Raw genomic sequence first — 72,089 nt, 5'->3', positions numbered from 1 at the left:
AACAAATTTACCATTCTCTTTATATGAAAAGAGAGTAATAACCTTATATATTTTAGTGTAATATAGTATTATAATATAAGGGTATATTGATTTTTCACATTCGAAGTCACTTTTAACAATTAACTTATAGGTTTAAGGGAGTTCAAAATATGACACGCATGTAAGGCCCAAAATACATGAATACCCAATGTTTTATAACATAATTAGATAGACATGATTTTTTTTAGGTAATTTTATTAAAATTTTAAAGACCATTATAACTCACTGTACGTATTAAAAATTATAAGTAATTATATATTTTTATTGAATCAATTAATACTAGTATATTTAATTGGTTGATCGGCAGTATCTCGACTTTTAACTACCAAAGCGTTATAAATATTAGGCATCTTGCCCGGAGGAAAAGCTACATCTAGTACCGGACCAATGATTTGAGCGATACACCCCAGGTTTTTTTTTTCAAGCGTGGAAATTTCAGGAACAGAAATAGTAGGATTTATTCTAATAATAATAAATAAAAATATGTCGAAATTTTTTGCAAAAATTATCGAATTCAAAATCAATGTCCAATAGCGAGTTGATAGGTTAATTCAATAAGAAAAGGGAGCTAAAAGTGAAATAATAAATATTTATACCATATAAAACATGTTAGAAGAAAAAAATATATACAATACAAGTCAAAGAAATAGTACCCATGCTTTAACATTCTAAAGCAAATATAATATTACACTTTTTATATTTTTATATTTATATATATTACATCGGAGAATTGAATTACTTTTTCATTGGATTTGTAATCTCTAAAATTTAGGATATATTTTCTTTTGTCAATTATAACCAGAAATATTTTTATAGTGTAATGTTGTAATTATAAAGAGATTCTGGGAGTAAAGTTAAAATTGTTAATTCTTGACAAAGAAAGAAAAAAAGACAGAACTCTTGCGCCCTTTCGAGAGAGTTCTAAAGAGTCTACATCCCGCCTTCGGATAACGGAAATTGTTAACAAAGAAAAAACAAATCTCCACCCGCGAAGTGAAAAATTCCGGCGGCGGAGACAACGGCATCAATAAAGGTGATCTTTGCCTCTGTAAGCAATCATATATTTTCTTTTTCCCCTCTATCCTCTTCTTCTTCTTCTTCTCCGCGAGTCTAGGAACCTAGATGAAAGAGATTAAAAGTAGTATTTGAGGTTTGGATGCCAGATCCGACCTATAAGTATTTGAGGTTGCCGGCCAGCAGTTTTTTATTTTTTATTTAAGGGTTGCAGGCCGGATGAACCGACCGGTTTTTCGGGAAATCGCCGGTTCACTTACGAACCGGCCGATTCCAAGGTGAATTCCCAGTATACGGACTTACGGAGTGGTAGTGGTAACGCTGGCTCTGAAATCTAATGCGAACCGTCCGGTTCGGCTAACCACTGTTGAAAATAGTAAATGTAAAACGTGTAATGTGTGGGTAAATCAGTCTCAGGCGGTTATACGTACACGCGCGTGCACAAAAATATACTAGTATTTTTCTTTTTTCTTTAAACAAATGCGGAGTATAAATTTTATATTCGTATATTACTTGTCTAGCAAGACTCGTACAACAAAAGCAGTGTTTGTTAACCAATTGAAATCATGTTCGCGGACAGGAACCGCCTATAGTGCAACTATTTGAAAATCATACTCTCTCTCTCTAATCCCCGAAACTTCCGTCTTCGACTATTACCTTCTTCTCCGTTTCCCTGCAATATATATATAATATATATATTCTCCGACGAAGTTCCGGTTCGATTCGTTCCTTTTACATACTCTTACAGGTACTATTTGTTTTCAATTGTCGATAAACTAAACCATCAAACATAACCGATCTTGGATTCGGTTCAGTTTTAACAGAAAATATTTTGAATTTCAATGTAGCACTAAATTAGGGATTAGTTATTGCTTCTATTTTATTTATTTACTTTGAGCAATTGATCTTATTGGACTTCATTGATCTCTCCATAAATTATATGTTGTTTTGGTTATCAGATCATTCACGTATAAGAATTTATATACAAAACTATTCTTGTACACAAAATCAGGATCTTATTATGTGTCAAATATGTCCTATCCTGTATGTGTGTGCCAGAGTGAGAATGCAACAATCATGTAAATGTGTTAAATTGGTAGGCCCCTAAATGGAATAAGGGCAGTTAAGGTAACTAAAATCAAAACCCTCCTCGGGTTCGGGGCAGGGATGAATTTAGTGTTTAACCTATCCCGAACCGCCCTTGTTTCGAACTAGATTATGTATATGTATATATATATATATATATATATATCAAAATTTTTAAATTTTTTTTTTTTTTGGTTTTCATGTCATAGGTTTTTTATTTTTTGGCATGCAAATGGATAGATGACAAATTAGGAATCTTGTCCCAACACTTTATAAATTTATTTATTTATTCATTTTCATGTCATTGATGGACTCTTTGAAGTTCAAAACCCTTTGTTCTTTCACTCTTGGTATGACATGCCCCCCATCCCTATGTAGCTTGTAGGTGCACTGCGCCAGGACATAGGATAGTGCACAGGATCCCCTAACACGGAGGGGATCCGAGTTCGTATATATATGCTTGTCTCTGAGTCTGGTTACGCGGGTTAACGCTTGTACATCAGTACCATTGGCAACGGTTAGAGTCGCACTTTGTAAAATAACAAGGTTATGTCTGTCTTGACTGTTTGTGTTTTGATTTTATGGCTTCTAACCTAACAGTAAGATTTTCAGGTTATTTTCTCCATTAATTTCAAGATGTCTTCAGTGATTGCGAGTACGGCTGGAATCCAAGTTATGCTACCACTGGGTATGTGATAATCTACCATCCTCAGCTTTTTTTTAAAGCACGAGACAAATGTTCTTTTGATTTATAATGACGTTTTACTAATTGAAAATTCACTGAAATTCATTCTGGAAGCTTATTCGGCTTCCAAAGTATTAAGAGGAATGGGCGACTGGTATGGACATTCTCTTGTGAAAACAGAATGGGGTGAGTTGTTTATTATATATCCGTTGAATGCTAATGAGGCTTTACTAAGGTTCTATGTGCCGAGTTCATGCGATTCGAAATAAAGGCCTTGGTACTCATTTCGGTGTAGTTAAAATTAGGAGGATTTGAAATTGGAGAGATACACATGAGAACAACATTATAAGGTTGATGTTTTTGATTAATTAAGAAATTTTAATATTTTTGATAGAAGGATTATTTTTTTGTTGGGGCTAGTCTTATAAAAAAATCACATCTGCTTGATAGAATGGTTGTCAAATCATGCAGATGGTTACCACTTCAGTAGTTTGTGATTTGTATGTGATAAAAGACATTATTGCTGCAACCACAATGGGTAAGTTTGCTAAAGCATGTTCCATAGTCTCGTGCATCTGCCTTTACGGATATTCAGTTGAACATGGAACTTACAGGATGTGGCAATTTTTTTGTAATTAGCTAGTTAATTTTTTTTTAAGAAAAAAAAAAAAAAAAAAAAAAAAAAAAAAAATTAGAACAACACAATGCATGAAATGCTGCTTTTATGATATATATTAAATTAGTGAGCATGCTTTGTACTCACTTTTTTTTTTTTTTGTTGGAGTTATTTGGCAAGTTTCAAAACTTATTTGAACATCTGAATCAAAGGACCATGACATTAACTAGGAAAAAAAAAAAGGACCATGACATTTAACAATGATTATGAGTCAGCAACTTAGCATTCTCTTGGAACATGGACACTCAGGAAGCATGTTGTGTTCTGTTGACCCTTTAAAGTTTGTGTAAGTAACAAATTATGGTTCTGCACATTGACCCTTTAGACATATATTTGCTATTTGGAATAAGACCAGTATAACCAACGTAGACATTGTACCAAGGATCGGATATGTCCACTCTACCATTCGTAGCTTCCTATTTGCTTTAAGAGATACAAGTAGTCCGTTATCAGTTTTAAGTATCAACCTAGAATTCTTGAACTTACTAAAGTAGGAACAAATAAAAATATGTGGATTGAGGGGGAAAAAAACGAGTTGACTGTGCTGGTTCAAGTTTTTTTTTTTTTTTTCCTTTTGGTTGGGAGGTATGCGCTACACGCTGGATATGGACGAAAAGGAGGGTGAGATGGATGAAGATGATTCGGCGAATGAGAATTAACGAGTTAGACAGTACTTTTAAAATACTAAAAAGATAAAGATTGTGAATAGTGGACAAGATTTTATGGAAGATATATAATATCAGCCAATTTCAAGTTTGTAACTAAGTGAGGAAGAATTTGCAAATTACCTGTGCTACAGTTTAATATTAGGCTTAACATTTAGAAAATAATTTTTTATTCAATAGTTGATCACTAACCCAAGGGACCAAGACTGAAAGTTTACCATGGCCATAGGCCTTCCCTCTGCACCTCCATTTCAGTTCAGGTTCAAACACCCCCCTCTCTTTCTCTCTCTAACTATGTAAATGTACGAGCCGCTGTTTTCCAGGCTGGGTTTGGCTGCCCTATCAAAATAACCTTGAATTTTTAGCTTTACTGGCACATAAGCTAACTGGCTATTTCCTAATCACCTAGCACAGCCATCACAATGAGCTGAGTTGGTTTGGGTTTTTTAGTTGGCTCAAAACTAATTGCACCTTAATTTACATAGCAGTTCTCTCATTTATTCTCACTTTGTTGATAAATTCCATTCTTCTGATTCCTTTTTCTATTTCTTTCTTCATGTTTAATGATTTACCCATGCCTTCAATATGACGAAGCTGAAATGTATTTTATATGTTCATCTACATTAAAATTATAAGTGTCACAAGGAACAGAATACTCTTTATTTTGGACAATTTCAGAGATAGAGAATGAAATATCCAATTGAGAAAACTGAAAAATGCACTTTTCTAATAACCAGTGAAGTGTGTGCATGTTGCGTTGGAACTTCATCCTATTGGGTTTGGTAAGATTTTGCAGTTATTGTTGGAACTTCATCCTATTGGGCTTAGTAAGATTTTGTAGTTATTGATACTGCTTATGAATATATCTTATGAATACTAAATTGTCATATCTTCTTCACACAGTGAGATCAGAGGGGCAGCGTACAAGGCAGCCCAAACTTTTTGGATCTTGTCCAATCGGACCGAGGCCACTTAGCATGCAGTTTCGACCATTTGATAGAAGACTAACAGTTTCTCATGCAATCCGAGCAAAGTTTGATCCTGTAAGATGGCGGCCACTTAACATGCAGTTTCGACCATTTGATAGAAAACGACCTGCTTCTCATGTAGGATGTGCTGCCACTCTGGTAAGTTTATCTTTGCAAAATTTTGGGTTCCTAAATACTCTTTTTACTTTTTCAGCAGCCTGTGACTCTGAGAAATCTACTTTTTTAGTTATTGACGTTATTATAAAATTGAAAAAACTACTGAATACACTTCTGTTGAGATTCTGGAATAGCTAGCGGGGTACAACTCTCCCTCTCTCTCTATATGTGGTTATTTAATCAGAAATTGGGGACAGCAGAGTTGGGATATGGATGAAAATATCAAATCAAGAAATTTGTTATCATTTCTATTTTTCTTTGTGTAATATCATTTTTATCACGGATACTTAGAATTGAAAGCTTGTAAAGCACTTGGGATCCTTCTGTCTTGATCTGATAATTTCTCTGCAGAATGCAAGATGTGGTGCAGCAGTCGCTGAGCAAACCCAAACTGTCAAAAGGCAGCAATCAACTATTGATCCTATACAGGGTATGGTTTCTGCTTTTGTTACTGCTTGTGGAACTATGTTGTTGTAATACAAGTAATATTATAGTTTCTTGTCTTAAAATCTCAATTTCTGCGTTGATAGTTATATTACCCTTAATCATACTATTAACATTATGACTGTAATACTGTATATACAATTATCAAATGAAATAATGTTGGTCATTGTACTTTTCAATTTACATTAGATAATGGTAAGTGTAAAAATTGAACTTCCATTAATAATTCAATGAGATAACTGCGAAAAGATTGCGGGCTTGGTGGGTTGGGTTGATAGGACCACAATCTAGCTAAATGGGCCTGACCAATTGGCCATATATGTGGGCCTCAATCTTAATTGGCAGGTCAGGCCGATTGGGTTTCAATCGGACAAAACAGCCTATAGCAACGAGTTAAAACTGTTAGTTCCAGACTTAACAGGCTCATGAGATGGTCTGTTTGGACCACTACAAGACTGAATCCCGCTGGGTTGGGGATCGGTGACTCCTAAATTGCCTATTCAAAAATAAATAAGAAATGGAAACATGCTAACAAAAGATGATGAGGTTCTGGTGGACTGGCTCCGATGACCCAACCCATTCCCACTGGATAAAAGGGACACTTAGTGCCTTCAAAGGAAAGATGGAGTCCTCAGTTTTAAAGATATCCACTCTTTTAACTTGGCCCTCCAGTCAAAACTAGCATGGCGCCTCTTCAGGGAAGATAATTCCCTCTTATTCCAGACTCTAAAAGCAAAATACTTCCATAATCACTCTTTTCTTGAATCCTCATGTAAATCAACTGCCACATGGATATGGCGTCCATGCTACCATTCCCATCATCCTCAAAGGCATGAAATGGTCCGTCTCAAATGGCACCCAAATCCACTGCTGGGAAGAACCGTGGCTCCCGGACCCAACAAACTATTTTATCACCACCCAAATCCCCCCCAACTGCCCAATTCTCACTGTTGCCGACCTAACAATCCCAAACCCCATCCGTTGGAACTCTACCCTCATTCGAAATACTTTCAATTCCAGAGACACCAATCTTATCTTGCAAATCCCACTCAGTGAGGAAGGTGGAACAGACAACATAATCTGGGGAGCCTCATCTTCAGGTGATTTCTCTGTCAGCAGTGCCTACAAAATCGCCTCCCTCCCTCCCTCCCTCCCTCCCTCCCTCAGCTGGCAGTAGCAATACCCACATCCACTCCCCAAACTGGTCTCAAAATTTGGAAGCTGAGCACCAGCTGAAAAATACAAATCTTCATTTGGCAATGTGCCCACAATCACCTTCCCATTTTAAATCCGACATTTAGTGGATTGTAGCATATGCCCGGTCTGTGGTACTGAAGAAGAATCCCTCATCCACCTGCTCTTTCGCTACCCTAGCTCACTCACTGCTTGGCGCATCAGTCCCCTACGGCTTGATTTCAGTTGCATTCCCTGCATTTCATGGGCGCTATATGGGCCGTCTTATCCTCTCTCTGGCACTCTTACCCAGATTCAAATTCCTTCACCTTTCTCTGTTGGATAATTTGGAAAAGCCATTGCAATTGGCATTTTTACGTCCTGAGAGATCCCAAATCCACTGTTGATCGTGCCCTCTTCTACTTCCATGAATTTTGCGATGCGAAGTCTGAGGATTCTCTTATGGATCCTTCTCCTACCCTCTCTCACCCCACTCACTGGCTCCCTCCAGTTCTTGGTCGCCTCAAGCTCAATGTCGACACCGCAGTACTGCGAGAAATTGTTCCTCTGATTTTGGCCTCTGATGTATCTTCCCTTTCTTAGCTTCCCTTTTTGTCCGGACAAAAAAAAAAAAAAAAAATCCTAATTTGAAGAAAATAAAATTATTACCAAAAATATAAATTTAAATTAACAAACTGGTAGAAGTTAAGACATGATGTTTTTAGTCAATACAATTACATCTCAAGTTAAAAAATTCTTCTTGTTTGAGTTACTTGCACATATTCTCAAGTTCAAAAATTCTTCTTGTTTGAGTTACTTGCACATATTGATAAGGAGGATGCTGCTTCCTATGGACTTGTTCATATCAAGAACCCTTCTGGAATATGTTTTTCGAAAAAATAAATAAACATCTTTTGGTACATATTAGAACTGCCTAACCCCTTGAGAAGCGCGGCAGATACCTAGCCATGAGGAGTATACTGTTTCAATGCATTCATGGAAGTTAATGTATGTTGCACATAGATTTCAGCATCTTTTCTATTTTCTTTCTATCTTGCATTATTATTATTTATGTGCTCCTGAATATCTTACGGCTATCAACAACTTCATTGGGACTAAGAAACACTAATCAGATGTTTGGAACATATCTTTGGATTGCAGGGAAGGAAAGACCACCACAACTCGACGATGGTGGGACTGGACTTCCTCCCCATGATGGTAGTGGTGGCGGGGGTGGCGGAGGAGGTGACTTTTCTGGTGGTTTCTTCTTGTTTGCCTTTCTTGCTTTTATGGGCTTCTTGAAGGATAAAGAAAGAGAAGAAGATGAATATGGAGATAATAGGAAAAGAAGAGAGAATTATCTGTGAGATGAAATTTTTTTCAACCATTTGAGCATCATGGATCCAGCTTTTGCCTTTGGTTGAAGGGCATCTTTTTTTAGTTCTTTTGTTAGTTGGTTCAGTGAGAAAATTTGTTGAAGTCCTATTATATTCACAACTTTATCAAGTTTTTGCCACTAACATGATTCAAATTTTTAATCAGTATGGAATATTGTGGGTCCAGGAAGCATAAGATATTATTGAAAAATGTTTGGTGGATAAGGTGAATTATTAAATGGATTCCCTTTGTCACGGCAATTATTTTAACTTTTCTGTGTATTATTTTAGAAAATATAATTTTGGAGTGATAGTAAAATCTACCATTTTTTTGAAGCTCTTTTCGTTTAAATTCATAATATACTTTTCTGGAGCTCTTTTTAATAATATGACTTTAATTTTGTGTAAATTCATTATGGAGTGATTGTAAAATCTACCATTGTAGTTTTTTTCGTTTAAAAAGAAAAAAAAATTATTGTAGATTAAGATTTATTGGAGTTTAAATTGATTCTCTAAAGTGGGTTATCTTTATAAGTGAACTTCAATTTTTATTGTTTACCATTTGAAATTAAGCACATAGATCAAGGGATCAAATATTTTAATTGTTTACCATTTGAAAGTTTTGGTGATATATCAATAAAAAAGATTCTGTTAAGTGTCATTTTCTTGCTAAGCTGGACGGGGATGATGATGATGATAGAGAAAGCTATGCCATTAGTGGTTGGAGGGTGTAAGTAAGGTAGTGACATGCCATATATGGAGGAAACAACTGAAAAATAGTCTGATTTCCCGCATTTAATGAATTCAAATAAGACAATAATGTTGGTGACTTCAAAAAAAATAAAATATTTTAAGCAAATAGATATACGGTGTTTTTTGATTATTTAATTCAGTGTTTAATTTTGAACGCATTAAGTGCAATGTATTCAAAATTAAAATACATTTAATAATGTACTTTAAAATTTTAATATTATTTAAAATGAAATAAAATTTTAAATGATGGAAATATTATTTATTGCTGAATGCTGAGAATTTAAAAAGATATAAAAAAATACCTACTTTAAATAAATAAGTAATTAGACATATTGCATAAAATATCCTTTTACTTCTAAATTGTGGCAAAAAATCCTCCCGCTGAAAATAGTGAACATAAAACTTTTAACTATTCAATTTGTTACAAAGTGATAATTATTAACCTTCGGGAAAAAAAAAAAGTGATAATTATTATGACGAAAATGCTCCTTAATAAAAATAGTTTATCTAAATATGAAATTAAAATGAATAAAAATAACTCATTCGGCATAGTAGTGTTAAAAAAAATTCGCAACTTTTTTTTAATGGTGCATCTACAATAAAATGAAAATACCTTTAATTTAAAAAAATTTAAAAAGAAAAAGAAAATCTAAAAAGAAAACTATATTAGGACCATTTAAATTTTGTTAAATTTATATTAAAGGGCATTTTCGTATTATAGCTTCACTTTAATGGTGTGCATTTTTTATATTTCCTTAAAGTTCTATTTTTTTAAAATTGAAAAGGAAAAATAAAAAAAAAATTAATTTATTTTAAAGAGAATTTGGGTAATTATAATATCACTTTGCAATAAACTAGATATTTAGGGAAGTTTTATGTCAATTTTTTTTCTTTATGAGTGAAGATACAAGAAATTCTTTCTCCACTCTCTCTCTCTAGTATTCCTTTCTCTCAACCCCCAAAAAGATACCCTTTTCTTTACCTTACTCCTCCTATTTATAGAGGTTTACAAATATTGATGGACTGCTAGATCTAGGCCCGTTCCTCCATGAGTCCCGGTCCTCTTTGATGGGCCTATGCGCGTTCGGCCCATATGGTAGTGCCTTTTTATGGGCCTGACCCACCTGTACGGACTCAATGCCGCGTTTGCAAGTCACACCTAGCCCATGTCATATCGGGCCTCCTCAACTGCCCCCATAATTACCCCTTGTTTAATAAGGGGGTAATTATTGAAGGCGTCTCATCATGACGTTGACGGCTCGAGAAAACCACATGGGGGAACGGACGGTCAGATCCAGAATCAATGTTCCGGGGCTCGATGAAGTTTTCACCTTCCTGACGCTTCGGCCCTCGGGCCCCCCTCGCCTTTATAAGGCTCTAGAATGCCATTCCATGCCTTTTTACCGTCTCCATCATCAGTCAAATCTCTCTCCTTTTAGAACAGCGCTAAGCTTTTTCCGGTGAAATCCTTCAAGAATCGTTCTTCCAGCGGTTTTGCAGTGCTCTTTGTTGCTTTCTACCTCAGAGGTTAGTTTCGTTCCTTTTTACTTTCGGCAGGCTTCTTTTTACCCCTTCTAGATCCTTCAAACACCTCCACCATGGTTGTAGATCTGGATGTTCTTCGTATGAGACTTAGACTTCCTGACAACATCGAAGTTAGGGTTTGCCCTAAGGATGTTAACATTATGACCGGTGCCAGCCTCCTGCCCGGCGAAGTCTTATTCACGAACCTTCAATTGAATGTCGTTAGGTTCCCTCTGCACCCTTTCTTTAGTTATGTCTTCAATAGATTGGGGATATCCCCCCTGCAGGTAAACCCCAATTTCCTTAGAATCATATCTGTTATGCTCCTGTTGATGCGTGACAGAAATCTGGACCTTGACCTCATAGATCTTTTTCTGTGTTATAAGGTCAGTAAGATCCGTACTAACGAGCCCTTCTACCACCTCTACCCGTTCGAGAAGATGTCCATATGTACGGACACAATAAAATCTGAAAAGGGTTGGAGGGATAGCATCGTGGGCATTAGTGGGGCTTGGTCTTCGCCGGCTGTAGAAGGTTACCCAATCCCGAGCGCCTTTGGTGTCTGTTCTGTTTTCTCCTATAAGAAATTCAAGTCTCATAAACATGATTGCCCCTGCGAAACATGCGTTCCCCGTTTTTGTACTTTCTTATGCCGTTCCTTAGGAATACCTTGTGATGACTTGAGCTACAGTGTTTGCAGGGATAGGAGTAATTACTTGAAGAAATACGTTCTGAACGATATTCCTTCCTGCTCAGATCTCCTCACTTTAGACAACCTCTTAGCGCTCTCATCACTCGGCTACAACATGAGCAGGCTTCAGATTCCTTCTTTTGGCAGGAAGAAAAATACTCCCCCAGCCACTCCTGCTGCTGGGGCGACCTCCTCTCCAGCATCAGCCTCTTCCTCAGCCACCATCTCTGACACTATCCCGAGCACATTGGCTATTAACTCTGTTGTCAGCACCCCTGCTGCCAACCCGAGCGCGTCTCCCCAAACTACCACAGCTCCTGCTGCCGCGGGGGGCGTTCGGGACAAAGAACGAGGCAAAAGGCCTCATCCTGACAGTGGAATCGATCCTGAGGAGGAGCCTCTCATAAGAAGGACCCGGGTCTCCGGGCCGGGTGCTCTCTTGCATCGCCCGATCAGAGCTCCTGCTCCCTCCGGGCCTATTGCAGCTGGTGCCTCTGCTTCTGCTTCAGGCCCCCCTTCTATCCCCACCTTACCGCCATGGGCCCCTCGGTACACCCGAACGGATGGGACGTTCGTGAAACCGAACGAGACCATGCTGAAGGATGGCCAGACCGCCATGGCGTACTATAGGAGCATGTGGACTCCGAAAGACCTTGAGGCGGCAAAGGGCCTATCCCAGAAGGATGTGTTCAGCCGCTTTCCCCAATCTGCTATGGAGGTGACTTTTATTTTCCAACTCATGAATTCTCTCATATTATTTGGTCTTGCCTTCGCCCGACCTGACTATTGGCTTAACCGTTATTAATGTACATCTATGCAGACATTGTTCGGAATGATGGCTATGCAGAAGCAGGTGGAGATGGGGAACGCCAGGGCTCGTAAGTTTTCTGATAGCCTGGAGGTGGCTAATAAAGAAAACGACCTTCTCGCCATCAAAAATACCGAGGTACTGGCTCGGCTTGAAAAAACTGAACAAGAGAGAGATGTCCTGAAGAAGGAGAATGACTCTCTTCAGGATGAGAAGGATGCCCTCCAGCTTGAAAAGAGCGTCTGGCAGACTGAGCGTGATTCAATCAGAGACGAAAAGGCAGAGCTCCAGCGCCTTCTGGCTGATGAACAGTCTGCTCGGATGGCTTTTGAGAAGAGAGCTCTGGACGAGCGTACCGCTCTGATCGATGCGATCAGCAGAGTGAGCGGTGGGATGCTGGCTCTTCACGCTCGGTTCTCAAGGGTCGGTGCTCTTAGATATGCTCAAGGATTCCGAGAAGGTTTCGCCGACCGAGTTCCGGATGAGGGACAGACCAGCTCCACTCCAGATGAGGTCGACAAGGATTTAGGGATCGAACCTCTGGGGGTCTATGTTGACCCAGAACCCACCGAAGCGGAGCGCATATTCGATGAGTGCCAGGACATTGCTTCCTCAAGGATCATTACAGCTCCTCCTACCGCTCTGCCTCTGACCGCTCCTCAATCGTCAACTGTGGTACCTTCCATAGCCACTGCTAACGTTGAGCCCCAGCCGAACGATTCAGTCATTCATCTTGATTCCCCACCTCGTGAAGGTGAGACGGCTGATGGGACCGAGGAGGGGGGTCGGCACAACCAGGATGCTGTTGGTACTGAGGCAGCTAGCTAGGACTCCTCCGGTCTCTTCGATTCCATACCCTTTTTGTAACTATGTGACTTGGATATCTCATTTTTTGTAAACTCAATGCTTATTACGAATGAAATGACAAAACTCTTTTTCCCTTTTTCCTTTGTGCTATGCTCTGTTCAACCTATTTTGAATACATATATGCCTTTTGTCTCTTTTCTTTTATATTAACTTTGCCGTGTGTTTGTTTATGGCAAGTGTCTGGCGTTCGGCTTATGGTGCCGGCTGCCACCTTTAAGTGCCTGGCGCTCGGCTAGAATGCCACTTGCCACTTGGCGTTTCATTTTTTAGCAAGCGTCTGGCGTTCGGCTTATGGTGCCAGCTGCCACTTGTCTTGCTTAAGTGCCTGGCGCTCGGCTAGAATGCCACTTGCCACTTGGCTTTTCATTTTTTAGCAAGCGTCTGGCGTTCGGCTTATGGTGCCAGCTGCCACTTATCTTGCTTAAGTGCCTGGCGCTCGGCTAGAATGCCACTTGCCACTTGGCTTTTCATTTTTTAGCAAGCGTCTGGCGTTCGGCTTATGGTGCCAGCTGCCACTTATCTTGCTTGAGTGCCTGGCGCTCGGCTAGAGTGCCACTTGCCACTTGGCTTTTCATTTTTTAGCAAGCGTCTGGCGTTCGGCTTATGGTGCCAGCTGCCACTTATCTTGCTTAAGTGCCTGGCGCTCGGCTAGAGTGCCACTTGCCACTTGGCTTTTCATTTTTTAGCAAGTGTCTGGCGTTCGGCTTATGGTGCCAGCTGCCACTTATCTTGCTTGAGTGCCTGGCGCTCGGCTAGAGTGCCAGTTGCCACTTGGCTTTTCATTTTTTAGTAGGCCATTGGAAAGGAAAGTTATTTTTTATAAACTTCAGTAACTTGCATATTCATACGTACTTGATTGACAACAAACAACATCCAATTAAAGCCGAAACTTAGCTTTTATTGGTAGTACCTCTTCAGAGACGTGGCGTTCCAGGGCTTGCTGACCAACCTTCCCGCCATGGTTTCCAACGTATATGCTCCCTTGCCTATGACTTCTGCAATTCTGTATGGGCCTTCCCAGGGTGGCATCATTTTTTTGACCATCCCCACCTTTCTTTTCAGAACCAGATCGCCAGGGGCAAAATCCCTGTGTTTTACTCTTTTGTTGTGACTATTCGCCAATACTTGCTGATACGATGCTAACCTTATAGCCGCTGTGTCCCTCCTTTCGTCTATCATATCGAGGTTCAATCTTAACATCTTGTCGTTCTGATCTCGACTCCATGCTAAGCTTCTGATAGTGGGGACCAAATGCTCAACCGGTATAACTGCCTCGGTACCATATGCCATTGCAAACGGGCTCTCCCCAGTCGGCCGCCTGGGGGTGGTTCTGTAAGCCCATAGGACGTTCGGGAGCTCATCCAACCACTTCCCTTTATGGTCTTCCAGCTTCTTCTTAATACAGGCGAAAATGGTTCTGTTTGTGATTTCTGCTTGTCCGTTGGCCTGAGGATGGCTTACTGCAGCCAACTTCTGGTTGATTCCATACTCCTCCAGCAGCTCTCTTACTTGCCTGCTGTCGAGGTTCGTGCCATTATCCATGACTATTGATCTTGGAACGCCGAAACGGCAGATAATATTGTTCCAAATAAATCGTCTCACATGAGTCTGAGTCACGCTAGGATATGGTTCTGCTTCCACCCACTTAGTGAAGTAATCCGTGGCCAGTAACACATACTTGTTCTGAGCTCTTGCAGTTGGCAGGGGACCGACCACATCCATCCCCCATTGCACGAAAGGCCATGGCGAGGCCATTACGTGCAATTCCTCAGGTGGTTGGTGGATCAATGGTCCATATCGTTGGCATTTATCGCACGTTCGAGAGAACTTCTCCGCATCTCTTGACATGTTTGGCCAGAAATACCCTTGTGTCATTGCTTTATGCGCTAACGACCTTCCCCCAGAATGATTGCCACACACGCCCTCGTGAATAGCTCGCATTATCTGCTGTGACTCCGCGGGGGTGACACACTTCAAGTATGGGCCAGAGTAGGATCTTCTGTATAGCTGGTTATGCACGATGGCGTACTTTGCAGCATTCTTTTTGAGTTTCCTAGCTTCATCCCTTTGCATAGGCAAAACGCCATCTCGAATATAAGTAATGATGGGGTCAATCCAACTCGGTTCATACGGTATGACGTTGACTTGCCAAGGGTCAGAGTCCAATGGTTCTTCGAAAATAGATGGCTGGGTCAATATTCCTACTGGAATCACCCTCGCCAATGTTTCACCGGAACTCGAAGCACTATATGCTAACCGGTCCGCATCTGCATTCTGTTCTCTCGGTAGCTGTATGAATTCAATTTTTGCAAAGTCCTTGGCTTTATGCAGAACGGCAAAACGATATGCCCCCATCGTGTCATCCTTGGTTGCGTACTCACCATTTACCTGCCGAACAACCAACTGCGAGTCACTATAAACAGTCAAACTTTTGACCTGTAGCTCTTTGGCCAACTTTAACCCATTCAGCAACGCCTCGTATTCCGCTTCATTATTGGTGGCTCGGAACTCAAGTCTGAGTGCTTGACTCAAAGAAGTACCCTCTGGGGTTTGCAGTTTGACCCCAATTTCCGCCCCCATCTGGTTAGAGGAGCCATCCACAAAAAGTTTCCAAGAGCCGCATCTAAGGTCTTCTTCCGTATCCTCGGAATCACATTCTAGCAGGAAATCGGCTACCGCTTGCCCTTTGACAGCTGTTCTCGGCTCGTACGTTATGTCAAATGAACTTAACTCTATGGCCCACTTTGTCATTCTACCCGAGAGCTCTGGCTTGTGCATAAGCGTTCTGATTGGAAAAGTTGTTAGAACAGCTATGGGGTGGGATTCGAAATAATGCCTCAACTTTTTTTTTGCATTTACAAGTGCAAGTATCACCCGTTCGGCCTTTGAGTATCTTTGTTCTGCCTCTGTTACTGTTTTGCTTACATAAAATACCGGGTATTGCACCCCTTCCTTACAACGAATCAGAACGGCACTTGTCGCGACACCAGATACTCCAAGGTATAGAAATAGTTTTTCTTCTGGATCCGGGGCTGACAGGATTGGTGGATTCTGCATATATTCCTTCAAATGGGTCAATGTTTGCCGTTGCTCATCCCCCCAGACCCGTCTTCCATGGCTCCGAATCGTGTCAAAGAACGGCTTGCAGCGATCTGACAGTTTCGAAATGAATCGACTTAATGCGGCTATTCGTCCTGTGAGGGCTTGCACTTCTCTGATCGTCTTTGGCTCGGTATTCTTAATCAAAGCCTCTGCTTGAGCGGGGCTAACTTCGATGCCTCTGCGATTGACCACGTGTCCCAAAAACTGACCGGAACTCACACCGAACGAGCACTTGGTTGGGTTGAGCCTCATCCCGTATCGCTTTAATACATCAAATACATCTTGCAGATGTCTCAGATGATCATCCTTCTTCCTGCTCTTTACCACCATATCATCAATATAGGCTTCCACAATCTTTCCTATTTGATTCTTGAAAATCTTGCTAACAAGTCTTTGATAGGTTGCTCCCGCATTCTTTAGTCCGAAAGGCATAACTTTGTAGCAGTATGTTCCTCGCTCGGTTACAAAAGAAGTTTTTTCTTCATCCGCGGGGTCCATAGGGATCTGATTATAACCTGAATAAGCGTCCAGAAAGGTCAAACGCTCATACCCGGTTGTGGCGTCCACCATTTGATCAATCTTAGGCAGCGGGAAGCTGTCCTTCGGACAGGCTTTGTTCAAATTGGTGAAATCAATGCATACTCGCCATTTCCCATTCTTCTTCTGTACGACAACGACGTTGGACAACCAATCAGGGTAGCGTACTTCTCTGATAAATCCCGCATCAAGCAGCCTATCAACTTCTTCCGCTATGATTTGATTGCGTTCTGGAGCAAATCTTCGTTGCTTCTGTTTCACTGGTTTGAACTTGGGATTGACATTCAGGGAATGACAGGATACGGAGGGATTAATTCTAGGCATGTCTAGGTGACTCCATGCAAATACGTCGGCATTGTGGGACAAGAAGTCCACTAGCTCTTGCTGTTCTTCTCTGGTCAGTCTTGTTCCCACTCTGGTAGTTCGTTCTGGCCTGGACTGATCAATCTGCACATCCAGAAGGGGCTCTTCGATCAAGTCAACTGACTCCTCCACCCTGTTCCGCTCGGGCGGAGGTTCCTGTAATTGCTATCTGGGGCTTGCCGAACGGACGGACGCCTTCCCTTTCCAAGCATACTTTAGTGTGACGGAATAACACTCTTTGGCTGCAACCTGATCCCCCCGGATGTCTATCACTTTATCTCCATCGGGTCCGAGGCACCTCATGACCTGATGCAGAGTTGAGGGTACACCTTGGACTCTGTGAATCCATCCTCTTCCCATCAGGAGATTATACGAGGGGTGAATTTCTACAACCACAAAAGTTTCCATAAGAGCTCGTTCTGCAGCTTGAACTTCTACTTCCACCATCCCGACAGGCTCCACCCTCTTGCCATCGAACCCTAACAGGGGATTTCCAGTGGGCTTGAGCCTCTCTGGTTTAATCTCGAGCCGATCAAATGTGTCCCTCGGCATGACATTCGCACTGCTCCCAGGATCGATCAGAACTCTGCGCACCAAGCAGTCCGCCACTGTCAAACTGACTACCAACGGGTCTTCATGGGGCAGTTGAACACGCTGCAGGTCTGTCCAGTCGAACTTTATCTGCATCGACGGGATCTGCTAGTGTAGAGTATTCACACTGCTGACCCTTTTCTTCATCTGCGCCTGCCGTAGGCGCGCTCGGAGTAGCTCATCTGACTCTTCACTAGGCTCGGGTCGACCATGGATAGCATTGATAATACGAACTGGTTGTGAATTGTGGGTGCTTTGTTTATGACTCCTTTTTATTTGTTCCACCGGTCGATTCTGCTCTATCGCCGAGCCTTGAACATAACTCGCGAACTCCCCTCTAGCTATCAACATCTCCACTTGCCTCCTCAAGTTCCTGCATTCGTTAGTCTGATGACCGAAATCGGAATGGAAAGCACAATGTTTAGTCTGATCCCTCTGCTCGAGGGGTTGCCTAATTGGCAGTGGTGGATGAAACTTATCTTTGTTCTCCTGATATAGCCTCGCCAGAGTGACCTTCAGCGGAGTAATCAGCTCTTCCTCCCTGGACCTTTTTTCTGCCTTCCAGGAGGTCTGACGTTGCGGCTGAGCCTGCTTCTGCCTGATCTTTGCCTTGGACTTTTCCTCGGTCGACACGAGCGACGCTGTCCGAGCATTAGCTGCCTCCTCTTCTTCTAGGCGCACAAAGCCATCGGCTCTTTCATTGAGTTTATCCATAGTCGTCGGCGTGTTCACTACCAGACTGGTGTGAAACGGAGTTCCACGTGTCATGGCTAACTTGAAGGCTTGAACCGCTGTAGAAGGGTGGCATTCGATCACCATACTCTTAGTGAGATTGAACCTGGTGAGAAAAGCCTGGAGACGTTCATCTTTGTGCTGCCTCATCGTGAATAGGCTCGAGATGTCCTTCGGCGAACGCTTGTTCCCATAGTACTGGCTTATGAACCGATCGCACAGGTTTCTGAAGCTACCAATGGAGCTCCTAGGCAAGTTTTTGAACCAGCTGAGCGCCGGTCCGACTAGGCTTGTAGGGAAACATTTGCACATTAAAGAGTCGTTTTCCGTATTCAGGGCCATTTTCAACTGGATATGGTACACATGATCGATCGGATCGGTTGTTCCGTCAAATAGAATAAAGACTGGCATAGCAAACTTCCTTGGATGCGGGGCATTCAAGATCTCGTCGGTGAATGGTGAATCAACCGTCCGATCTGCAGATCGGAGGGCTTCATTCTCTCTCTGGAGTCCAGCGGTAGCTCTGTGAGTTACGGTTCTGCCCTCCGAACCGCGATAAGTGATAGTAGCCATGGAGGGCCGGTAAGACGGATCGAACGACCGTTCCTCTATGAACTCTCTTTGCCAAGGCGACGCTACTCGACGGCGATCAACCTCTATCACTTCCTCTCGGTCGAACCTTTCCCGATGTGGATCGAAGGTTATGACTTCATTCCGTCTAATCTGCTCATGTCGCGGATCAACGTGAGTCGATCCTTCGTGATCCTCAACTCGACGAACATTTGGCGGCAAATTGTCCATCATCCTTTCATCACGGTGGTTGAGCTGATTGATTGTTCTCGTCCTGCTCACCTTGACGCGCGATATTAGATTGAACACCTCCTTCACCGACCGGAAGTGGATGCGAAACCGCAGGTATTTGCTGATGTTGCATTCCAGCTTTCAATTCTGCATTCTCTTTTTTGAGAGCTTCAATCAAGTTCATCAACTCCTCAAGCTTTGTTTGCTGGACAGCCTCCATCGGATTGGAGCTTTCACCTATCATTATTCCTGAACGGAGTAAAGGCATTAATCTCAAGTTCGCGAGTAGATCCGAGCTCCGCGAGTGGGAATTTTTCAGTTCTGGTTTCGAATTCTCCGAATTATGCTCACCGTTGACGAGATCTGAATTGTCTGAACTCTAAATCCGTCAGATCCTGCCACAATCGAACAACTCGTTGTTGCGTAGATCTGAAGCCATTTTTGCCAAAGCTTCAAGAACTGAAATTCCTCCAGAGTAAGTCACAATCGTTCAGATCTAGATCCAACTCCCAAAGATCGAGTCTCGATCAACCGAATTGGTCTGAATCTACTCGATATTCCTCATTGATCAACCAAACTTCCATGCGTTTCCCACAGACGGCGCCAATTGAAGATACAAGAAATTCTTTCTCCACTCTCTCTCTCTAGTATTCCTTTCTCTCAACCCCCAAAAAGATACCCTTTTCTTTACCTTACTCCTCCTATTTATAGAGGTTTACAAATATTGATGGACTGCTGGATCTAGGCCCGTTCCTCCATGAGTCCCGGTCCTCTTTGATGGGCCTATGCGCGTTCGGCCCATATGGTAATGCCTTTTTATGGGCCTGACCCACCTGTACGGACTCAATGCCGCGTTTGCAAGTCACACCTAGCCCATGTCATATCGGGCCTCCTCAATGAGGTTTTATTGCCAAAAATTAAAAGTAAAATGGGGTTTTATGCAATTTGCCCTAAGTGATTTGACATCTTTTGCGCAAAATATTGTTAAAATTAATGACTAAGAATTATATATGTCCAATAATGAATTACGAGGTGTTCTAAGATGTTTGACAAAAATAAAAAATTAAAAAAATGACAAATACGTAACATTTTACCACCTATAATTGGACATTAATTTAGAAATAAAAAAACAATAATAACAATAAAAAAATAACTCATTTTGTTTAATATGAAAATCATTAGTTAGAGATCATTTTCGCATCAAATAAAATGAAATGGGGCAAAAAATATGCTCACTTTTTTTTTTTTTTTTTTTTTTTTTTTTTTTTTTTTCTTGAAAAGCAATAAGAGAAAAAGATAAAAGCAAAAATGTAGTCAGTCAACTTCTCAGAGTTTGGAATTTGACAAACATACCCTTTACAAACTCCACGTTGCCATCCATCAGTCCACAATTTTTAGTTTCACTTTATATACACACACAAAAAAAAATTAACACTACCATTAAAAGTTCTAGTACACACAAAAAAATTAAGGAAAATACTACCAAAAAAAAGTTCAATAAAAAATATAAGGAGTATATGATTTTGAAAATGTTAAAAATAGACTAAACCATATTTACCAAAAAAAAAATAATAATAACAATTGATTTTTACAAATTGACAATTGCTAATAACAAAATTATAATTAAAAAATCTTAATTCTACTAATAAAACAAATAATTCTTATCGGCGAGGTGTTATTAAAATTTGATTGGACTTTGAAAAGTAAAAAATATTGATGATTTCTCTTCCAAATATCAACATCCCCATGCCATCGTGTAACCACTTGTCAGTTTTTGGTTTTTTAATTACACATAAAATTTAAAAAATAGAAATGGATTCTGACATATTTCTCTCTCTCTCAAATCACCAGCTATATATAATGATTTGTTTAGGAATTACTAGGAGTTAGGGTAACCAGAAGACGAGAAGTGTAATATCACCAGAGACCTGTGCAGAATCCGAAACTCATCTCAGCTCCGAATTCTGTCAAAGTAAGTTATACACACACACACACACACACACACACACACATATAAGCACATCTCTAAAGTTTCTTCTCTAAATTTCCTTACAACTTTTCCAAATCGAAGCATTCCGAGATTCGATCTTCTTTCCGGTTAGATCTCTACGCGATAATCGTTTTGTTGAATCGAATGCTTGAAAGTTTGTTGAGTTGTTTATTTGATAACTGCGCGTACCCTTGATTGTCGTCCAATTTGTGAGAATTAAATTATATTTCAGATCGGCCTTTGTTTCTGATGGTTTTGTGTGTCGAGATCTCTCTGTTTTCTGCACGAGGGGTCTAGGTTTGTATATTTTTAACTAATTTACATTCTATGAATAACTCGGGGTGAGTCTAGAAGGAATTTGGCAGTGATTGTGATATCTGTATAGCTCCTCGGTTTTAGGTTGAATTCTGCGTTTGTTGTGGGTTCTGAGTTGGTAAATTTAGAGGCGAACAAACTAAAAATTGTATAATTTTATATATGATGATGCACTTTAGAATTGCGTAGGTCTTATTGAAGTTTAAGGTTTTAAACAAGATTAAAGGGTAATTAAATAATGATACTACATGATAGTTGGTAGCCCCGTTGAGATACCATTTATGCCATGGCATTCCTAGGGACTCAATCATGGGCACAGATCTGGAGTTATAAAGAATGTAAGAGCTTCACTATATAAGTAGACACTATCTGTGCCTGGTGATATTTAGACCCGTGAGTCTTTAAGTTGCATTTGATTCTTGGATTTTGCTGATTTTTTGAAGAATGAAAATCTTTTTTTAGCCACAGGCAGTACAGGTCTTGTTATATTCTCGACCCTCAGTCTAGGGAAACCTGTTTGATTAGAAAGTGTTTGTGACTGGTGTTTCCAAGCATTTCTGGATAACCATGTCCCATCCAGAGAGATGGATTTCAGAATTGAACATGTCTTCCTCTGCGGATATTGAAGTGATATTTGTCCTAGGAGCACTGATGCCTGAAATGGTTGCTATATAATATATACTCTATTACATGGACTCTTCAAAAGTAGGTGAAGCACCCATGTCGGACACATAATACTCGGACATGGGTATGGGATTGTGTCCAACGCTTTTTGTTGGACATGCACCTAAAAAGCACATCAAATAATTCAATTTTATTATATTATTAATTCAAAATGAATGGACTGCTTATATTAAACATTATGTTACAGAAAGACACTATTTTACTCTAGAAAATAAAATAAAAATATTAAATAATTTGAGTATTTAGCAGTGTCCATGTGTCCTTCTGTATGGGGATTTGATACATCCAACGTGTGGATACATACCCATACCCGAGTCCAAGTCATATAGGCTATATATTCTTTCATGTATAATTCTGCTTGGGTAAAATATAGGGCTCAGGGAATTCCAAATGTGCTTCCAGTTATCTGCCTTCTTGAAGAGTACTTTTACTGTTATGAAGCTTAGTTGTAATCTTCATGAATTAACTCATCTACTTCTCAACAAAAAAGCCTGCTTAACTTTGATCGCGGGTCTTGTTGGTCGCATTCCTGGATTTTTCTGTAAGCCATATTGTTAGTTGTAATCCTGCTACCTATCTGCAACAGTCCACTCCTATTGTGCCTCAAACATTCCGAATTACTAAAGAAGGCCCAACATGCTCAAAATTTTCCTTTCAGGCTGCAAAATTCTCTCATCAATTGAAGACTTTTACTGATACTTTATCAGGTGTTTTCTTCTATATTCTGTATACATTGGCTGCTTATTTTTAGACAGCATGCTATACTGATATGAAAAACAATCATAATATCTGCTTATTTACTATAATAGGGAGAAAATGGTTTATAGCTCCCTAAAGCAAACCACGCCTAGCCCTACAAAAATAAATGAATAAATATATAGAAAACCACATTAACAAGCAAAACAAATATCAGTCCTTTCAAACCAAACAGTACGTTACTCATATATTTGTGTGTAATTTTGTAGTAATAGACATTCTATTGTCATTTTCTAAACACACATTTTTTTATTTATTTATTTTTTTTTTTTTGTTCTTTTATTAATTTTTTTTTTATCAGTCATTTTCTGAACACAGATATAGTTTCAAGTGCTCCAATTTTGACAATCCTTTGCATTTGAATTCGGGTTAGCAAAAGCAGGAAATGGTCAACAGGTAATTCCGTTTTGCCCGTACTTAGGTACTTCTGTGCATGGATTTAACCAAATAATATTCTGACCCTCTTTTTGAACAGGTATGGAGTGTTTTGATGTGCAGGAAATACCATGTTGCAGTGCTTAGAGGGTGTTAAGCATTTATGTGCTCCCCTACTTCAGTGTTGTGATCTTGATTTGTATAGACAATCGAGAGGTCTTGAGGACCCTGAAGTTCTTGCTAGGGAGACAGCATGTATGTTGTTGGCCTTCATTCTCATGACTTGTTTTTTTCTCTTGAATCTCAAGTTACAAAACAATAGAACAGGATGGAATGAGCTGTGATGTACTTCTAATTGTAATTTTTCTTTATAGTATTGGTGATTATATATTTATTATCTGCTGTTGTCAACGGTGACCTGTTGCTTGTACCTTCTATTAACTCTTTTTTTTATTGAATATTGAATTTACTTATTTTGTTATCGGAAATTAAAGTTATTCTTGAAATTAGACCATTTGTTTTGGAATTTGTCCAAGTAAGACTAACCATATTCCTTTACTTCTTAACATGGTGTTGGGTAAAAGTTTTGGAATGAGAGAAACTGTTGATGTTATGTAGTTTGTTTTCTAATCCAACTAGCTCTATAATGTACTTATTCATGATATTTATTTATGTTTCTTATTCTAAGAAGAATAGACACTTCTAAAGATGAGACATGTTTGTGTCGGGTACACTTTGGATGCTGATACTTCTTGGAGACTCTAGACACGTGGCTGTTATATTTTGGACATGTCTGTAGTTTTGAAATTGATTCCTTCATTTCAGACACATGGCCGGCACTTATTGGACACTCGTTAACATGTTACTTGTGAACCTGACTTTCTTTTAGCATGGAAAAAAGATAATTGTAAGAAAAAATTAAATTAAAGGTTCATATGAAACTTATAAAAAGCCTGGTTGAAACTTATTAAAAGCCTGGTTGTATTAAGAAACAAAATATGTTGAAATATTTTATTAAAGGAGTGGAAGGGTAGGTGAGGACAGAGGACTAATCAAATTGTGTGAACATATACCTGCATATCTATGTAGATGCACCACATAAGCATCCTCATGTGATATCCTTGTTATGATTTTATCTATGTGGGCAAGGGTGATTATTATTACATTTAATTATAAGTTCTAAATTTCAACTAATCACAGAATATTAGACTTAGTTGTCATGAACTAATTTTTTGATGTATCCAATATAATATTTATACATGAAAAATTTATATTTCATTACTGTGAGTGAGTTCTGCTTGTTTTAAGTGTCAGCGCGTTGCACACGTATTATGTCATGCCCACATCTTGTACCCATGTTGATGCTTCTTAGTTCCTGTTTTCTCTTGTGAAAGAACAACATAACTTTCTCATCAAAAAAGAAAAGAAAAGAAAGAACATAATTTTCTCACTTGGATGCAGTTAGCGTAAGTGAAATTGAGGCACTTTACGAGCTTTTTAAGAAGATTAGCAGTGCGGTGATTGATGATGGGCTAATCAACAAGGTTCATCCTTATCCTTCTTAAATAATTGTTCTATTTAAGCTAGGCATTGTTGCAATTGTCATTGTAGTACTGCTACGCCTACACATGAATTTAGTGATATAATTCCATTGTGTTGTTACCTCTCCAGAATCTCACTTTAATCTTTTGGATACTTTTTCTTTTAATATCATATGGCAGGAAGAATTTCAATTGGCATTATTCAAGACAAACAAAAAAGAGAGCTTGTTTGCGGATCGGGTACTTTCTTTTTGACAGTTAAATTTGTTTCTCTGGTAATAGTTTCAATTTTTAATAGCATTGAACTAAGTAGACATTTTCTTATCAGTGTTTTATCCATGTGTTTTCATCAAACATAAACTTTCAGATCTGCGCGTGTTATGAAATTTTCCCCATATCTGTCTATAAACTCACAGTTCCATATTCATGTGTGTTTACATAAACACGTATATGTAGATGGGCATGTGCTTGTGTTCTTCTGTTTTTTATGAGTTAGGGAGTAGAAATGTAAAAACATGTGTTGCTGTGTTTGAAGAGCTGTAGAATTTAAATGTAAAATACCTGTGTACTTGTTTGTACTGAGAAATGGATTTTATTGTCACTGAATTCATATTTTTTGTTGGATATTTCAAAAAATTTACACACGATCGTCTTATGATATTGTTTACCCGTTGCTTATTAATTGCAGGTATTTGACTTGTTTGACACAAAACATAATGGAATCCTAGGTTTTGAAGAGTTTGCTCGTGCGCTCTCCGTATTTCATCCGAATGCCCCAATCGACGATAAGATTGAGTGTATGTTCAATGCCTAAGATCTTGTTCTTATATTTTCACATGAATGTTCCTCCTATTTTACTACCCCCATGCCATTGTATTGCAGTTTCTTTTCAGCTCTACGATCTCAAGCAACAAGGTTTCATTGAGAGGCAAGAGGTAACTAATATTTTCTCGAGTAAATTGGTTTGTATCCTGAATAAATTATACCCAGGACATCCTGTTGGCTCTGATGAGCTACACTTTCTATTTTTCTTACTGGTCTTAGTCTGAAATAACTTTACATATGAGATTAAAACAATGATATTTCTCTTTAATTCTTTGATTGGAAGAATACAACTACTGGGCTATATGTTGTGTTACCTTGTTTTAGATCAATTAGATGGAAAAACAGAATATTAAGCTAAAATAATATTGTGACTTTTTACCTTATGCTTCAAGAAGAACGGATTTTTCTTTGTTTTTATGATGCTTCATTTTTTGCTTTGATTTGGTTTTAGTATTATAATAGCATTGTTGATTCTTGTGTTCCAAATATAAGCTATGTCGTCTCTGGAACCCAGTGCATGGAAGCCTTTTGACAATATTTTGATGGAAATAATGCAATAGTTAATTTGTCTGGATTCCAATTAAATTCACTATCTAATTACATCTTCTTGCATTCCCTTTTAAAATTGTGTGTAACTTTAGAATCTTGTAAACATGGCGCATAAATAAAACCTTTTGCCACTTGAGTCCCATAAACTGATTCAATTGCCGAAACATGTTAGAGGTTTGTAAAATATGTGTTTATTTCCAAATGAACTAAAATTTCTGTATTTTAAGCATTATAGTATTTCTTACAGCTTTCTTGAAGCGAGTGCCAATGATTGATTCTTTAAGATCTATTTCAATATTTGGGACCAAATCTGTAAGAGTGCCTCAATTGTAACAATACACACAACGCATGCACGCACATAAAGAGAGAGATACATTATTTTGTAACTGCATCTTTCTTAATTGTAGTCCAGCAGCGCATTCATGTAATAAAATGGTGATGGAACCGTATAATACTTATTGAGACAAATATTCCTCAGCATTGTTTTCCTAGCACCAATGGACCAACTTATCAGCCAAGTTAAAAGCATGTAATTATAGAACAAGCCTCTGAAATAGTACCATGTTAAATTTTTTGAACCGAACAAAACTTTCACAACATTATGTTCACGATTCATGCTTATACTGCTTAATGTATGAACCTCGGCGTTCAAGAAGTGTGATTTTTTCTTTTGGATGCTTGAGCTGACGCTTAGTTCAGTAATTGATTGTGAACCATGTTGATCATGTGTAAATTGAATAATGTAAAAAAACTTTTCTGTACCAACTGATTGAAGCTATAAAATCTTGGTGTCGGCATCAATTTTGGTCATTATTGAAATTTTAATTAATTTGTCCGAAGTTTTTCAGTTTTATCTTTTGTAATGGAAATAATATTGAAATTTCAAAGGTTAAACTGTAAAATTTCTTCAATAAAATTTTTAGAACCTGGATGGGAATTCTTCTTCATCTGTACAACTATGTTGTGGCTGTTGAGCTACAAATGTTAGAACACTATTACTTTTTGTGATGTTGTGGCCGAATTTTGTTTCAGCCTGAGTCGCATTGCGCCCGACCCGAAAAATTGCCTTTTTTTTTTCTTTTCAGAATTCTCTTGTAGTCCAGTATATAGGGGTGTTTAGGGTTTGGGGGTGTTACAGGAGAACACTGAAAACCGCAAGAAAGAGAGAGAGAGAGCTAGGGTTTGGGGGGCTGAAACTCGTAATCTCTTGAGTCTTGATTTTCTCATAGTGAAATATTTCACCAAATCTTCACTGTGGATGTAGGCTTATGCCGAACCAAGTAAATCTTTGTGTTCTTTGTGTGTGGCGTGTTTACTTTTCTGTCGTGATTCTTGATTGTGTCCTTGGTTCGCAGTATTTGTCGCAACACTTTTAATGTTTAAGTTGATTAGTTTTGGTTGACGTTTGTGGATTATTTCCTTGTGATATTTAAGTGCTAATGTAGTAAATACCATATGACTGACTTAATCCTGCTTCCCCATTATTATTGTTGAGGCTTGCTTAAATCATTGTTTGATTTTGCCATTGCCTTGTTTTCAATTATATAGAAACAATGACAGTTTCAGATGATTGTGTATAAAGGGAAACAATTAATGAATCAACTTCTTAAACATATCATGTTGAAAATATTTTTTATGCTTTGTAAAGACCAAAAACTTACTGATATCCTTAGATGAGGATCATATTTACTTGACTTTATTGGTTGGGGATTGTATTCTCAAGATTTCGTGTAAGTTATGGTTACCTCATTGCTGGATTAGAAGTATCATCAAAGATTGCAAGGAACTATGGGTTACATATATGCAAGGAACTACCTTGAGTTTTTTCCAGTATGTTATATAGAAATTTTCCTTTGAAAGAATTGGAGGAACCATTGAGGTGAAATTTTGGAGGACTACATGGTTCTCACTTGAACAACTCTCATGTGAGCAATTGGTTATGTCTGAATGATTCACATGTGCACTAGCTAAAATAAAATCATTGGCTTTCACAGGTATAAACAATGTCACATATACATACTCTCTCTTTTTTCATAAATCATAGAGATCATATGATGGCCATCTCTTAGATGTTACTCAAACATCAGTTTCCTTATTTTCTGGTCTGTTAATTTCTTTGGCGGAGAGTCTGGTGAGTGGTAAAGACCTGGTGGTGTGCTTGGAACGTGGCAAAAAAGTGGTAAGTTCGAATTCCAATAAACAAGGGTTTTTAAATAATGCTTTTTAAGGGTTTCCTTATAGAAGCATTTTGGGGTTCCTTCCGGGGTATTTACATACATATACATATATATATATATATATAAGTAGTGGGGTTTCCACCCCTTCCGAATAAAAAAGTAAGGAAGACGATACCTTTGTTTCTGACTTTTCAAGATGTATTTCTTCATGTATCCTTGCGCAAGTGAGTAGCATTAAAGCGTAGGTATTATTTGAGTTGTTTGATCTCACATTACTTTGTTTTATTTGCATATTTGAGATATTCTTCTTTTTTTCCCTGAATATTTGCATATTTGATATCTGTACTCTTTTTTCAGATTTTTATATCTTACATTGACTTCTGAATATGCAGGTTAAGCAAATGGTAGTGGCTACCCTCGCTGAATCTGGCATGAATCTTTCAGATGATGTTATAGAGAGTATCATCGATAAGGTGCTTCTTGATCTAGCTTAATTATAATAAAAATTATTCATAATTTGTATCAATTATGTCAACCTTAGGGATCTCTATTCTACAAGTTTGATGTGTGCATCCTCATTCTTCGTCTTTCCTTTTCCGCTTCTTTTGGCAAAGACGAGGGAGAATTGTGGGTGGGGGGGGGGTGTTGTGGGGGTCAATCCACCTTGTACCTAATATGAATTTTGACCCTCAAACTAGTGGGGGGGGGGGGGGGGGGGGGGGGGTTGTGGGGGTCAATCCACCTTGTACCTAATATGAATTTTGACCCTCAAACTAGTGTAAAATTTTAATTTGAGCTTACAACATTTGTCACTCGTGACTTTTTTTGGCATGTAATTGACCTGTTGAGGTTGCACCTCTTAGATTATTTTAAGTTTTTGACTTAAATTTTTTCTCATGGGTCATGCTCAAAATCAGCATGGAAGTAGCTTTGACCATTTTGCATCATTTCTAATGAATAGTTAACATGCGCCAGTCTAAAAACAAAGGGAGAAAAAGAAGATAACTGGCATATATGACTTCCAGATATAGAAAAGATGATTATTACTCAATTTTCGTACCAAATTTTGATTTCTTATTGAAGTGTTGTACTGGAAGTTTAAAAATACATGTGACTTTTCATATTTGTTTTTTGCAAGAATCACAGGTAAAGTGTTATCAGTGTGTGTGTGTGTGTGTGTGTGTGTTTTCTTTTCTTTTTCTTTTTCTTTTTCTTTTTTTTTGAAGAGGAAAAAAGTTTCCATGGTTTTGGGTTATTTTTCAGACCTTCGAGGAAGCTGATACAAAACACGATGGGAAGATTGACAAGGAAGAGTGGAGAAATCTTGTTCTGCGACATCCATCCCTTTTGAAGAATATGACCCTTCAATACCTCAAGTAAGTTGCAAATATGATATTTAAAATAAAATGTCCATTAGTTGATAACTTATAATTTACTATTGATTGGAATGAATATAAAGCATTTAACTGTGTCAAGTGTAGTGTTGTAAAAACACTAAATCATCATATTGTGCAAGTTGATGAGAACCACATAATTGGTATTGTATATATTTGAGAGACATTCTTAACCTAAGGTAACAAATTTACAAATCAGTGGTAATCCTTCAGCAACTCTTAGCTTCAAAATTTTGGAGTCTCAATCATAAGGACAATACAAGCTTCAAAAAAATGAGCAGAGATGTACAAAATATATGATTTACCTAAATATTGATTCCTAAGATACCGAAGAATATTTGCAGCATTTTACTCTATATTAAATCATCAGGCATTTTACATGTTCTCTCTCTCTCATCCATGTCTATTTTACCTCCACATCATCCTTTACCATTGTTAGACAAATCTTCTCCAGATCCTGCTAATTAAATCATAAGAATTTCTTTTATTAGCGATCATCATAAGACTATCAGGCTATGCAAAGTGAGTGTCAAACAAGGAGTAGCACATGCAAAGTGACTGGCAATTGTTGTGGGTAACTACAGATAACAGTACGGCCGGCAAAATATACCCAAACCCAAATACCCTCCCAATAATTAATGATTATTGGGTGAGTGGTTTAGTTGAGCGGGTTACTAATGGGTCAATTATTAATGGGTAATAAATTTAGTGAGTTGGTATTGGGTTGGTATTGTAGTTATTAACTTATAGAGAGACAAATCTGTAGAGAGAGAAAAGTTGAGGTGTTAGAGAAATTTGAAAGACAAAAATTTATCTAAATTTTTTTTGATTTGTCCGGACCACATATTACCGGATCACCTAATAATTTCTCTCTCAACTCTCATAATCTGGCTCCTCTCTTTTCTCTCTCCTCCATATTCTCTCCCCTCTCTCTCTAATTCTCTCCTCCATATTCTCTCCCCTCCGTATTCTCCTCCCTTTCTCTTTCTCTCTTCTATTGTTCTCTCTCCCCTCTTTTTCCCTATCCTTTGGGCCGGTGGTTTTTTTGGGTTCTGAAGCTTCTTTTTTAAATATGTATATAATTAATATTATTGGCAGAGTAATTGTATCTGGGAAAGGAAAAAAACAAAATTTGAAAGACCAAAAAATGAGTGAATGAATGAGAGACTGCTACACGAACAATTCTTTTTTTTTGGTATTCGACAACCAAAATAATTTGATAATTTGTGTTTAAAATTATTCAGGTAATCGGGTTGGGTGTTGATTGACTCGCCCATTTAATACCTAACCCATTTATTACCCATCATAAATGGGTTAATAACGGGTTATTGACCCATTCCAGACTCGCTCATTCATGATCAGCCCAAACCCACCCAATTGTCACCCCTAGATAACAGAGAGAGATGATAGGACTAAAATCATTTTTAAATTTGATAGGTTGAGACACCTTGTCAAATCATTTTATTGATGCCATCTATATATAGTAGGACATGAATTTGTTGGCCTGCGTCATCTGATAGTTTGAAGATGACTGATTCAGATACTCTGCTTTTGTTTTTAAGAAATTGAACTATCTTCATACTATTCATACTCTTCTAAATTCTGAACATACTTTTATGTAACTATAATAGATAAACTCCCTTCAAAAGCAATGCATGTCCTCCTCGGATGCCGAATATGTATCCCTAGAAATATTTGTTTGTTGTATATGCATATAAATATATGAATTGATTTGCCTGGTGATACACCACTGCTTTCTCTGCCTCTAAACTTGTCAAAAAAAATTCTCCTTTTATTTGTCCTCTGAGAACATGCATTAGACGGGCTAGTGTCTGTCTCTTGTCCTCTTCTAATGGACTACCACCAACTGGGGGATTTTTGCTACAATCTTATTGTGCATTAGCCTCAAAGTATATGTATATATATATATATATTTTTTTTTCCTTCATTTGATGTATTGCGATTAGTGGTCTCTATCTATGGTTAGTAGAGAAAGCTCAAGCGTGTACGGCTCATTGAACATAATTGATATATTAATGTTATTTTTCTCACTTTTGATTCAGCTAAAAATTTATTGATTAGTGGCATATTCCGAACTACTATTTTTTTTTTTTTTTGGAACAGGGACATCACCACAACATTTCCAAGCTTCGTATTTCACTCACGAGTTGAAGATACCTGATTCGGGATCTGCATTTAGGTCTTATTAGTTGTAATAAACCCAAAAAAAAGTTTTTGCATAATATTTGGTATTTTTTTTGGCTAAGATTGGTGATTGTGTTTTCACTATCCTATGATTGAATTTTCATTTGTTTTTAAGTAGATGTTTTTTTCTTGTAGTTGCAGACATCAGATTATTTATTATGTTTACATTGATAATAAGAAGTGTCATGATTGCCAATTCTTTTCAATGATATCAGAACTTGGAGGGAGTCCTTAATGTCTAAACAACCTGGTATGATAATAAAGTTACATCTTTGCTCTAACTCCCCATGTCGGGAGGGTCTTTTACTGAATTCTTGGCCTACAAAACTGTGGTACATAATTCCAACTACATTTCCTCATGAATTTGTTAGGCAAATTAGTTTATTGGTGGTGGAATTTGATGAGGGAAAGTGCCAAATCCTTATGCCGAAGGAAAGGCATAGAAGAAGGGACGAATGAGACATTATTCTTTATTCTTTCTCCCGGAAGAGATTGTGTATTTCCTTATAAGAGATTGTGTATTTCCTTATATTGGATAGAAGAAAATTAATTTATAATTTCCTATGTTAAAAGAAATAAATGAGACATAATTCTTTCTTCAGGAAGAAATTGTGTATTTCTTTATATTGGATAGTAGAAAATTAATTTATAATTTCCTATGTTAAAAGAAATAATGAAGGAAAAAAATTTTACTTTTTTTTTCATTATATTTAATAATATTTATTATATGATAATTTATAGAGAATAATATTATAATTTAAAATTTATATAATTTATAATATTTATTATATTATAATTTATATTAAATAGTATTATAATTTAAAACTTGTATAATTTAGGTATAATCTTTCTTCTTAATTAAAACTTGTTTGGTAGAGTTTTCAATTCAATGGATTAATTACTCGAGCCAGGCGAAGACTTCACGATACCAAAATAACACCATCATCAGAAGAGAGAAGCAACACTTAATATTCAATTGACATCTAAGGTATAACCATGATGATCAAACTCAAAAAGCCTTTTAGTCCAGGAAGAACCAGAAATTATTGAAAATAAAAAGCGTATAAGCAAAAACAACCATTAGAAGAAAAATTACCAACAACGACTAGATTTTTAGATATTAAAGAGCCGATTGTACCAATTGCACAAGTTCCACATCAAAAAAGGCATTTAAAAATGCAGATCTAATCCACCAGTTTCAACACAAAAAAGATAAAAACCTAAACAAGTAGAGAAAGTTTGAATCATTATAAAACTAAAAGCCACCAGAGCTGTTGCTTAATCAACCTCTTCCATCTTGCTCCCCTCGGTATCAGCATCCGCTTCCTCCAATGGAGGCATGTCTACATCAGCTTCACCAGCTTCTTCATCAATGCTCAGACCAAGTTTGAGCATCCTATGGATTCGGTTTCCGAAGGTGTTGGGGTCGTCAAGGCTAAAGCCAGAAGTTAGCAGTGCAGTCTCAAACAGCAAGAGAACCAAGTCCTTCACAGACTTATCGTTCTTGTCTGCATCAGCCCTCTTCCTGAGCTCCTCCATTATGGGATTCTCAGGGTTGATCTCCATTGTCTTCTTGCTTGACATGTAGCCAGCCATGCTCGAGTCCCTTAGAGCCTGTGCCTTCATGATCCTCTCCATGTTGGCAGTCCATCCATACTCCCCAGTCACCAAACAGCAGGGAGAGTCAACTACACGATCAGACACCATGACCTTCTCAACCTTGTCGCCCAATATATCCTTGATCACCTTGCAAAGACCCTCAAACTGCTCTTTTAGAGCCTCCTTTTTCTGCTTCTCATCCTCACTTTCATCAAGTTTCAGACCTTCCTTGGTTGCTGAGACCAGCTTCTTACCCTCAAATTCCTTCAGCTGTCCCACTGCATACTCATCAATAGCATCAACCATGTAGAGCACCTCATAGCCTTTCTTCTTCAGCCTCTCAAGGAATGGAGAGTTCTCCACGGCCTTCTTGCTCTCACCAGTGATGTAATAAATGTCATTCTGGCCCTCCTTCATCCTAGTCACATAATCCTTCAAGCTAGTCATTTCATCACCACTCTTGGTGGAGTGGTATCGAAGCAATTCAGCAAGCTTAGTCTTGTTCTGGGAATCCTCATGAATGCCAAGCTTGAGGTTCTTTGAGAAGGCCTCGTAGAACTTATTGTAATCCTCCTTGTTCTCAGCAATTTCAAAGATGAGCTCAATGCACTTCTTCACCAAGTTCTTGCGAATGACTTTAAGAATTTTGTTCTGTTGCAATGTCTCCCTCGAGATGTTCAGAGGAAGGTCCTCAGAATCCACAATACCCTTAACAAAGCTCAGATACTCGGGAATAATCTCCTCACAGTTGTCCATTATGAAAACACGGCGGACATAAAGCTTGATGTTGTTGGGCTTCTTCTTTGTGTCAAAGAGATCAAAAGGCGCCCTCTTAGGCACAAAGAGAACGGCCTTGAACTCCAATTGGCCCTCAACTGAAAAGTGCTTCACAGCCAAGTGCTCCTCCCAATCGTTGGTAAGGCTCTTGTAGAAAGCTGCATACTCTTCCTTTGTGATCTCCTCTGGCTTCCTCATCCAAATAGGCTTCTGTTTGTTCACCAAAGACCATTCATGGGACACTTCCTTGATTTTCTTCTTTTTCTTCTCTTCCTTCTCTTTCTCTTCGTCAACCTCCTCTACCTTCCCTTCCTCATCCTTCTTCTCTTCCTCATCCTCATCATCAGAAATTTCCTTTTCAGTGGTCTTCTCAATCCAGAGGGAAATTGGGTAGCTAATGAACTCAGAATGCTTTTTAATCAGGTCCTTGAGGCGACGCTCCTCAAGGTACTCAAGCTGGTCTTCTTTGAGGAAGAGGGTAATTTTCGTGCCCCTTCCAAGGATCTCACCAGAGTTGTCCCTGGTAACAGTGAAAGACCCGCCAGCTTGTGATTCCCATACATACTGCTCATCATCATTGTGCTTTGTGGTGACAATGACCCTCTCGGCCACCAAGTAAGCTGAATAGAATCCGACACCGAACTGACCAATCATACTAACATCAGCACCAGCAGCAAGAGCTTCCATAAACTCCTTGGTCCCTGACCTTGCAATTGTCCCAAGATTGTTTACCAAATCTGCAAATTATATAACATTACAAAAATAGTTAACAGATGTACATAAGCCTAACAACACATCATGAGCACTACTGATATTACAACTTACCAGCCTTGGTCATGCCAATTCCACTGTCAATGATGGACAATGTGTTGTTAGTCTTGTCGGGAATAATGTGTATGAAAAGCTCTGGTTGTCCATCTAGCTTGCTCTTATCCGTTAAGCTCTCAAAACGAATCTTATCAAGCGCCTAATGGTTTGAATATTCAAGAAGAGCCATCAGATTAAATTGAAGAAAAATAATATATTCCAGTAGTAAATACAAGTTTCTGTCACTTTCAAACATGCTTCAACTATGTAATACAGGAGTGGAAGATAATCCAAACAAATTAGGGTTCCCTATTTTCTACAGATAAACAGATTAATTAATACAACAATTTTTTGGAATGGACAAAAAAATATTAAGCAGGGTTAAGGCTTCTTGTCCAGAAGCCCCAAAAAAAACTATGATCATCATAATCCACCATAATAAACTATGGATGGAAACATAATTACAAAACGTATGTAATAAGGACACAGAAAATAAAACAAGTATTCACAAGTTGCTTCAGTTTTTTCCACGTTATATAAAAGTTCGATGCAACATCGCACAAAATAATTTAAGCTTCAGTAACGCTCTGATTTCTTAAAGTGAAAAAAAAATACAGAGAAATATTCCATGAATCTTAGCAATTCGGAGATCCAGATATCTAAAGACAAAAAATACAATACGATAAATAAGCATGCTAAACTATCGCAGCATATTAATTTGTTTGTATACCATTATTTTCTCTTGTTTTCTCGGTAAACAAACTAACTATTCACCTTACAATCTTTAGGTTTAGATCGAAACATAACACATGAATCAAACACTAAATCGCGATCTAAATATCCACAACTAAGCCAAAAATCAACAGGTTACAGATCCACAGCATTAAAACAAATTTTTCAACGCATCAATCTATTCCCTAAAGGAAATCAAAAAAAGAGAGGGAGAAACGAGTAAGGATACTCACATCGGAGGCATTACTGATGAGCTCACGAAGAAAGATTTCTTTATTGCTGTAAAATGTGTTGATGATCAAACTCAACAATTGGTTGATTTCGGCCTGGAACGCAAACGTTTCGATATCTGCCATTATCGATCTCTGAAACTATTTCTCTTTCTCTCTACAAGATTTGAATGACGAAGGAGTCGTCTAGGGTTTGCGAGAGCGAAAGGCAGTGTGTGAAGAGTGAGAACAGAGGAGGTGGGATTTTATAAGGACGTTTGCTAGGGTTTCTCCCTTCTAGATTGTTCTAATCGGACTATGATTTATTTTGTGGTCGGTCATTAGCTAAAACATTGTTCTAATCGGACTATGATTTATTTTGTGGTCGGTCATTAGCTAAACAATGGATGGGTATGATTTAGTCATCCTTGTTTATAGGGGTTTAAAGTCCCGTGGGACCAGGTGAATACGTGTCTGATATCAAGACGGTACTCTTCTGTCCAATCGGATGGTGGAGCTACCATAAGCTAACTCTCTTGTTTTTTCCTATTACGTGTCTTCACGAGTCCTTTGCTTTTAGAATTTTTTCTTTTATTACTATATACGTAGTACATTAAGACATGTATTCAATTTTTTAAAATATATATATATAACATAATTAAATTTTCATCTTTTATTTTTGCGTAAATAACACGAATATTTTTTATGATTTGCCATAATGATAGGAACTTCTTTTATGATTTGAAAAGTTATTCGGACTTCCCCCATTAAATGCATTAACAAATTTGTCTAATTTATTAAAATACCCTCAAATTGTTATGGTAAATAGTTATAATATCCATCTATATAGGTGAAAGAGAAGAGATGGACCAAGAGTAATATGAAAGTTTTAATTTATTAAGTCAATGATATTAATAAAATATGTCATTGACTTGTGTTGACCATAACAAAAAGGAGGCTCGTGTATGTTAGTTTTATTTTTAAGGAGGTCTGAGCAAGTTGTTATGATATATGAGTGTAGCACTCATATGTGTGTGTGAAAGAAAGGAGATGGACGAAGGGTAATATAAGAATTTTAATTTATTCAATCCATGACATAAGTAAAATTTTGGATTGACTTTCGTTGATGGTAGCATAAGGGAGGTGATTAGTTTTATTTTTAGGGGAGGTCTGGGCAACTTTACAAATTATAGAAGAAGTGCCTATGACAAATCATAAAAAAAGGTAAGTGTAATTTGCCTTTTATTTTTTTGACTCATTTTGACTAGAATGTATAACTTGTTTTAAAGGGTTGCGCAGGGAGGCGCATATGTTGTTGGGGGGGGGGGGGGGGGGGGGGAACTCAAACGATCCGGTTCTGTAATAATAGGGATCAGTTGAACTTTTGTGAATCGGTACAACTTATGTGACTTTGTTGATGGAGATGGTATTATTGCAAATTTGGAAACCGGGGGGAACTCAAAATTATTGTAGCGGTCCGGTTCTGTAATAACAGGATCAGTTGAACTTTTGTGAATCGGTACAACTTATGTGACTTTGTTGATGGAGATGGTATTATTGCAAATTTGGAAACCTGTTATACATGCATGAATTAATTTCCTATTCTAATTTTGTCAAAAATATTAAAAAAAAAAAAAAAATCGGAATTATTGAGCAAGATTGATATGAAAAGAAAGTGTACTCAACTTGGTCCGGCCCTAACTCTAACATAAAAATATAAAAATAAAAATAAATTAAATTAATGTCATAAAGTAGATTTTATAATTGAAGTTTACAAGAGTTCACAAAATTTAATAGCCACTTGAATCACCAGAATAAAAAGTAACAAAAAATCATTCTCATCATATTTTGTTATCTACCATATTTTTTTTAGGGTAAAATACAAAAAAAAACCCTTGAAATATGGAAAAACCTGCAACTAACTCCCTGAACTACTAAAAATTCAAGAAACCCCTTGAACTATGTAAAAAAAGTTGCAGATCACCCCATCCGGTCAAGGTCCGATGAGAATTAGCTATTAAAATTTATTGAATTATTTTAAAAGACCATACTGCCCTTAGAAGCATGAAATCACAAGAGTGCCCTTAACCCTCAAACATGGCTTTAACCAAATTTCCCCAAATCACAGAACTCTGTAGTTTTTTGTTGGTCATATCCATCTCCTTAAATTCATTTCCCGTTTTGCTGCCAACGAACCTAGAAACGGCGCCGGCGAGGACAGAGGACAAAGGACAGTGGTACAAGGATTTACCGGTGAGCACGCGAGCTGGGTGTGGCTGGCGATGGTAGCGAGCTTGACGAAATGACTATCCAGTAAGCACAGTGGAGAGGACGGCATGAATGAGCCACCAAAAATGGACCTACGACCACAGTGACGGCGAGAATGTCGGCAAGCTCGTGAGGATGCCCAATAAGGCAGCAAAGAAGGCTTACGGCAAGCTCGAAACGGCAGGGAAGCAAGGATTCAACAGTGATCACACGTGACTTGGAATGAACCTTACCGGCGATGAACAAAAAGGTCAGCGGCACTGTAACTAAACTTACCGGCCAAACAAATTACACTATAAATTTTGAGACTGTAATTATTGGTGGAAAAATTGCAGAATAGGTTTTGAGCGTATAATGGCGATGATGGTGATTGCGGAAGTGGTGGCGATGATGGTGATTGCAATGGGCGTGGATGAGGCTCCAATCACCACCAGTATACATATATATATATATATATACCTTACAATAAAGAGAGAAATATACTGGGTGAGAGTTTTAGAGAGGGAAATTTGTACTATGATCAAATCCATGCCTGCAACAAGAATTCTTGGTCACCGAATATGTAGGCGTGGCTGAAGCGAAGGGCAATTACGGCCATCAGAGCAGACGGAGCAAGAGCGTCACGAACGAAGATATCGATTAGCTGAAAACTGGGTTTGATTCACAAGATATGCATGGATCAAAGGTCTCTGTCTCTAAACCTACTCCATCTCTCTAAATTGGCATCAAATAATTCCTCCATTCTACTGAATCGGTAAACCCTCTCTTTCTCTCTAAACCCACTCAAAGCTAATTTTAGTTGGATTCATAAGCTATTGAAGAGAAGATGCTCAAAAACAAAAGACCACCCAGAAAATCAACACACACAAAAACACAAATACCCACCTTTTATAACTAGCAAAAAAAGAATGAATTTTGAGTTTCTTATTTCAAATATTCAACAAAACTATTGCTCTGGTTCACTGGGTGTCCTATGGTTGAGTTGTCCGTAGTTGTTGGGCTTGAAGATTTGGACAAAAAGGGCTTTGTTTGGTGGTGATGATAGGTTGGTGGGGGGTCTAGGTTTATCGTTCTTTGTATGTAAGTGATGAATTTATGGATTTGGTTTACACTAGCGAGCTCAAAGCGTCGGCTACACAGCTCATACCGGCGAGCTCTAAGCATTGAGAGCTTCATCGCAATCGAAGTGTTCAAAGTTGTGCATCACCATGATCGAAGTGTTCAAAGCGGCGTCAAAGTGGCTTCCTTTTCTGCTCTTTGTGTTTGCCTTGAATAAAGGAAGGTGGGTTAGGGTTTGGTTGTTGTGTGGCAATCCTTATCTCTTGTGGCAATCCTGTTGGTTGGTTAGATGTTGTTTGCCACGTCAATAAGTGAAATTGAGATTATAAGCAAACTATGTCGTTTTATTGGAAGGGCAAATCCATCTTTTTTCTTTTTCGGTGGCCTGAGTGGGCAAATTGTAACAAATTGAAAGTTCAGGAAGGTTTCTTGTAGTTCCGGGGGGTTAGTTGCAAAACCCCCATAGTTCAGGGTTTTTTTTTTTTTTTTTTTTTTTTTTTTTTTTTTTTTTTTTTTTTTGCATTTTATCCTCTTTTTTATTTGAAGAATTGAAACTATTACGCGACCTTTTATAAATAAAAAAAACAGACGACGAGACAAGTATTATATTATATTCTCCTCCACTTAGATTGGGCTTAAGTTTATAAAAATAAAAATAAATTTAGTTAAAAAAGGGCTAGCTTGATTGAACTGTATGAGCTGCACTAAAAAGAAATTAGGCTATATTCTTCTCCACTTAGATTGAGCCTAAGTTTATAATAAAAAAATAAAGAATAAAAAGGTTACAAATGAGCTGTATTTACATGAGCCTTCACCAACTGAACTGTAATTCATTTTATAAATAATTTTTTTTTTCATAATATATATACTATATATATAGGCTTACAAAAAAATTTGGGGCACTCCAAATTAAGGGGCGATGTGCGGTGGCACCACTCGTACCTATGCATAATTGAGGGGGAGAGTTTATAGAATTGAGAGGAAGATACATATACATTGATATTCACATATTGATATATGTTGATTGTTTATCTTTCTTGATTAAGCTTCACGGGTAGTTTTGTTGAGCTAATGTGCAGATTACAAGTTGTTACATGTATTGAAGCTTCATGATGTTCAAGAAGAGTTTCGTTTTATTTCTTTGACAATCATTGTAATTTGCTTTTTCTGTTTGGGTAGATTACATGTTGTTTTTAGGGTTTTGTCATGAAATTGCCAAAGGGGGAGATTATAAGATATATATTTTGGGAAGATTGTAAAATATATATATTCTGTTATTGGCAACTTTCGGTGTCAAAATAAGTCCTAGTCAGTTGTAAATTCAAGTTACTATATCTGGATCGACAGGGATTGCGGAAAGGAAAGGTTGTTCAAAGTTACCATAATTGAGATTTTTTTTTAAAGAAGGTAAGAACAACACATTAGGAAGGATTCTAAAAAAGGTTGGACACATTCTACACTTTCCGTTTTGTTCGGAACAAGATTTTACATTCTATCTATCTTAAATTGGTTCAAGAATAATCAAACAGGTTTAACTTGAACTGGTTCAAGATTTATCGAACAAGTTCAACTTCACCAGAGTGGCGATTTTAGAGTCTGTCCATCTTGAATCGGTTCAAGAAGTCCTGGTACTATTCTAACTTCAGTTTCCTTCTTCTGAATGTTTCCTTTTTAATCCCAACTTCCTTCCAAATCCTATGCACGAATTTTATCATATTTTCTGAGGGATTAGGACTTTCTAAACTCTATATAAACCTTGTCATACACATTGGTTTAGACACGGCTTTTGCATATAAAATTTCAGATATTTGAAAGAGCCTTTTGAGAGATATTTTTTATTCATTCAGAAAATCAATTTGATTTTTCTGATTTTATTTTTCAGAGCACACACATAAACACAAGAGTGATTTAGGAGTGTTGTTCTCTATCTCATCGGAATTGAAGCATAATTGAAGATTCAGAAATTCCGGAAAAGCAGAATTCATTCGTTTTTCATCAAATTCAAATCTAGAAGAAAAGGGGTGAAGCGATCACACTTTGAAGGGGTCAGAGCATTCGTGAAGTGTTGTCTGATCTATCTGCAACTCTTCTACAGAGATCGAGAGTAAGCCTAAGGTTGAGACCTGTTGGACGGGGGAGTCGCAAAGTTAGGGATTGTCAGCAATTGGTTTTTGGTAGAACGATAGGGTGTGAGACTGAGTCAAAGTTCGGTATACTTTGCTTCAAATATAGTGGATCGTTTATCTCAGGACTAGAGAGTCCAACGAGGTTTTTCCTGTTACAATTGGTCTATTCTACCAATTGGGATTTCCTCGATAAAATCCTGATGTCATCTCTTGAACTCTATTTATTTTACTTGCACTTTATTTTTGCTTTGTGGTTTGATTTTAGTTTTATTTCGGTAAAATTAAAATAAGTAAAAATTGGATAAAAGAGCAAGTTGAATTTATTTACCATCTCTCTAGATTATCTATCCATATAATATATTCCACAACCACTCCGCTGCGCACACTCAACAGCACCACCCAAGGGGCGGCCCAAGGTGAGCGGTTCAAAGAGAGAAAAAAGAGGGGGTTGGTGAGTAATGAGTTTGAAGACTCTGAGATAAGTGTAAGAGGTTGTTTAGTTAGAGCCGGAGAGGAAAGATGTAAGAGATTGGGAGTGTTGTGAAGAAAGGAAATAGTATATGTAATTTGCTAGTGTAAAATGTAGTCTCAAAAGAGATGATGAGTGAAATTGAGTAGGGTTTTGATATCTGGTTGTATATTTTATTTCTTGATTCATAATAGTATAAAATATTATGTTATGTGTGGATGTATATGATTTTTATCCCATATATATCTGTGTAATGATGAGAAAGATATTTAACTCTCAATAATAGTCTATTATTGGGTTGATTGAAAGAAATTAATATCCATAATTTTAATTTAATTTTTTTCTAACAAGGGTAAATTTTCCTCTCACAAATTAATATCCATAATTTTAATTTAATTTTTTTCTAACAAGGGTAAATTTTCCTCTCACATTCTCTTCACTATTAGATGAACGCAAAATGGTGGACTCGAGAAATGTGTCATCAATCCTTGTATATTTTCCTCTTCATATTTGGGTAACAAAGAACAAAAGGAAAGGATTGCTATCCAAAAAAAAAAGAAAAAGAACAAAAGGATTGTTTTATTCCTTTTTATTTTTTTTATTTTTTTTCAGTTTTATTCCTCTTGAAAATACACTTTAAATGAGTTATTTATAAATTCGGACATAGTTTAGGGGTTTTTGTTTTGCACTCTACCCTATATTTCGCGAGTTGATGAAGTTACTTGATTTGAACATGTAGCAGGTTGAAGCAAATTATAATTAAACATACAGATGAATAAGCAAATTCTAGAAAGAAAGAAAAAAAAAAAAAAAATGTAGTTTAGGCAGACTTAGATTTATTATAGGATTGTTTATTTAAGAATCAGCACTGGTCATGAAATCTTATTATAGGAATGTTTCTTTAAGAATCAGCACTGGTCATGAAATCGATTTGTTGTAATTATGCTTAGACAATTATCACCGGCTCACATTAATGAAAAGGAGAGGGAAAATAATTTAACTAATTTATTAAATTTGCATTAATATATTGCGGTATTTTTTTATTTAAATAATTTATTAACTTTTTAGAAATATATTGTATAAAAGTTTTTTTAAGGTAGAAAATTTTAAACCGAGTATAAAAGATTTTATTATAAATAGTAAAATTTTAATTATAAGTTAATCATTTTAAAAAATAGTACTTACAAACCTATTTATTTGTTCCATTTTTATGATAAATTGATATTAATAATAAAATTAAGGTAATGATGTAATTAATATTTAGATAAGAGAAAAGGTAATAAAATAATTTAATAAGAAATGATAAATTTTAATGAGAAATGGTAAAATAATATTTTGTGATGAATTTGTCTTTAATTACAACAAATAAATAGTTTTAGGGAAGCAATTTCTAATTCAAAAAGATTATTTGCAAAAGGGCAATAATAGTTTAAGAGGGATTTATTGCACTTTACCCCAAAATATATTATTTAAGATTATTACTAAATTTATTACTTTTTATTTTCATGTTATTCAAACAATGATAATTTCTTATAATTTTATCAAATTTTTTTTTAGACTAGTCAGATACATAACAAAAATTTTACCCTTTTTTCATTGATTGTACTTTACTTTTCACTATTAATTTTCATCTAACCACAAATAAGCTTAATCATTTATGTTTTATTTAGCAAGACCTTAGGAATAGCTTTATAGTAAAGTAAGTTAAGGCGAGGTTCTTTTTTATTTTAGAATATTCATTTCTATATAATTAGAATAATAAAAAAAGGATTAATTTCATTAACACCCCCAAACATCACTTTTCAATGGCGTTTGACCACTTTTGACATGTAAAATGATGTTGCTACCCTTTTGACTTTGTTTGGACTTATCAAAAATCTGTTTCATATATAAAATGACTTAATTACCCTTAAAACCCATTTTAAGTGACCAAACTATCCAAAAATTCCCCCCCCCCCTTCTTCTTCTTCGACTAAAGTGTATGTGCGTGTGTATATCCATCAATTAAGAAAAATTTTAAAATCCATCAACCTTAATACCTGAATTAAGGGACACAGATTAATTGACTGAAATCCAGTGAAAAGAAGAAAGCTATTTGAAATTTCGGAAATGGAAAATCTAATGTTGGGATGTTCTGTACTATAGTTGAAAATCTGATTTTCTTTTTCGGTAAATGGATCCTCTCCAAGAATAGTTCTCTCTAGGCATTTACATGTATTAATCCTACGACTCCTAAGGCGCCACATCAACAACTTATTTTTGACTCGTTCCAAAGACTAAAAGTTACTACACTTTCTTAAAATATCTAACTATATTAAATTACAAGTTTACCCACATTTAAAAAAACTTTTTTTTTCTCTTTCTCTCTTTCTTCTCTCTCCTATATATATCCTGATTGGTATATATATATATATATATATACAGATTATATATGGAGTATTTCTTGATCCGCCATTGACAACTCACTCTCTCAAACCTCCTCTTTCTTTATTTCTATGTCGTTCCAGATGTCGCATCGAATTGGGTTCACAAGAATCCGTTGAAAAGTGGCGAACAAATGCTTCAAACCTTCAATCAATAAAATTGTTCAAGCTTGAAGCCTTCAAATCAATTAATAATTCCAATGCTTGGTGATGGCAATCAACAAAACTGTTCAAACTCTTAAATATATATTATTGGAGAACGGATCCTATTGTAGACATGGAAGCCGGATCACAAAACCCATGGCCACCTTCTCCGAGCGCATGGACGCCAGAGACAACATCCCCAAGACTCCAACGTATATGTGTATAATCTGTATATATATATAGCCATGTGTGTGTGTGTGTGTATATATATATATATATATATATATATATATATATATATATATATATATATATATATATATATATATATATGAGAGAGAAGGAAGAGAGAAGGAAGAGAAAAAAAAGTTTTTATTTTTTATTTTTAACGTGGGTAAACTTTAATTTAATATAGTTAGATATTTTTAAAAAGTGTAATAACTTTTAGTGTTTTGAATGAGTCAAAAATAAGTTGTTGATGTGGCGCTTTAAGAGTCGTAAGATTAATTCCTATATATGCCTGGAGAAAACTATTCTTAGAGAGGATCCGTTCCCATTTACATAAAATTTTAGATATATGAAATGGTTACATACTATAATGGAATGTCTAAAAATTTTAAAATTTTAATTCCCTTGATTTCTAAATTCTAAAAAATAAACTTTCAATGCACTGTCATCAAAAGGCTATTAAATATGCACTCAACCTTTGTGTAAATGAAGGGCTAGGATGGGTTTAATGGAAAACGGCTATATTGATCAAATCAAATATACATAGTGCCATAGTGAACATATGGAAGCAAACTCAAGATCTAGCTGAATAGAGAAATTATCATCAACCAATAGCTTGAAGAATCTGTGCCCATGGTTTAAATATATATACATGCATCTTATCTCTGATCAACGATTCAAACACAATGAGCTTTAAAGATAGAAACATATAATATATATATACAACAACTTAGAGAATCATACAGTGTGTCAAGCTATACCGAAAAGAAACAATAAAAAAACTTCAGAGACCAATTCGATGAACTTCAGATTAGCGACTGTAGAGGGAAAAAATCCCCCCTCCAGTAAGAATCGTCCATGTCATCACACTACAAATTTATATTAGATACAGCAAGGGCCCGATCGATATCAAGCCCAAATTGGGAGAACCTAATCCGAAACAAGCTCAGGCAAAGTCTTGCTTCCAAATAGATCGTTGACTCAGGCCATTCGGCCCATTTACTAAGCCTAGATGCGCACAATCTAATTCAGGCCCAGTGGAAGCGTCAACAACCCGTGGAGCCAAGGTTGAACTCTAAGCCCATTTACCGAATCATTTGGATCAGCCCACACGCAGCCCAATCTCAATTAAAGGTAGACTAGTCCTGCTAGACAAAGGATTCAGCAAAGAAAGCAAGTTCTGTGCAAGGAAAGTTTTGCATGGAAAGAATTGTAAAAAAGAAATGATTATAATTGTAAAGAATGTCATATATGGAATGGATTGGAGGACAAGCCAAGCGAGTCCTACCATAATTCCACCACCTTGTTTCTTATAAATAGAGGCCTAGACCTCCAATAAAAGGATGGAGCATTATACACTTATCTTTGAGTATTATAATTGCTTGTTCTGAGTGAGTTATATATATATTTTTTATTTATTTTAATAAAGAGAAATTTTGCACTTACACTCTGGCGCCGTCTGTGGGAAGCGTATAGAAATATATTCCCATTTTTGTTTCAAATTTTTTTTGTTTCCACGATCTGGAATGTCGAACGGAGAATCAACGGCAGTTGATCAGCAGATGGAGTTGATGCAAAAGATGCAAGAAGAGTTCTTGCACCAATTTGAAACACTTCGTCAGGCGAACGAAGCCAGTGTAGCTTAGATTGCCTTGTTTCAACAGCAAAACGACACCCTTCAAATCTCATGGCTCAGTTAACACCTCAGCCACCACCAGTTGATGTGACTGCACCTCTTCCCAACCAAAACACTCCTCAGGTTAATGAGCTTTAGGTCAATAGGGTTCAGCCTAATAAAGTTCAGCCCAGCGAAGTTCAGCAAGTGCAGAGGACAAGGTCCGAGGTGGTAGCTTCGAATAATCTTCCTCGTCGTACACATGATGAACCGGTCGAGTCCAGCCGGAAGCTTACGATATAGTCTAATAGTATTCCAGATGGTGCAGGAGTAAAGGAGGCCTTTGATGAGAAGAGACTCCTGAGAGTTCAAATGCCTGCCGAGATGGCCAGGGAACATAAGAATTCTTTCGTGAAGACCCCATTCACTGACGATTTGTACCTTGTTGACAAACCTAAGAAATTCACCATGCCTTTCTTTACCCAGTTTGATGGTACGGGAGATCCTTCTCGGCACCTAGATCACTACGCACAAAAGATGGCTCTAGACGATCACAATGATCTATGGATGTGCAAAGTTTTTCCTACCAGTCTAATAGGGGCTGCACTAGAGTGGTTTAGGAATAGGCCACACAAATCTATTCCAGACTATGAAACTCTATGCACTATGTTTCTTGCGTAGTATTGTGGTAATAAGAAGAAATTGAAGAGTATTGCTAGCCTTTTCACTATAAGGCAAAAGAAAGGTGAAACATTACAGGATTTCTTGTCTAGATTTAACATGGAGGCTTCGGAAATACCAGATTGCCCTCCTACTACCGCGATAGAAACATTCAAACTTGCAATGATTCAGGGAACCAAGTTCCATACATCCCTAGTTAAATATTCCCCTCCGGATATGCAGACTCTCAATGCAAGGGCGCAAATCTACATTCGGCTTGAGGAGAATGTGGCCCACCGAGCGTAATATGCCACCCTTGTCATAGTGGAGAACAAGCCTCAGGAAAAGGGTTTTAAACTCAAAAAGCCGAAAAAGCCAGCACGCTTCAACACTAGTCATTCAGATACCTGAGAAAAGGCAAAGGACAGAAGAAAGATTCATACCTCTTTGCACAACCTTGGCTCGGCTATTCCAAGAGAATAAGATAAAGTTTGCAGCTCCTCAGCCAATAAGGCAACCTTTGGAGCAGAGAGACATGAACAAGCATTGCGTCTACCATAGATATTATGGGCATACAATTAATGATTGCAAATCCCTTAGACGGCAGGTGGAAAACATGATAATGAGAGGTGAATTGGTAGACTACCTCACAACAAAGGAGTACGTGAAGCCCCGGGAGGTCAATCCTCGGAAAGTCGAAGGTAATCAAGTGAAGGTCATCGATGCAATACATGGAAGATCAGAGGATGATCAAGAATCAGAGGAGGTATATAGGTCCCGATTAAGGTCAGCCCATAAGCTAAGAAGGTTATCCTCAGTGAACACTATCGCTTCGGGAAGCGTCCACATTGGGTTCGGCGATAGAGATCTATCCAGAGTTCAACTCCCCCACGAGAATCCGTTGGTCATCAGTCTCTTGGTGGCGAATTACAATATTAAGAGGGTTTTGATAGACCTAGGTAGTAGTGCCAACATCATCACAAAGGCGGTCTTTGAGCAGCTGGAGATTCTGTCATCATCAATTCGGCCCACCTCTAACCCCTTGATGGGGTTTGATGGCACAAAGATGGACCCTCTTGGGGTAATTGACCTATCCGTGACCGCGGCAAAGAGGACACTGAAGGAGAACCTTGTTCTAACGGAGATCCACCCTTCTTATAATCTTATTATGGGAAAAGGCTGGATCCACCGAATGAACAGGGTTCTATCTTAGGGGAGATCAAGTTGTTGCCAAAGAATGTTACATGTTGACACAAAATGAAGCAAAGAAGGTAGCAAAACAGTCCTAACCAATCGCACCACCTGGGAACATATCCAAATAACAATTACAGAACCCTATTGTAATACCCCTAATTTTAAAAGGATAGTCTCAGTATTTTAATTATTGTTTTATTGCATTTTTGTGTGACTATTTGCTTATTTGCTTAATTGTTTAATTGTTTTAAGTATTTATTTGATTTAATTGTTTTAATTTTTTATTTGATTTAATTGTTTAATTATGTATTTAAATTACACTATTTGATTACTTGTTTTCTTTAATTGGATTGTTTATTTATTTGTATTTTGTGTTTTCTTTAATTGGATTAATTTAGTATTATTAATTTTAATGTGAAATTAGGGTTTTATTTCTTTTAGGTTTTCCCGTCTGTGATAGCCGACTAGTTTTTATTTGTTTTAGGATACTATTTCTTACGGCAGTAGAATTAGGTTTTGGCTAAAGCCTATATATATAGAATAGTAAATGTCGGCTTAGGGTTTTAAAATACACAACCCTTATTCATATACCAGAGAAATAGAGAGAAAACTAAAGAGAGTTTCAGTGAGGGTTTTTGGCTGTGGATCAAAGAACGGACCTAGGAGGAGGGAAGGTTGAGCAGTAGGAGGTTGACAGTGAATGGACGTAGTCGAAAAACTTAAGAAGACGGCGACAAGGTTTTGATTCCAAAACCGCGCAGGCAAGTTCTATTCTGTCTCTCTCCCCTTGGCCTGTGTTCTGTGCATACCTAGATGACCTCTAGGATTTTAATCGAATATTAAATGAACCTTGCATGTATAGTATTAGGTTAAACTAATTATCTGTATGTGTTGAATTTAATCTGGAAGTATTATTGCAAGTTTGGTTTCACCTTTTGATCTTTGAGCATGTTGAAACGGTAATTGTTTTGATTGTTCTTTTAATGCAAACTGTGGTAAATAAAGGACTAGATTGATAACTGGATGTAATTTAAGACCCTTAGGGTCAGTTTTAATGAAGAATAGAAGAGGTGGAAGTGGCCAAAGACGAAGCAGAAGGCCGTAGCCGGTTCTATGGAAGAGGGAGCCGGCTCCCCCAAGTGAAGAGCCGGCTCTGGGGAGTCAAGAGCTGGCTCCCACCCCTCAAGAATCGGCTCCAAGGTGCATGGAGCCGACTTCATGCTTCAATGGAGCCTGCTTTCCAGTTTTGAGAGCAGGCTCTCTCAAGTCTGTGTGTTCTGGAGTTTTTGCCGAGTACTGTTTGAGCAATTGGTTTTTCCTGAACTATTTTGGGACTTTACTGGGGAACTTAATATTTAATTTTGGGTGTTCTTAAGACCTCTAATTGAATAAGCTTTACCTCTAAGTTAATGGAACGAACAGTATAAAATTAAACCACTTTTCACGTTGTTAATGGATGGAAGGAAATTAATTGCTTAGTTTAATTTTAGCAATTTAATAGGATATAGTATGATTATAAATCTTATTTTAAATGCATGATAGAGTCATTTATTTATTAGATTTGATCTATGCATGCTCTAGATTTTAATTGTTAAAATATTAAACTCTTTTATACAATTACACGGATTAACGCTTAGATTTTAATTGCTGAGATATTAAACACTATTCTGTAATTATCTGGATTATGGTTTTGGACTTTAAATTGCTAAAATATTATTTATGTTTTGTAATTTACGTGAATGTTGAGGATTGTATGCACCGGTATGGGACGGTGCCATATTAGGGATGGTTTAGCTCAAAATGTTAAGACCTACCCTATTGGAATAAAGGAATGGATTGTAAAAATTGAATCTTACTTATATTTAAGTCAGATCGACTGAGTAAGTTGAGTGACTATCTGGATTAATTGTTATTTGTGGTTAAGTCAGATCAACTGAGTAAGTTAAATGACTATTTGGATTAATTGTTATTCGCGGTTAAGTCAGATCGACTAAGTAAGTTGAGTGACTATTAGATCAACTGAGTAAGTTGAGTGACTAACTGGTTTACAAGTCTTATGTTAGATCAATAAACAAGAGACTGACATACTCTGGTTTCAGATGGACTTTATATATATGATTATGGTACCACGATATGAGCCTGAGTCTCAGGATCATTAGTTAGGGAGCGTATATGCATTGGGATACATAGCTGGCTATGACAGTTGAGGTGTACCTTGTTAGTTCTAGGTACTCATGCCCACCTCTGGTACGTATTACATGTTGTCTTCTATTCAGGTTGAGACCCCTTTGTAGTCCAGTGAAAGTCCCTTAGTGTGGATATATGTATTTATGGACTAGATAGATATTGTTGAGATATCTAGGATTTATCTGCGTATCGGGTCTCTGTTTGGATTGTAGTTAGGATAGAACTTATTCGTGGGCCTGACCCACTCTTATATTTTTCAGGTGTTCGACAGTTTCTGACCTAGGGCTTGTTCTGGCTGAGCAGAGACGGTCATTCACTCTATCGACGACGTAGGATTTCATTCCATATTTTAGATTTGGTTTCTATTTTCAGTTGGCTATGTTCAGTTGGGATTTTGTTTAGGGGTCCACTAGATGGATTCCTGAGTTGTACTCGTGGTGGTTTTGGAGAGTTGGATTTTATTAATCTTTATTATTGAGGATTTTATATTTAGAATTCATTCAGCTTTAATTTGTATTTCTTAAATCTTTTATTATCTGTGTTTGTTAAATATTAATTGTTTGATATTCCCTCGGGTTTGGGCTTGGGCCTGATTAACCCATGTCTCGGATCTGAGGGGTATCACACCTCTGCCCAGGTATTTGAATGTAGAGGATGAGGCCGAAGCTGAAAAGCTTACTGAGGAATCTCCGGAGGCTATCAAAGTAATCCTCGGCGATCGTTAGAAAGTCACCTACGTAGGTTCTTCCCCCACAGCCGAAGAAAAGAAAATATTAATTGATGTCATTCGACGGAACGCAGATGCATTTTCTTGGGAGCATTCAGACATGGTGGGAATCAATCCTTCAGTCTTATGCCATAGCCTGAAGGTGGATCCAGCGTTCAAACCAGTCAAGCAGAGGCACAGAAGGTTCGCTCCTGAGCGCAACCGAATTATAGTTGAAGAGGTAAGCAAATTGCTCCAGGCGGGCTTCATCCGAGAGGTGCACTACCCACAATGGCTCTCTAACATGGTGGTAGTTCAGAAGAAGAATGAAAAATGGAGAGTGTGCATAGATTTTACAAATCTCAACAAAGCATGCTCTAAAAACAGCTTTCCATTACCCAAAATAGATCAGATAGTTGATGCTACTACTGGTTTTGAGAGACTCACATTTCTTGATGCATACTCCGTCTATAACCAAATCCCTGTGGATCTAGAGGATGAAGCGAAAACTGCTTTCATAATAGAGAAAGGCACATACTGTTATAGAGTCATGCCCTTCGGACTCAAGAATGCCGAGGCAACTTACCAACGCCTTGTTAACAAGATCTTTAATGAGATGTTGGGAAAGACAGTCGAGGCCTATATCAGCAACATGGTGGTCAAAAGTGTGAAGAAGGAGGAACATCCTAAGCACCTCCAAGAGGTCTTTGACACTTTGAGAAGGTATGATATGAAGTTAAACCCTTCGAAGTGCTCATTTATGGTTTCTTCAGGACAATTCCTCGGCCATATTGTAAATAAAAGGGGAATTGAGGTGAGTCCAGCTCAGTCTCAAGCCCTTATACAGAATCAAGAACTGAAAACCCACAGGGAAGTACAGGTTTTGACCGGTCAAATCGCAGCTCTCAGTCGATTTATCTCTCGATTGTCAGATAAGTGCAAACCATTCTTTGATACAATAAGGTCCAAGAGCAAAGACATATAGGGACCTCAACAGTAAGCTGCTCTCAACCAACTGAAGTGCTACATGGCTGAACCTCCAATTCTGTCGGCTCTGAAGCCTGGTGAAACTCTTATAATGTATTTAGCAATCTTCAGCATAACCACGAGTACAGTGTTGATTAGAGAAGAATGTAAGAATTAGTATCCAATTTTCTACACCAGTAAGACAATGACAGATGCAGAAACATGATACAGCAAAGCAGAGAAGGTCATACTAGCACTGGTGTATGCAAAGAGAAGCTTTGACATTACTTTGAGTCGCACAGCATCAAAGTTCTTACCAATTACCCCATGCGAGTCATTTTTTCCAAGCGAGACTTATCCAGAAGAATAACTAAATTGGCAATTGAACTCAGTTCCTTTGATATATCCTATGAACCAAAGGTGTTGCACCAAGGACAAGCACTAGCTAACTTCCTCTTGGAGTATGAGGATAAACCCGAAGAGCTAGGTCTTTCTGAGCCACAATGGGAGCTTCGGGTGGATAGTTCCTCGAATCAGATTAGTGCTGGGGCCGGAATCGTTATCATAACCCCCGAAGGCACCAAGCTGCAGCAATCAATCCATCTGACTTTTCCTACCACTAATAACAAGGCAGAGTATGAGGCCTTGCTCGCAGGACTTCGGTTAGCAAACCAGCTCCAGGTAAGGTGTCTAAAAGTTTTTAGTGATTCTCAACTTGTTGTGAATAAGGTAACAGGCCAGTATCCGCCCAAGGAAGATAGAATGAAAGCCTACAGGGAGGCTGTGGAGAGTGCCACACGAGGGTTCGATCAAATCGAATTCCATTAGGTACCTCGTGAGTAGAATTCTGAAGTAGATCAGTTGGCTGCTGCAGTGTCTTCTTCAGATGAAGATTTGGTCCGGATCGTACCAATTGACATCCTGGACAAATCAAGTATAAGTCCTCGGCAGGAGATAATGGTGATCCCAAATGTTCCACGCGAACCATGCTGGATGGATCCATTGGAAGCTTACCTCAAGGAGGGAACTCTTCCGGACCAAAAGGCCGAGGCACGGAAACTTAGGCTCACCGCAGCCAAATATTCATACAACAATAATCAATTATATCGGAAGTCATTCTCAGGTCCTTACTTGAAATGTTTAAGTCCCACTAAGGCCTTCACGATTTTGAAATAGGTTCATGATGGGGATTGTGGCAACCATTCTGGAGGTAGATCCTTAGCATATAAGGTCCTAACTCAAGGTTATTTCTGGCCTTACTTGGCTCGGAATGCTGAAGAGTATGCGAGAAGATGCGATAAGTGCCAGCAACATAGTCCAATGAAATATCAATCTGTCGAAGATTTGCATGCAATGGCGAATCCATGACCATTCGCTCAATGGGGGATTGATATGGTCGGTCATTTACCCAAAACTGTGGAGAAAAAGGAATATGCGTTGCTAGCCACGGATTATGTAATACCCCTAATTTTAAAAGGATAGTCTCGACATTTTAATTATTGTTTTATTGCATTTTTGTGTGACTATTTGCTTAATTGTTTAATTGTTTTAAGTATTTATTTGACTTAATTGTTTTAATTATTTATTTGATTTAATTATTTAATTATGTATTTAAATTGCATTATTTGATTACTTGTTTTCTTTAATTAGATTGTTTATTTATTTGTATTCTGTATTTTCTTTAATTGGATTAATTTAGTATTAATAATTTTAATGTGAAATTAGGGTTTTATTTCTTTTAGGTTTTCCCGTATGTGATAGCTGACTAGTTTTTATTTGTTTTAAGATACTATATCTTAAGGTAGTAGAATTAGGTTTTGGCTAAAGCCTATATATATAGAACAGTATATGTCGGCTTAGGGTTTTAAAATACACAACCCCTATTCACATACCAGAGAAATATAGAGAAAACTAGAGAGAGTTTTAGTGAGCGTTTTTGGCTGTGGATCAAAGGATGGACCTAGGAGGAGGGAAGGTTGAGCAGTAGGAGGTTGATGATGAACGGACATTGTCGAAAAACTTAGGAAGACGGCGACAAGGTTTTGATTCCAAAACTGCGCAGGCAAGTTCTATTCTGTCTCTCTTCCCTGGGCTTATGTTCTGTATATACCTAGATGATCTCTAGGATTTTAATCGAATATTAAATAAACCGTGCATGTATAGTATTAGGTTAAATTAATTATCTGTATGTGTTGAATTTAATCTGGAAGTATTATTGCAAGTTTGGTTTCACCTTTTGATCTTTGAGCATATTGAAACGGTAATTGTTTTGATTGTTCTTTTAATGCAAATTGTGGTAAATAAAGGATTGGATTGATAACTGGATGTAATTTAAGACCCTTAGGGTCAGTTTTAATGAAGAATTGAAGAGGTGGAAGTGGCCGGAGACGAAGCAGAAGGCCGTAGAATTGTTAGGGCTCTCAGAGAGGAAGAAAGCTGGCTCTATGGAAAAGGGAGCCAGCTCCCCCAAGTGAAGAGCTGGCTCTGGGGAGTCAAGAGCCAGCTACTACCCCTCAAGAACCGGCTCCAAGGTGTATGGAGCTGGCTCCATGCTTCAATGGAGCGTGCTCTCCAGTTTTGAGAGCAGGCTCTCTCAAGTTTGTGTGTTCTGGAGTTTTTGCCAGGTACTGTTGGAGCAATTGGTTTTTCCCAAACTATTTTGGGACTTTACTGGGGAACTTAATATTTAATTTTGGGTGTTATTAAAACCTCTAATTGAATAAGTTTTACCTCTAAGTTAATGGAACGAACAGTATAAAATTAAACCACTTTTCACGCTGTTAACGGATGGAAGGAAATTAATTCCTTAGTTTAATTTTAGCAATTTAATTGGATATAGTATGATTATAAATCTTATTTTGAATGCATGATAGGGTCATTTCTTTATTAGATTTGATCTATGCATGCTTTGGATTTTAATTGTTGAAATATTAAACTCTTTTCTGCAATTACATGGATTAACGCTTGGATTTTAATTGTTGAAATATTAAACGCTATTCTGCAATTATCTGGATTATGGTTTTGGACTTTAAATAGCTGAGTTATTATTTATGTTTTGTAATTTACATGGATGTTGAGGATTGTATGCACCGGTATGTGACGGTGGCATACTAGGGATGGTTTAGCTCAAAACGCTAAGACCTACCCTATTGGAATAAGGGAATGGATTGTAAAAATTGAATCCTACTTATATTTAAGTCAGATCGACTGAGTAAGTTGAGTGACTATCTGGATTAAATGTTATTTGTGGTTAAGTCAGATCGACTGAGTAAGTTGAATAATTATTTGGATTAATTGTTATTCGCGGTTAAGTCAGATCGACTGAGTAAGTTGAGTGACTAGCTGGTTTATAAGTCTTATGTTAGATCAATAAATAAGAGACTGACATACTCTGGTTTCAGATGGACTTTATATATATGATTATTGTACCACGATATGCTTGAGTCTCAGGATCGTTGGTTAGGGAACGTATATGTATTGGAATGCATAGCTGGCTATGACGGTTGAGGTGTACCCTGTTAAGTCTAGGTACTCATGCCCACCTCTAGTACGTATTCCATGTTGCCTTCTATTCAGGTTGAGACCCCTTTATAGTCTAGTGAAAGTCCCTTAGTATGGATATATGTATGTATGGACTAGATAAATATTGTTGAGATATCTAGAATGTATCTACGTATCGGGTCTCTGTTTGGATTGTAGTTAGGATAGAACTTGTTCGTGGGCCTGACCCACTCTTATATTTTTTAGGTGTTCGACAGTTCCAGACCTAAGGCTTGTTCGGGATGAGCAGAGACGGTCATTCACTCTACCGACAATGTAAGATTTCATTCCATATTTTAGATTTGACTTTTATTTTTAGTTGGTTATGTTCAGTTAGGATTTATTTTAATGGTCCACTAAATGGATTCCCGAGTTATACTCTTGGAGGTTTTGGAGAGTTGGATTTTATTAATCTTGATTATTTGAGGATTTTATATTTAGAATTCTTTCAACTTTAATTTGTATTTGTTAAATCTTTTGTCATCTGTGTTTGTTAAGTATTAATTATTTGATATTCCCTCGGGTTTGGGCTTGGACCTGATCAACCCATGTCTCGGATCCGAGGGGTATCTAAGTTGGTATCAGAGCACTCTAGGTTCAAGTGTGTCTAGGATGTTTCGTATTAAGACTTTCGCGTAGCGTTTTCTCTTTATTAAAACTTAAATTTAGGATTTATTGTATTCCTATACAGTTCGTTTAAATGGTACTGGTGTATGTCTTTCCGTGTTAACAGATGGTTAACGCTAGGAGAGGAGGACAGAACAGCAGGCAAAGGAGAGCGGCACGTGGGCAGCAACAGTTTCTCCTATGGCGTCAACAGATGGAGGAAGAGTAGCAAATGCCAGAGTTTCAGGATGATGGTCAGTTTTACGATGAGCAAGAGGAAGTTCAGCAGGCTCAGGATCATGTTAGGGATCCAGAGTATCCTCCTCATTTCAATGACCTCATTGCTCGGGCAATAGAATCAGGGGTAAGAGCTGCACTTCGGAATTAACCACCGGTTCAGTATGCACCTGTACCAACACTAGTGGTTCAGATGGATTCTTGGGAAAAGGCTAGGAGTTCTTTCCCAAAGGGGAGCCCACCTGAGTTCTCAGGCTCTACAGATGCGAAAACAGCTCACTAGTGGAAACAGGATATTGAGCGACATATTCGTTTGGTTCAGTGCACGGAGGTTCAGAAGTAAATGCTTGCTACCTTCAAGCTAGTTGGAGATGCATTACAATGGTGGAAGTCAGTTACCACTGCAGAGGAGAGGATGTCATTGACTTATGATCAGTTCAGTGCTCGCTTTGATGAAAAGTACTTTCCCTATGCAGTCAGGGTAGCTATGAAGACAAAGTTCCTTAATCTGTAATAGGGGAACATGATAGTGGCTGAGCAGTAGTTCATGCGACTATCGCTTTTTGCTCCAGATGAGGTGGATACAGAGGAGAAAAAACACAATAGTTTCGTGAAAGGACTGATGTGGTCTATTAAGCGAGCTATTACAGGTAGTCCAGCCTACACTACTTATGCTCAGGTGATGGACGCCGCTTTACAGCAGTATCAGTTGACCGTGGATTTCAGACAGGCTAAGGGTAAGAAATGGGGTGACAGAGACTCTTCTAATCAGTCAGTTGAGAAAGAGAATGGCAATAGACACCGACAGAATGATAAGGGCAAATTCCTAGTGGAAGAAGCACAGGGGTAGTTCTGATACTCACAGGAATGTGGCACCTATTCAGAGACAGCAGAATGGGGGACCACGGGTAGGACAAGGTCAGCCACAGGGTAACCGACAGAGGAGGCCATTTGGCACTTTCCAGGGTAGTTGCTACACTTGTGGAGAGTATGGTTATACTTCGAGGCAATGTCCTAAAGCAGGATAAGGACAGGGACAACATGTGCAGCAGGGACAGAGGGCAACGGTACCTTTACCTGCTCCACAGGTTCCACGGATTCAGGGACAGACGTATCCAGCTTTACTAGCATCACCACAGACTCAGGGACAGGCACTGCAGCAGTTGCATTATGGCAGGGTGTACAACCCAATGCCATAGGACATTCAGGCACCTCAAGCTGTTGAGGGTATGTTTATTATTCATGGTTCAAAAGGTCATGTTTTATTTGATATGGGTGCTACACACTCATTGGTAGTTAGATCTTTTATTACTTTATCTGGGATAACGATGCAGGTATGCAGTAGACCTCAGGGTATTTCTACACCGTTAGGCAATATAGCCATTTTACATGAGAGTGATGGGCCGGTGACACTAGATATTGGTAGACTTAGAGTTCTAACCAATCTTTTGGTCCTGGACATGCACATTTATGATGTGATACTTGGGATGGATTGGTTATCGCACTACCATGCCCAAATTAATTGTTATGATAGGTCTATTATTTTTACCATACTTGGTCAGGATAAGTACATCGTTGCTATGCCACATTCTAACGGGTTCACTAGTACTTATTTGTTCCATATGGAGGAGGAAACGGAGGAAGGGATTACTGTATCTTTGGATAGCATACCAATTGTACATGATTTTTCGGATGTATTTCAGGAGATTCCAAGGTTACCGCCTAGTCGCGAGATCGACTTTATGATTGACTTAGCTCCAGGCACTACGCCTATTACTAAGGCACCATATGGGATGACACCAATGGAGATGCGAGAGCCGAGGGATCAGATTCAGCAATTACTCAGCCAGGGTTTTATTCGTAGGAGTACTTCACCCTGGGGAACAGTGGTTTTGTTTGTGAAGAAGAAAGATGGTTCACTTTGCCTCTGTATAGATTACAGGGAGTTGAACAAGGTTACTATTCGTAACAAGTACCCTTTGCCCAGGATTGATGATCTTTTTAATTAGTTGAAGGGAGCTACATACTTCTCGAAGATTGATCTGCGTTTTGGATATCATCAACTTCGGGTTAGGGAGCAAAATGTTCCGAGGATAACGTTTCTCACTAGATATGGGTCTTATGAGTTTTGTGTCATGCCTTTTAAACTGACTAATGCACCAGCAATTTTCATGGACTTAATGAACAGAGTCTTCAGAGCTTATTTGGATCAGTTTATCATTGTCTTCATTGATGATATCTTGATCTATTCTAAATCAGAGGATGATCATGCTAGACATCTTTGCATAGTCTTGCAAACACTTCGTGAGCACCAATTATATGCCAAGTTTGAGAAGTGTGAATTTTGGCAGCGGGAAGTGAAGTTTCTGGGTCACGTGGTGTCAGAAAGGGGAATAATGGTAGATCCAGCCAAGGTTTCAGCAGTGGTTGAGTGGGGACAGCCTACTTCACCTATTGAGATTCGGAGTTTCCTCCGATTGGCAGGACATTATCATAGGTTCATCCAGGGGTTCTCAAAGATAGCGGGGCTACTCATTCATTTGACTAAAAAGGGTGTACAGTTCGTGTGGGATGAACATCATCAGAAAGCTTTTGATGAGCTAAAGCGCAAGTTGACTTCTGCACCGGTTCTGTCTACTCCACAGAGCGAGATTGAGTATCTTATCTACACAGATGCTTTGTTGCAAGGTCTTAAGTGTGTTTTGATGTAGGAGGAGCGATCGATTTCGTATGGGTCTCGTAAGCTTAAGCCTCATGAGCTTAATTATCCAACACATGATTTGGAGTTGGTAGCTGTGGTCTTTGCCTTACGCATTTGGAGGTATTATTTGTTGGGAGAATCCTTCAGATTATTTAGTGATCACAAGAGTCTGCAGTACTTGTTCACTTAGCGGGAGCTGAATATAAGACATCGTCGATAGTTGGAGTTTGTAAAAGATTATCAGTTCTCTATATAATACCATCCAGGGAAAGCAAATGTGGTGGTGGATGCACTCAGTCGCCGACCCGTTGCTAGTCTTTTGGCTCTTTTCACTACTGAGTGGAATGCTTTGAAGTCAGTGGATGAGTTATCAGATGCTTTTATGGCGTGCATGGTAGTTACACCTACTATTATTCACAAGGTTTTGCTGGCAAAACTCACAGATCAGCAGTGCATTGACAAGATTGCCGAGATAGTTTCTGGAGAGGTTCTATTTTACTATGTTGGGACTGATGAAGGTTTGAGGTACAAGGGACGTTTGGTGGTACCTTCTACTGAGACTCATCATTCTGAGTTTTCTGTTCATCAGGGACGAGACAAGATGTATCAGGATATGAAGCGGTAGTTTTGCTAGACAGGTATTAAAAAGGACATTGCTATTTTTGTCTTTCGATGTGGTACTTGTCAGATGGTTAAGATTGATCATCAACGGCCGCCAGGAACTCTACAGCCACTACCGATACCGGAGTGAAAATGGGAGAGCATTTCTATGGATTTTGTAGAGGGATTGCCTAATTCCTTTAAGAATCACAATTCCATTTGGGTCATCGTTGATAGATTGACTAAATCAGCTCATTTCTTGCCTATTCGCACTAACTTCACTTCAGAGTAGTTAGCAAGACTTTACCTTGCAGAGATTGCGAAGTTACATGGCATTCCGTTGTCTATTATATCGAACAGGGATTCGAGTTTTGTGTCAGGATTTTGGAAGAGTTTTCAGCAGGCTTTGGGTACAAAATTGCATCATAGCACTGCGTATCATTCTCAGACTGATGGACAGACTGAGAGGGTTAATCGGATCATGGAGGATATGCTTCGGTCGTGTGCTCTTGATTTCAAGGGCACTGGGAGGATTATTTGCCACAGGTGGAGTTTGCATATAACAATAGTTTCCAGAAGACTATTGGTATAGCACCATTTGAGGCATTATATGGCTAACCGTGTCGATCGCCTATTTGTTGGATGGAGGTTAGGGAGAGCAAATTCTTGGTTCCTAAGATCATTAAGGATACTTCTGAGAAGATTGCTCTTTTTAGGGATCGCATGTGCATTGCTCAAAGTTGGCAGAAGAGTTATGCCGATCGTCGCTTTCATGCTTTAGAGTTTCAGGTTAAGGATTAGGTTATGCTTAAAGTATCTCCTATGAAATGAGTAATGCGCTTTGGGAAGAAAGGGAAGTTGTTAGCGCGGTTTGTCGGTCCATTCATGATTATGGATCGAGTTGGAGCCGTCGCTTATCGGTTGGCACTTCCGGATAATTTGGATCGCGTACACAATGTGTTCCATGTTTCCATGTTGCAGAAATTTCTACGAGATGAGGATCGGTATCAGCATATCGATGTTGGGGAGATTGAGTTACCCCCGGATGCAACATATTTGGAGCCACCGTGTCGTATTGTCAACCGTCGGGATCAAATTCATCATAATAAGGTTATCCCTTTAGTGCGTGTTCAGTGGAGTCATCAAAATGAGGCTAAGTCCAGTTGGGAACGGGAGGATGTCATTCGCTCGCAATTTCCTGAAATATTAGAAAAAGGTAAGAGCCAATTCCAATGACAGAATTCCTTTTGTTAGGGGGGAAGAATGTAATACCCGTAATTTTAAAAGGATGGTTTTGGCATTTTAATTATTATTTTATTGCATTTTTGTGTGACTATTTGCTTATTTGCTTAATTGTTTTAAGTATTTATTTGATTTAATTGTTTTAATTATTCATTTGATTTAATTGTTTAATTATGTATTTAAATTGCATTATTTGATTACCTGTTTTCTTTAATTGGATTGTTTATTTTTTTGTATTCTGTATTTTCTTTAATTGGATTAATTTAGTATTATTAATTTTAATATGAAATTAGGGTTTTATTTCTTTTAGGTTTTCCCGTATGTGATAGCCGACTAGTTTTTATTTGTTTTAGGATACTATCTCTTAAGGTAGTAGAATTAGGTTTAGGCTAAAGCCAATATATATAGAACAGTATATGTCGGCTTAGGGTTTTAAAATACACAACCCTATTCACGTACCAGAGAAATATAGAAAAAAACTAAAGAGAGTTTCAGTGAGGGTTTTTGGCTGTGGATCAAAGGACAGACCTAGGAGGAAGGAAGGTTGAGCAGTAGGAGGTTGGCGGTGAACGGACGTCGTCGGAAAACTTAGGAAGATGACAACAAGGTTTTGATTCCAAAACCACGCAGGCAAGTTCTATTCTGTCTTTCTCCCCTTGGCCTGTGTTCTGTGCATACCTAGATGATCTTTAGGATTTTAATTGGATATTAAAAGAACCTTGCATGTATAGTATTAGGTTAAATTAATTATCTGTATGTGTTGAATTTAATCCGGAAGTATTATTGCAAGTTTGGTTTCACCTTTTGATCTTTGAGCATTTTGAAATGGTAATTGTTTTTATTGTTCTTTTAATGCAAACTGTGGTAAATAACGAACTAGATCAATAACTGGATGTAATTTAAGACCCTTAGGGTTAGTTTTAATGAAGAACAGAAGGGGTGGAAGTGGCCGAAGACAAAACAGAAGGCCGTAGAAGTGTCAGGTCTCTCAGAGAGGGAGAGAGCCGGTTCCCCCAAGTGAAGAGCCAGCTCTGGGGAGTCAAGAGCCGGTTCCCACCCATCAAGAACTGGTTCCAAGGTGCATGGAACAGGCTACATGCTTCAATTAAGCCTGCTCTCCAGTTTTGAGAGCAGGCTCTCTCGAGTCTGTGTGTTCTGGAGTTTTTGCCGGGTACTGTTGGAGTAATTGGTTTTTCCCGAACTATTTTGGGACTTTATTGGGGAACTTAATATTTAATTTTGGATGTTATTAAGACTTCTAATTTAATAAGCTTTACCTCTAAGTTAATGGAACGAACAGTATAAAATTAAACCATTTTTCATGCTATTAACAGATGGAAGGAAATTAATTACTTAGTTTAATTTTAGCAATTTAATGGGATATAGTATGATTATAAATCTTATTTTGAATGCATGATAGGGTCATTTCTTTATTAGATTTGATCTTTGCATGCTCTAGATTTTAATTGTTGAAATATTAAACTCTTTTTTGCAATTACATGGATTAACGCTTGGATTTTAATTGCTGAAATATTAAACATTATTCTACAATTTTTTTGGATTATGGTTTTGGAATTTAAATTGTTGAACTATTATTTTTGTTTTGTAATTTACATGGATGTTGAGGATTGCATGCACCGGTATGGGACGGTGGTATACTAGGGATGGTTTAGCTCAAAACGCTAAGACCTACCCTATTGGAATAAGGGAATGGATTGTAAAAATTGAATCCTACTTATATTTAAGTCAGATTGACTGAGTAAGTTGAGTGACTATCTGGATTAATTGTTATTTGTGGTTAAGTCAGATCGACTGAGTAAGTTGAATGATTATCTGGATTAATTATTATTCGCGGTTAAGTCAGATCGACTGAGTAAGTTGAGTGACTAGCTGGTTTACAAGTCTTATGTTAGATCAATAAATAAGACACTGGCATACTCTGGTTTTAGACGGACTTTATATATATGATTATGGTACCACGATATGAGCTTGAGTCTCAGGATCGTTGGTTAGGGAGCGTATATGCATTGGGATGCATAACTGGCTATGACGGTTGAGGTGTATCCTGTTAGGTCTAGGTACTCATGCCTACCTTTAGTGCGTATTGCATGTTGCCTTCTCATCAGGTTGAGACCTCTTTGTAGTCCAGTGAAAGTCCCTTAGTATGGATATATGTATATATGGACTAGATAGATATTGTTGAGATATCTAGGATGTATCTGCGTATCGGGTCTCTGTTTGGATTGTAGTTAGGATAGAACTTGTTCGTGGGCCTGACCCACTCTTATATTTTTCAAGTGTTCGACAGTTTCTAACCTAGGGCTTGTTCTAGTTGAGCAGAGACGGTCATTCACTCATCGACGACGTAGGATTTCATTCCATGTTTTAGATTTGGCTTCTATTTTCAGTTGGCTATGTTCAGTTGGGATTTTGTTTAGGGGTCGACTAGATGGATTCCCGAGTTTTACTCTTGGAGGTTTTAGAGAGTTGGATTTTATTAATCTTTATTATTTGAGGATTTTATATTTAGAATTCCTTTAGCTTTAATTTCTATTTCTTAAATCTTTTGTCATCTGTGTTTGTTAAATATTAATTGTTTGATATTCCCCCGGGCTTGGACTTGGGCCTGATCAACCCATGTCTCGGATCCAAAGGGTATCACAGATTACTTCACTAAATGGGTTGAAGCCGAAGTTTACTCAAGCGTGACCCATGAACAAGTGAAGAGTTTTCTATGGAACAACATAATCTGTCGATTTGAGGTGCCGAAGGTTATCATGATGGACAATGGCCCGAACTTGGATAACCGAAGCACAAGAAAGTTCTTCGCCGAGCATAGGATGCTGGCTGTAGTTAGCCATCCTCAGGGAAATGGGCAGGCTGAAATAACTAACCGAATCATTTTTTAGTTGCTTGAAGAAAAAGTTAGAAAAGCTCAAGTCAAAATGGTACGAGAATCTACCTCAGATGTTTTGGGCATATCGAACCACCCCACGAAGGCCAACGGGAGAAAGTCCTTTTGCCATGACCTATGGGTCCGAAGCTGTCATCCCCATGGAATCAACATTTCTTACTCTTCGGACCCACTTGGTGCTTGAAGGGAACAATGATCGACAACTTGAACACAGCCTCGATCTCTTGGAAGAAAAGAGGGATGCCACAACAATTAGGCTCACTTCGTACCAGCAACAGTTGCATAACAGTTACAACGAGCGAGTCAGGTTCAGACGTTTTATGGAAGGAGATTGGGTGCTGAAGCAGGAAACAACCCATGTAAAAAAGTTGTAACCCAATTGGATTGGACCTTACAGAGTCACAAAAGTAGTAGGGAAAGGAACTTACCGATTGGCGGAAACTAATGGGCGTCCAATTGCACGTCCATTGAATGCAATACATTTGAAAAGGTACAATCATTAGATAATATGATTGATTTACTTTTCTTTTATAGACAGCATATGTCTGTTTTTTTATCCAAATATGGTTGTTTCTAGGCCCACATAATAAGAGTTTCTTGAGTCATACACATCTTTACTCCTTTTACTTTAGTAATATAGGGAATTACTTGTTGCTACTTTCTTTTTCGTCATAGGGGGCAATACATGTACCCTACTATTGATATTACGACAAAAGAAAGAAATAAATTACCAAGAAAGATATTACCACAAAACAAACAAAACAAAGCTATATAATTTTTTGGCTTTTTGGTTATACTTGCGAGTTATTTTTCATAAAAATGTACTTTAGAGTGCATGTGCATTGCAACGAATGCCCATTGAACATTTAGGCTTCTTTATAGTTGTTTCTCTCGTTTTTGGACACAAACTACAAATGTGTATAGCTCAGAGCGCTTATCTATTGTGGTCCCACATCGGGAATAAACTACTTCTATACGTTCCTTTATATAGGGAAATATTAAAGTATTTTAATACATTGCAAAGAGGGCTCGTTGGTAATAGTAACGGCCCAACCCAAATTGTGTTCAAAACCCTGGTATCAACGGGCATTCTTTGCAATAATTTTTGTTCTTTCTTTTCAAACAATCCAAGTTTTTGGCCCATATTAAATTATGTTCCTTATCCCACATCGAATAGGAGTACAAGAGATATATAGTAAATATAGAGTTAGCACACCACATTTGATTACCACGAAGAGAGTGTCTGTGGAAAGAAGTTTCCCAAACACATGTATGGGGGGCTTCTCAGTTACAGTTACTCTCTTTCTTGGCTTCATGTCATTTTTGAATCTTCGGCCAACTTTGCATGCTTGGTAAGTTTTTCAGATCAGGCCTCGGACCTCAAGAGTCTAACGCAATATAGTTCCTCTCAGGCTTATAGCCAAGGAACACATCACTTCGGTCCTCAAGAGTCCGGCATAATACAGTTCCTCTCAGGCTCATAGCCGAGGAACACATTACTTCGGACCTCAAGAGTCCGGCGTAATACAGTTCCTCTCAGGCTTATAGCCGAGGAACACATCACTTCGGACCTCAAGAGTCCGGTGTAATACAGTTCCTCTCAGGCTCATAGCCGAGGAACACATCGCTTCAGACCTCAAGAGTCCGGCGTAATATAGTTCCTCTCAGGCTCATAGCTGAGGAACACATCTCTTCGGACCTCAAAAGTCTGGCATAATACAGTTCCTCTCGTGCTCATAGCCAAGGAACACATCACTTCAGACCTCTAAAGTTCAGCACAATACAGTTCCTCTCAGGCTTATAGCCGAGGAACACAACACTCGGACCACAAGAGCTCGGTATACTACAGTTTCCCTCAGGCTCATAGCCGAGGAACATATTGCTTCGGACAATAAGAGTCCGGTGCAATACAATTTCTCTTAAGCTCCTAGGTAAAGAGTATAACACCTCGGACGATTTAAGTCTGAGGCTACGTTAATAAGGTATAAATCCAGCTGGGGGCAAAAGTTCTCTATGGCAACACACCCACAGATCCCTTTTAATGGACTGATGGTATATAACTCGTGGAGAGTTTTGTCCCACATTGAAATAATACAAGGAAAGCAAGCATTGATATATCTATGCCATACAAATCAGTGGTAAGAAGGGTTCCCTTGACGGTTAGAATACTAGACGGAGAAACCATCCTCAGATATTAATTAAACAGTTAAAGGGATTCCCTTCTTATCATCTTTCCTGTTTTTGCTTCGGACCACAAGAAGTACGAAGTTCTCAGGCAATGAGCCTTCTTCCTTGAGGATAGTAGCACATTATTACAGTATAGTAGTGTAAAAACCAAAAACATTCACAAACATGAAAGATACTTCAGAATAAATGTAGTGTGATACCCCTCGATTCTAGAGCCACGGATGATCAAGTCCGAGTACAGATCCGAGAGATATCAAACAATTAATATATAACTAAGCATAGAATACAAATCGAATTAATAAGAAATAAATAATAAAGCAGAAAAGAATTCTAATTAAAAATCCTCAAAATAAAAATATTAAAATCCATTAATCCAAAACCTCCAAAGTAACTCCATTAATTAACAACTCGGGAATCCCTCAAGTGGACCCCTAATAAAATCCCAAATTGGAAAGGAAAAAACTGTAATCAAAATCCAAAGCTAATTAAAGAAGTAGTCCTACGTAGTCGGAGGAATGAATGTTTGTATCTTCTCTGCACGACCAAGTTCTAACCATGGAACTGACGAGCACCTAAAAAATAAGAGAGTGGGTCAGGCCCACATGCAAGTCCTATCCTACTATGATCCATACAGAAACCCGATACGCAGATACATCCTAGATAGCTTAACAATATCTAGAGTAGTCAATATATATATATTTACACACTATAGGACGCTCACTAGTCCAATAGGTCTGTCTAAGCCTGAGTAGAGATACCATGTAAATCGCACATAAGGTGGTCATGTGTACCTAGACCTACTAGGGAACAACACTTATGTCCAGTTATCCATACGCACCCTAACCATGGTCCTAAGACTCAAGCTCATACCATGGCACCATAATGATATATATATATAAAGACCATATACTCCTAATACAAAATATCATCCATCTGGTATAGTGATCTGATATATGTATAACAATCCATCTAGAAACCAAAGTAGGTCATTCAATTCTTTATTGATATGACACAAATATGAGTAGAACTTGACCTTTGAGGTTAATCCATACCTCAATCCAGATTAGGTAGGACTTAATGTTTGAATTAATCCTTACCTAATATGCCACTGTCCCATACCGGTTCATACAATCCTCCAACCAACATAGTTGACAAAACAGTAATAAACACTCATCAACCATACTTTAAAATAAGTTTAAATATAGTCTAACATGTGTATGACAAATTATGTATCCAATATAAGATTTAGAAATCTAATTCCCGCCCTTCAAATTTATAAAGTAAGACTAAACATTTAACTCCTCCAAACAGTCCCATAACTGATGCAATATACAATAGATTTAAACATCAATTTAATCCCATCTAAACATACATATATATATATATTTAGATAAACAACTATATGCCTATAACACAGCTGAGACATGATTAACAATTTTAAATCATGCAAAGAAACCAAATTGCCAAACAGTAGGCAATATAAGTTAATTATCCAACCTTCCACATACACGTTCATTGCTTAACTTTATGTTATTTCAATCTTCAATATGTTAATATAATCATGCTTCCTAGTAGTTTTTACATCTCTGTAACAGTTATATGCATCATCCACAGCCCCTAAAACAACTTAGAAAGCTCCCTACAGGCCAAACCGAACCCAAAACCACGAAAAACCAAAAATAAAAGAGGCAGCCGCCTCCCCCAAACAAGGGAGCTGCCTCTCCCCTTGGTGGAGCCGGCTCCACCCTTGTGGGAGCCGGCTCTACCCCTTATAGAGCCGGCTTCACCCTTGTGGTGAGCCGACTCTCTTCCTCTGAGAGCCATAACGCCTAACCTGTTCATCTTCTTCACCTCCGACGAAGTTCAGAGCCTCTGTACTGTTTTTTATTACTTGTTCTAGGGTTCAATCTCAGTCCCAGATTAATCCTAAACCATTAATATACAACCATGATATGAATTGAACGCAACTTTTGAAAACAACAGCAGCAGAAATTTAATTAGAAATTTTAAGCAACTCATAGCAGATTAATTCAGTGAAATTAAATACTGTTTAAACATGCATAAAAGATGTGTTTTAGTATTAGTTTAATCCTTGGAGTCTTTCACAAACTCTAACCACCGACGTTGTCTCATATTCAGTTCCCGCTAAGTGAACAAATATTGTAAACTCTTGTGATCGCTAAATAATCTGAAGGACTCACCCAACAGATAATGCCTCCAGATATGTAAGGCAAAGACCACAGCTGCCAACTCTAAATCATGTGTTGGATAATTAAGCTCGTGAGGTTTCAGCTTACGAGATCTATACGAAATCGGTCACTCCTCTTACATCAAAACACATCCAAGATCCTGCAAAGAAGCATCTGTGTAGACAAGATACTCTATCCCGCTCTGTGGGGTAGACAAAATCGGTGCAGAAGTCAACTTAGTCTTCAGCTCCTCAAAAGCTTTCTGACAATGTTCATCCTACACGAACTGTACACCCTTTTTAATCAAATAAGTGAGTGGTCCGGCTATCTTAGAGAACCCCTGGATAAACCGCCGATAATATCCTGCTAATTCGAGGAAACTCTGAATCTCGCTAGGTGAAGTAGGCTGTCGCCACTCAACCACTGCTGAAACCTTGGCTGGATCTACCGCTATTCCCCTTTCTGACACCACGTGACCCAGAAACTTCACTTCCCGCTGCCAAAATTCACACTTCTCGAACTTAGTATATAACTGGTGCTCACGAAGCGTCTGCAACACTATACAAAAATGTCTTGCATAATCGTCCTCAGACTGAGAATAGATTAGGATATCATCAATGAAGACAATGACAAACTGATCCAAGTAAGCCCTAAAGACCCCGTTCATCAAGTCCATGAAGACCGCTGGTGCGTTCGTCAACCCAAACGGTGTGACACGAAACTCATATATATCAATATCTCGTGAGAAACGCTGTCCTTGGAACATCCTGTTCCCTAACCCAAAGTTAATGATATCCAGACTGCAGATTAATCTTAGGGAAGTACGTAGCTCCCTTCAACTAATAAAAAAGATCATCAATCCTAGGTAACGGATATTTGTTACGAATAGTAACCTTGTTCAACTCCCTGCAATCTATACATAGCAGAAGTGATCCGTCCTTCTTCTTTATAAACAGAACTGGTGCTCCCCAGGGCAAAGTACTCCTGTGAATAAAACCCTGGCTGAGTAATTGTTAAATTTGATCCCTCAGCTCTCGCATCTCCACTGGTGCCATCCTATACGGTGCCTTAGCAATAGGCGTAGTGCCCAGAGCTAAGTCAATCATAAAATCTATCTCGCGACTAGGCGGCAACCCTGGAATCTCCTAAAATACATCCGGAAAGTCTTATACAATTGGTATACTATCCAATGATACAGTAGTCCCCTCCTCCGTTTCCTCCTTCAAATGGAACAAATAAGTGTTAGTGCCCCCGTTAGGACATGGCATAGCAACGACGTACATATCCTGACCAGGTATGGAAAAATAACAGACATATCATAATAATTCACTTGGGCATGCTAATGCGATAACCAATCCATCCCAAGTATCACATCATAAGTGTACATGTCCAGGACCAAAAGATTGGCTAGTGTCACAGGCCCATCACTCTCATGTAGAATAGCTGTATTGCCTAACGGTGTAGAAATACCTTGAGGTCTACTGCATACCCGTGTCGTCATCCCAGATAAAGCAACAAAAGATCTAGCTACAAATGAGTGTGTAACACCCGTATCAAATAAAACACGACCTTTTGAACCATGGATAAGAAACATACCCTTAACAGCCTAAGGTGCCTGAATATCCTACGGCATGGGGTTGAAAACCCTACCGTAATGCAACTGCTGCGGTGCCTGTCCTTGAGGCTGCGGTGGTGCCGGTAATGCCAAAAATGTCTGTCCCGGCATTCGTGGAACCTGTAGAGCTAGTAGAGGTACCGGTGCCCTCTGTCCCTGCTGCACATGCTGTCCCCGTCCCTGTCCTGCTTTAAGACACTGCCTGGAAATGTGACCATACTCTCTATAAGTGTAGCAACTACCCTGGAAAGTACCAAATGGCCTTCTCTGTAGGTTAGCCAGTGGCTGACCCTGTCTTGCCTGTGGTCCCCCATTCCTTTGCCTCTGAATAGGTGCCCCATCTTTGTGAGCATCTGAACCACCTTTGTGCTTCTTCTAAGACTGCTATCCTTGGAATTTGCCTTTGTCATTCTATCGGTGTCCATTGCCATTCTCTTTCGCAGCTGACTGATTAGCAGAGTCTCTATCACCCCGCTTCTCACCCTTGGCCTATCTGAAGTCCACGGTCAACTGATACTGCTGTAGAGCGGCGTCTACCACCTGAGCGTAGGTAGTATAGGCTGGACTACCTGTAATAGCTCTCTTGATAGACCACATTAATCCCTTAACGAAACTATTACGCTTCTTCTCCTCTGTATCCACCTCCTCCGGTGCAAAAAGAGATAAGCGTGTGAACTGCTGCTCATACTCTGCCACTGTTATATTCCCCTGTTGCAGATTAAGAAACTCTATCTTCATAACTGCCCTGACTGCATAAGGAAAATACTTATCGTCAAAGTGAGCACTGGACTAATCATAAGTCAATGCTATCCTCTTCTCTGTGGTGGTAACTGACTCCCACCCTGTAGTGCATCTCCAACTAGCTTAAAGGTAGTAAACATTTGCTTCTGAACCTCCGTGCAATAAACTAGACGAAGATGTCGCTCGATATCCTTCTTCCATTGATGAGCTGCTTTCGCATCGGTAGAGCCTGTGAACTCAGGTAGGCTCCCCTTTGTGAAAGAACTCCTAGCCTTCTCCCAAGTATCAATCTGAACAACCGGTGCTGGTATCGGTGCCGGCTGTACTTGAGGCTGATTCCAAAGTGCAGCTGTTACCCTTGCTTCTATAGCTCGAACAATGAGGTCATTGATATGCGGAGGATACTTGGGATCTCCTCCTTGATCCTGAGTTTGCTGGACATCCTCCTGCTCTCTATAGAACTGACCATCATCATCCTGAAGCTGCTTGCGCGCCGTTTCCCTTCGTCGCTGATTGTTCCGTCTAATTCTTGGGTTAACCATTCTGTCAACACAGAAAGACAGACATCAGTACGATTAAACTGAACTGTAGAGGAATACAACGAATCCTAAACTTATGCTCTAAACAATAGAATACGTTACGTGGAAGTCTTATACGATAGAATCCTAGAGACACTTGAACATGGAGTGCTCTAATACCAACTGTGATAACCCTCGATTTTAGAGCCACGGGTGATCAAGTCCGAGCACAGATCCGAGGGACATCAAACAATTTATATATAACTAAGCACATAATACAAATCAAATTAATAAAAAATAAATAATAAAGCAGAAAAGTATTCTAATTAAAAATCCTCAAAATAAAAGTGTTAAAATCCATTAGTCCAAAACCTCCAAAGTAACTCCATTAATTAACAACTCGGGAATCCCTCAAGTAGACCCCTAATAAAATCCCAAACTGGAAAGGAAAAAACTGTAATCAAAATCCAAAGCTAATTAAAGAAGTATTCCTACGTAGTCGGAGGAATGAATGTCTGTATCTGCTCTGCACGACCAAACTCTAACCCTAGAACTGACGAGCACCTGAAAAATTAGAGAGTGGGTCAGGCCCACATGCAAGTCCTATCCTACTACGATCTATACAGAAACCCGATACGCAGATATATCCTAGATAGCTCAACAATATCTAGAGTAGTCCATATATGTATATTTACACACTATAAGACGCTCACTAGTCCAATAGGTCTGTCTCAGCCTGAATAGAGATACCATACAAATAGCACATAATGTGGTCGTGTGTACCTAGACCTACCAGGGAACAACACCTATGTCCAGTTATCCATCATAGGCAATACACGAACCCTAACCATGGTCCTGAGACTCAAACTCATACCATGACACCATAATGATATATATATATATGAAAACCATAAACTCCTAATACAAAATATCATCCATCTGGTATA

At 38.3% G+C, this 72,089-nt stretch overlaps 3 protein-coding genes across 5 annotated transcripts; 2 read left to right on the top strand and 1 right to left on the bottom strand.

The window, feature by feature from the left end:
- The first annotated feature begins 927 nt into the window (after nt 1-927).
- Nucleotides 928-8,294, top strand: LOC132309915 (uncharacterized). The gene is made up of 6 exons (XM_059808169.1): nt 928-1,072; nt 2,752-2,827; nt 5,069-5,292; nt 5,662-5,783; nt 6,775-6,854; nt 8,089-8,294. Exons 2-6 carry the CDS (start codon nt 2,776-2,778, stop codon nt 8,292-8,294), a joined length of 684 nt encoding a protein of 227 aa, XP_059664152.1. The 5' UTR covers nt 928-1,072; nt 2,752-2,775.
- A 12,598-nt stretch (nt 8,295-20,892) lies between these two features.
- On the top strand, nt 20,893-32,017 carry LOC132308328 (calcineurin B-like protein 3). 3 transcript variants are annotated; one of them, XM_059806380.1, is made up of 10 exons: nt 20,893-21,044; nt 23,119-23,213; nt 23,293-23,447; nt 24,654-24,736; nt 24,914-24,973; nt 25,422-25,530; nt 25,616-25,668; nt 28,677-28,757; nt 29,548-29,660; nt 31,803-32,017. In XM_059806380.1, the coding sequence occupies exons 3-10, from the start codon at nt 23,324-23,326 to the stop codon at nt 31,858-31,860; spliced, it is 681 nt and encodes a 226-aa protein (XP_059662363.1). In that variant the 5' UTR covers nt 20,893-21,044; nt 23,119-23,213; nt 23,293-23,323; the 3' UTR covers nt 31,861-32,017. The 3 variants fall into 3 exon arrangements, with proteins under 3 accessions (XP_059662363.1, XP_059662365.1, XP_059662364.1); XM_059806382.1 differs by having other exon boundaries at nt 20,918-21,044; nt 23,136-23,213; XM_059806381.1 differs by lacking the exon at nt 20,893-21,044 and adding an exon at nt 21,057-21,169.
- A 958-nt stretch (nt 32,018-32,975) lies between these two features.
- LOC132308327 (heat shock cognate protein 80) lies at nt 32,976-36,278 on the bottom strand. Its single transcript, XM_059806379.1, has 3 exons — nt 36,032-36,278; nt 35,085-35,226; nt 32,976-34,996 (listed from the first exon to the last, which is right to left on the bottom strand). The coding sequence occupies exons 1-3, from the start codon at nt 36,152-36,154 to the stop codon at nt 33,162-33,164; spliced, it is 2,100 nt and encodes a 699-aa protein (XP_059662362.1). The 5' UTR covers nt 36,155-36,278; the 3' UTR covers nt 32,976-33,161.
- Nucleotides 36,279-72,089: the final 35,811 nt, after the last annotated feature.

The sequence above is a fragment of the Cornus florida genome, unplaced genomic scaffold (assembly GCF_030987335.1).
Source record: "Cornus florida cultivar Cherokee Brave unplaced genomic scaffold, ASM3098733v1 CherokeeBrave_3.0.0_Hap2_Chr05, whole genome shotgun sequence".
In the NCBI taxonomy this organism is placed as follows: domain Eukaryota; kingdom Viridiplantae; phylum Streptophyta; class Magnoliopsida; order Cornales; family Cornaceae; genus Cornus; species Cornus florida.
This window is presented reverse-complemented; position numbering and strand designations above follow the sequence as displayed.

Coding starts and splice junctions, on each gene's coding strand:
- LOC132309915 (XM_059808169.1), top strand. CDS start 2,776: ATGTCTTCAGTGATTGCGAGTACGGCTGGAATCCAAGTTATGCTACCA. Junction 2,828..5,068: donor CCAAGTTATGCTACCACTGG/GTATGTGATAAT, acceptor TTCTTCACACAG/TGAGATCAGAGGGGCAGCGT. Junction 5,784..6,774: donor GCTTGTGGAACTATGTTGTT/GTAATACAAGTA, acceptor TTTCAATTCCAG/AGACACCAATCTTATCTTGC.
- LOC132308328 (XM_059806380.1), top strand. CDS start 23,324: ATGTTGCAGTGCTTAGAGGGTGTTAAGCATTTATGTGCTCCCCTACTT. Junction 25,531..25,615: donor AATCGACGATAAGATTGAGT/GTATGTTCAATG, acceptor ATTGTATTGCAG/TTTCTTTTCAGCTCTACGAT. Junction 25,669..28,676: donor GTTTCATTGAGAGGCAAGAG/GTAACTAATATT, acceptor CTGAATATGCAG/GTTAAGCAAATGGTAGTGGC.
- LOC132308327 (XM_059806379.1), bottom strand. CDS start 36,154: ATGGCAGATATCGAAACGTTTGCGTTCCAGGCCGAAATCAACCAATTG. Junction 35,227..36,031: donor TCATCAGTAATGCCTCCGAT/GTGAGTATCCTT, acceptor TCAAACCATTAG/GCGCTTGATAAGATTCGTTT. Junction 34,997..35,084: donor AATTGGCATGACCAAGGCTG/GTAAGTTGTAAT, acceptor TATAATTTGCAG/ATTTGGTAAACAATCTTGGG.